Source organism: Heptranchias perlo, chromosome 29 (assembly GCF_035084215.1).
Source record: "Heptranchias perlo isolate sHepPer1 chromosome 29, sHepPer1.hap1, whole genome shotgun sequence".
Classification (NCBI taxonomy): domain Eukaryota; kingdom Metazoa; phylum Chordata; class Chondrichthyes; order Hexanchiformes; family Hexanchidae; genus Heptranchias; species Heptranchias perlo.
The window spans coordinates 35922994-35995082 of NC_090353.1; the positions used below are offsets into that span (position 1 = coordinate 35922994).

The following is a 72089-nucleotide window of genomic DNA, read 5'->3' on the forward strand; positions in this document are numbered from 1 at the left end:
TTATGAGGAAAGATTGAGCAGATTGGGCCTATACTCACTGGAGTTTAGAAGAATGAGAGGAGAACTGATTGAAACATACAAGATTCTGAGGGGGCTTGACAGGGTAAATGCTGAGAGGATGTTTTCCCTTGTAGGGGAATCTAGAACTAGGGGGCATAGTCTCAGAATAAGGAGTCGCCCATTTAAGACGGAGATGAGGAGAAATTTCTTCTCTCAGAAGGTTGTGAACTTTTGGAATTCTTTGCCCCAAAGAGTGGTGGAGGCTGAGTCATTGAATACATTCAAGGCTGAGTTAGACAAATTTTTGATCAGCAAGGGAGTCAAAGGATATGAGGAACAGGCAGGAAAGTGGAGTTGAGGCCAAAATCAGATCAGCTATGATCACATTGAATGGCAGAGCAGGCTCGAAGGGCCAAATGGCCTACTCCTGCTCCTATCTCTTATGTTCTTATGTTCTCTCCACAGATGCTACTTAATTTGCCGAGTGTTTTCTAGCATTTTCTGTTTTTATTTCAGATTCCCAGCATCCGCAGTAATTTGCTTTTGTGATAACTGGAACATGCCGCACAGACATACTTCAGTTCCCATTTGAAAGCCATACATTCTGACCTTATTTTTGTATTTCCATTTTAAATTCTTATGACCGCTTTTATAACAGAAATTGCCTATGTAAACGTGTCATGCTGTAATTATGTCCTCCTGCCAGTGGTGACACTGTAGCGAAGGGTGTGACAAGTTTACATAGGCATTTCCCATTATAAACAATTTGTAACGAAAATCTCGCCAGGAAATATGGGCAGATGTAATATAATTATAGATAAAACATATAAATCAACGACATTTAGGATCGTTTTTAATGAGACTGTGACAACAGCCTCAAAGAAACAATGGGATCAACCACCTGCTTCTCCCCCATTGGAAGGCTTCTCCTTTACCAAGATGGCGGCTGTGTGACCTCATCGCCGGATCACGTGCTGCTATAGTAAACCCTGGCGTGTTTACTTTCCTGACGGGAGTGGGCGGGCACTCCGTGATTGACGTCCCTGCTGACCTATTAGAATCGGAGAAGCTCGGTCAAGCGCTCAGGCTGCGTGCGCGGTCGGACCAGTGGCAGCGAAGGGAGGGCGGGGCTTAGCGCAGAGTGGGCGGGGTTAGGGTGGCGGGGCTAGCAGGTTAGGTTGCGGCTCGCTGCGCGTAAGGCGGGGCCAGAGCGGCTCGCGATTGGTCGGCGGCGGGTAAGGTTAGGTTGAGGCGGTGGCTGACTGCGGAAAATGGCGGTCGGGGTGTCTGGTCGCTGTCCGCTCCGGCCGTTTCTATGGCGATGAGGCGGGTGGGACCGGCTCGGGCCGAGTGAGGAAAATGACTCAAGGGAAGAAAAAGAAGCGGCTGAACCGCAGCGTCCTTCTGGCGAAGAAGATCATCATCAAGGACGGAGGCACGGTGAGGAGGGGGTGGGGGTCATGGAGGCCAGAGAGGGGCCAAAGGAAGAGTGGGGACAAGAGAGTGGGATGTGGAGGGGGTGGGATGTGGAGGGGGTGGGATATGTCGAGACTGGAGTGGAGGGGGTGGGATATGTCGAATCCAGAGTGGAGGGGTTTGCATGTGGAGGGGGCGGGACATGTCGGGTCCGGATGGGAGGGGGCGGGACATGTCGGGTCCGGATCGGAGGGGGCGGGACATGTCGGGTCCGGATCGGAGGGGGCGGGACATGTCGGGTCCGGATCGGAGGGGGCGGGACATGTCGGGTCCGGATCGGAGGGGGCGGGACATGTCGGGTCCGGATCGGAGGGGGCGGGACATGTCGGGTCCGGATCGGAGGGGGCGGGACATGTCGGGTCCGGATCGGAGGGGGCGGGACATGTCGGGTCCGGATCGGAGGGGGCGGGACATGTCGGGTCCGGATCGGAGGGGGCGGGACATGTCGGGTCCGGATCGGAGGGGGCGGGACATGTCGGGTCCGGATCGGAGGGGGCGGGACATGTCGGGTCCGGATCGGAGGGGGCGGGACATGTCGGGTCCGGATCGGAGGGGGCGGGACATGTCGGGTCCGGATCGGAGGGGGCGGGACATGTCGGGTCCGGATCGGAGGGGGCGGGACATGTCGGGTCCGGATCGGAGGGGGCGGGACATGTCGGGTCCGGATCGGAGGGGGCGGGACATGTCGGGTCCGGATCGGAGGGGGCGGGACATGTCGGGTCCGGATCGGAGGGGGCGGGACATGTCGGGTCCGGATCGGAGGGGGCGGGACATGTCGGGTCCGGATCGGAGGGGGCGGGACATGTCGGGTCCGGATCGGAGGGGGCGGGACATGTCGGGTCCGGATCGGAGGGGGCGGGACATGTCGGGTCCGGATCGGAGGGGGCTGGACATGTCGGGTCCGGATCGGAGGGGGCTGGACATGTCGGGTCCGGATCGGAGGGGGCGGGACATGTCGGGTCCGGAGCGGAGGGGGCGGGACATGTCGGGTCCGGATCGGAGGGGGCGGGACATGTCGGGTCCGGATCGGAGGGGGCGGGACATGTCGGGTCCGGATCGGAGGGGGCGGGACATGTCGGGTCCGGATCGGAGGGGGCGGGACATGTCGGGTCCGGATCGGAGGGGGCGGGACATGTCGGGTCCGGATCGGAGGGGGCGGGACATGTCGGGTCCGGATCGGAGGGGGCGGGACATGTCGGGTCCGGATCGGAGGGGGCGGGACATGTCGGGTCCGGATCGGAGGGGGCGGGACATGTCGGGGCCGGAGCGGAGGGGGCTGGACATGTCGGGTCCGGATCGGAGGGGGCGGGACATGTCGGGTCCGGATCGGAGGGGGCGGGACATGTCGTGTCCGGATCGGAGGGGGCGGGACATGTCGTGTCCGGATCGGAGGGGGCGGGACATGTCGGGTCCGGATCGGAGGGGGCGGGACATGTCGGGTCCGGATCGGAGGGGGCGGGACATGTCGGGTCCGGATCGGAGGGGGCGGGACATGTCGGGTCCGGATCGGAGGGGGCGGGACATGTCGGGTCCGGATCGGAGGGGGCGGGACATGTCGGGTCCGGATCGGAGGGGGCGGGACATGTCGGGGCCAGAGCGGAGGGGGCGGGACATGTTCCGGCGCGGAGCGGAGGGGGCGGGATATGTCGGGCGCGGAGTGGGCGGGGCGGGATGCGGAGGGGGCGTGATACATCGGGCGCGGGGCGGAGGGGGCGGGATACGTGGGGCGCGGGGCGGAGGCGGCGGGATACGTGGGGCGCGGGGCATAGGCGGCGGGATACGTGGGGCGCGGGGCGGAGGCGGCGGGATACGTGGGGCGCGGGGCGGAGGCGGCGGGATACGTGGGGCGCGGGGCGGAGGCAGCGGGATACGCGGGGCGGAGGCGGCGGGATACGTGGGGCGCGGGCGGCGGGATACGTGGGGCGCGGGGCGGAGGCGGCGGGATACGTGGGGCGCGGGGCGGAGGCGGCGGGATACGTGGGGCGCGGGGCGGAGGCGGCAGGATACGTGGGACGCGGGGCGGAGGGGGGCGGGATACGTGGGACGCGGGGCGGAGGGGGCGGGATACGTCGGGTGCGGAGCTGGGGGGCAACTGTTATGGGTGCGGGATAGGCAGTGGGATGGGGTCGACAGCAGTGATAGGAATGAGAGCAACTGGCCACGGAGACTGGAGGTCATGAGGGAGATATGGTAGAACAGATGAAGGAAGAAAAGTTTGTGGCAATGGTTTCATCGAATGGGAGTGACGGGGGCAGAGATGGCACAAAGAACTGGGCGATTGTAAACAAATGAAGTGTTTGGGGATGGAGGGGAAAGATGAATTGGGGGTGTGGAGTGGTAACGATTCAGGTGAAATTGAATGATATGAATGGGTGGTGACAGAATGGGTATGCGGTTTAATTGGAAAGGGGAGGGTAGGCAATGAGCATAGGAAGATCGAGTGGTGAAATGGGTCAGAGGGCTGTTGGGTGACCTACGATAGAGGTATAGAGCACGCACATGGGCTCCGAGGGAGAAATGAGCAGTATTCTGTCTAGGTTTCATTCAAGTAGAGATTTGCCATCCATGGTTACATTAGTGTACTAATAGCCAAAATAACTTGGCTGATGGTTTCACTTTCCTGGCCATGTGTACCACTATCTTTAAGAACTGTAGAAGTTGTCTTACTGTTCTATTTATAGCTAAACCTCTCCTTCAGCTCTCTGCTTTTTATCTCTTGTAGAGCTACTAGGTTTTGGCTTGTTAACCTTGTGGACTTGCAAATTCCTTAGCTCTGGACTACCATGTTGCAATGAGGGTGGTTGCAAATAATGATGCAAGAGAATCTCTTTGAACACCGATTGTTCTCCACAATTTCAGTGAGTTAGGGAAGTCCACATAGGAATGTTTTGATTCCTGCTGTCCGGGGTTTTGTTGAAATAAGTTAGGTCTTGTCTAAGATCAGGAAAATCCTGACCAATAGTGAATCTGAATGGCAGTTTGTAAAGAGCTTTACTATGACTACTGTGTAGCCCAGGATCTACTGCTAGAACTGCCAGGCCAACTTACATTGTTTATTACTCTTCAACTGCTCTGGAGTATACATTTAAAGTGAACTGTGGTAAGGGGGGAGAAAAACACTTATAAAAACACAAAATGCTGGAAACACTCGGCTCAGTCAGCATCATGGAGAGAAAAATACTGTTATTTTTAACGATAGCACCATTTATAATGGATTAAATGGGGACATTTCTGCAGGTATAGTTTAATTTTCCCTCTTTTCCTGGGGTGAAGTATCTGGCCTCTACTTAACAACTCCCAACAGTGGTATGATTTGAAGTTTCAATGTTAAATACTCTCTCTTTCCCCTCCCCTCCCCTGGCACCCCCCCACAATAACTAATAAACATAGAAAGAAACCAACCTGGTAGAAGATGTTGGAAAAGCTCAGCAAGTGAGGCAGCATCTGTGGAGAAAGAAACAGTGTTAACGTTTCAGGCCGAAGGGCTTTCGTCAGAACATTTTCCAGTTCTGATAAAAGGTTTATGACCTGAAACGTTAACTCGGTTTCTTTCTCCACAGATGCTGCTTCACTTGCTGAGCTTTTCCAGCATTTTCTGTTATTTCAGATTTCCAGCATCTGTACTATTTTGCTTTTGGTAGAAGATATTTGTGCTTTTGATCTGCTCACCTTCCTATTTTGCGACTTGGCACCAAGCTGAGGAGCTTTTTAGTGGTGTTATAGATGAGATCAGTCACTGTGTGGCCTCACAATAAACCTGCAGGGCAGCAGCTGTGCTGGCTGCTGATCGAGAGGGATCCCAGTGAGCAGGATCTGTTACTGGCCCAGTTTGGTCTTCAGAATATGAATATCTTGTACTAGGTTGCAGCTTATTCTCTCTCTGTTTTCCAGAATTCAGAGTTGGAAAAGTTCTTTATTGAGAAATCTCACCCTATCACAGTTGATGGCCCCCCTTACAGATCAAACAATTAAAGTGAATTCCAGTTGTTAACAATCTGTTGCCCATTTCAGGAAATTGTTTTGAATATTGTGGTTTGGACCGTGCTGCTGATATCACTGGGGATATCAGTGTGAGGGAGTTTCATTAACATCAGCCTAGATAAAGTCATTCATGTGGAGTGTTGTCGTTCTGTTGTACCAGTTCCATAAACCTGTTCAGTTGACACTGTTGCAACAATCTCATCAGCACTCAATCTTGAATAAAAAGATGTAAAAAAAAAGTAACAGGAAAAAGTTATAGTACATTAAAATCATTGTGAATGTCTAACTGCTTTTAAAGAGGTTGCATTGGTGAGTCTCCCTTTTTGTGTTGGTTTGTTGCCAAATTCAATAATCAGATGATTAGTTGATCCATTTGGATCAAGTATGAGGGGCACTTAAAACCTGTTTTTTTGATGTGCGTGGGAGGAAAGAGAAGAAATGTCACTAATTCAGAAACAAACCAGATATGCTGTCAACTGGTTGGAATCTGGTGCTTGCTGTTAAAGTGGCTGCACAGTATGGAGTAGTGCTTTGCTTCATACAATGGGGATGTTCGCTGATGATTGCACAGTGTTCAGTTCCATTCGCAATCCCTCAGATAATGAAGCAGTCCGTGCCCGCATGCAACATCCAGGCTTGGGCTGATAAGTGGCAGGTAACATTCGCTCCAGACAAGTGCCAGACAATGACCATCTCCAACAAGAGAGAGTCTAACCACCTCCCCTTGACATTGAATGGCATTACCATCGCCGAATCCCCCACCATCATCAACCTGGGGTCACCATTGATCAGAAACTTAACTGGACCAGCCACATAAATACTGTGGCTACAAGAGCAGGTCAGAGGCTGGCTATTCTGCGGCGAGTGACTCCCCAAACCCTTTCTACCATCTACAAGGCACAAGTCAGGAGTGTGATGGAATACTCTTCGCTTGCCTGAATGAGTGCAGCTTTAACAACACTCAAGAAGCTTGACACCATCCAGGACAAAGCAGCCCGCTTGATTGGCACCCTATCCACCATCCTAAACATTCACTCCCTCCACCACCGCAAACCGTGGCTGCAGTGTGTATCATCTACAGGATGCACTGCAGCAACTCGCCAAGGATTCTTTGGCAGCACCTCCCAAACCCGCGACCTCTACCACCTAGAAGGACAAGGGCAGCAGGCACATGGGAACAACATCACTTGCACATTCCTCTCCAAGTCACACACCATCCCGACTTGGAAATATATCGCTGTTCCTTCATCGTCGCTGGGTCAAAATCCTGGAACGCCCTACCTAACAGCACTGTGGGAGAACCTTCACGACGTGGACTGCAGCGGTTCAAGAAGGCAGCTCGCCACCACCTTCTCAAGGGCAATTAGGGATGGGCAATATATGCTGGCCTTGGTAATGACGCCCACACCCCATGAATGAATTTTTAAAAAATGTCTATTGGGTAGGATGGCCTCATTATTGTTGGTAGTATACTGTGTAATTTTCTCTAGAACTTGGGCTCATTTAAAAAAATTTCTATCCATCTCTTTTATTTTTGTAATATATTCATTCTGGGGATGTGGGTGTCGCTAGCAAGGCCAGCATTTATTGCCCATCCCTAGTTGCCCTTGAGAAGGTGGCATTGGGGCTGCTTCTTGAACTGCTGCAGTCCGTGTGGTGAAGGTGCTCCCACAGTGCTGTTAGATAGGGAGTTCCAGGATCTTGACTCAGCATCGATGAAGGAACGGCCTATATATGTTCAAGTTGGGATGGTGTGTGACTGGGAGGTGATGGTGCTCCCATGCACTTGCTGCTCTTGTCCTTCTAGGTGGTAGAGGTCGCAGGTTTGGGAGATGCTGTCGAAGAGTTATTTGAATTAGAATTTTGCAGAAAGTTGTACAGCACTGGGTTCTCCTTTTAACAGATTTATATGGTTATGCTCCATAGATTGCAGACAATGGCTGCAGTGTATTACAAAACCATAATGCATTAAGGGGGTTAGGAATGTGTCAAGCAGTATACATGGTCACCCTAAGCTCCACAAGGATACTTACCTTCCAATGAGGGGTACATATCCACACCCATCTGTCACTGAGAGGGTAGGTGAGGAGCTTGATTCCTGACTTCTGCCTATGTCCTATACCAGTGGGTACAACATAACAGTCCGGCAAAAGTATAGGCATTTTTGGGAATGAGAGAAGGTCATTTGGCCAAACAAGCCCATTTTTTCATTGATCAACCCCACCTACCTGCCTTCTCCTTATATCCCTCAATTTCTTCTTTCTCCAAAATGCATCTGATTATCTGTGATGCCACATTATACTGTCTGCTTCAGTAGTTTATCTGGTAATCCAGTCCATAATTCTGGTGCTTTTTCTGGCTTTTATTCCCAGCTTTTTGACTTTTTAAAAAAAAACATTTGTCCCCTTCACAGGAAACAATTTGCCTTACTCTGCTTTGTCAATTCCCTTCATGATCTTAAACCTTAATGAGCTCACCTCAAAGTCTCCTTTTTGCAAGGAAAACGAGCTTTAATTTTTCAATTTTCATTTATGTAAATTCCTGATGCCTGGAATTGCTCCCTTTGCTTGCCTCTGCTTTCTGAAAGGTAGTGATATCTTTCCTTTGAATCAGTAACTAGAATTGCATACAGTACACTGATGGGATGGTGCCAATCTTTAAGTCTTCACACTAGGTGCTAATGTTTGCAAAGATCCCAACCTGATTTCCCAAGCTGCAGGGAACTGCTGTGACTCCACCTGGCATCTGCTGAACTGGCTTGCTTAGATCAGGAACTAAGTGTGCAGGAATTGAACCCGTGTCCTCCTGCTCAGAACCACTCATATGTTTTTGCTCCAACTCACAGTGCTGCCCAGAATGTTTAAAAAGCCTTGAACTCTGTCCTCAAAATAAGTCATTTTCAAATAATATTTACACAGCATCACTTTGCTTTCCCATTGGAGAATCAGCATCAGCGTTCTTATCTCTGGTTATTGGGGCCAAGGTTTTCAACCTGGTAAAAAAGAGGGGATATATTTTTAAAAAATGAAACTAGACCAGGGGTGTATTCCAGATAGCTGACAGGAAGAAAGGATTTTTACTAAGAAATGAAGCACTGTATCCTAGAGGCATAATGCTACGATATATAATTTTTTTTGAAAACAGATATATAAAGAAAGAAAGACTTACATTTATATGGTGCCTTTCATGACCTAAGGGCGTCCCAAAGCACTTTACAGCCAATGACACTTTTGAAGTGTAGTCACTTGTAGGAAACATAGGTATAATACTTGTGGCCCAGCACATCATGTGATGCATGCATATTATCTCCTATATGTGGAATACAGAATTTGTTTTATTGTGCGAGGTAGCCTGACCGGAATTACTTTCCTGCAATCCACTGTCAACGAAAATTCAACAATAGTATGCTCACTCTTGGATCATCAGTGAATGTTTGCTGTAACCATGGCAACTCTCTATCCATAGCTGACCGAAAGCATTCTGGGGTGTCAATAGCACCCTTGGGGGGGGGGGGAAATACACCTCCAGCTGAATCCATGGCAAACATCTACAACTATCTAAAGAGCCAAGCAAATCACTCTGCAAATTTGTATCTTAATAACCCTTATCACGGAGTCTTTAACTAAACCATAGCTCGTATTATGTGAATCACAAGGACAGGTGCCTCTAACGTTGCAGATACTACAATGTACCATTGCACAACAACAAAAAAGACCTCCATTCCAACTGAACTCGTACTAGGCCAATAAATTTAATAATTTACCCCACAAATGTGTTACATATGCTTAATTAATGGAAGATACTGAATGTAAAGTTCTTGAATACCAGGATTAACACTCAGGGTAGCTGTAAACTATGCAGTCGTCTTTCCTAATCCAGGCAGACAATCCAAATTAAGTGCTCAGGGAGATCTGCATTGTCAGAGGTTCTATCCTTCCGATGAAACATTAAACCAAGGCCCCACCTCTACTTGCTTGGGTGGCCGTTAACGATACTATTTGAAGAGCAGAGAGTTCTCTTGGTGTCCTGGTCAGCACTTTCCCCCTCAGCTAACACCGCCAAAACAGATCAACTGTTCATTCATCTCATTTGCTGTTTGTGGGACCTTGCCATGTTTGCCTGCAAAACAACAGTGATTGCATTTCAAAAGTATTTAATTGGCTGTGAAATGCTTTGGGACACCCTAAGGTCATGAAAGACACTACAAATGCAAGTTTGTTCTTTCTTGCATATCAACAGTCACTTGCAGTCCCTCCAAAAAAAAATCATTGTGCATGAAAAGATTTGAGATGTTTCTGAAAGATGTGATAAAGCATCGTATAAATACAAGCCTATTTCTATTTTCTTTGCTTCCTTTTGGAATTTTTTTTTTATTGAATCACCTGGGTGATGGGCCAAGGCAGTGGTGCAGGGCACCAGCAAGGTTGAGTAGGAGAGATGATGTATTCAATTGAGAAGAAGTGAGTAGATGGTGCCAAGGTTGGATTTTAAAAGCCTGAAATGGAATGCAGGATGAGGTGAGGGAGGTAAGGAGTTCCACAGTTTTTGAGGAAAGAGTAAACTAGAGTAGGAAACAACGAGAATGCATGGAAGAGGAAGAGTGTGTAAGGTGGCGTGTTTGGAGCTTAGAAGGAACAAGGAAGGGTAGTTCAGAAGAGCACTCTACATAGCCCGTCTGTCTATTGTGTTCTGCCCTAGAGCAGGTCCTAACTCAAGTCTCACATATGAGATTTTTGAGCCACTTACTAGGGAAGAGGAGCTGAGGTGGATTCCCGTTGCTTTCCTCGTGGTTCTTATCTTCGGAGTACCTTCTCCCAGGTGGGCTCCAACCAAGGCTGAGGAACCCCACCTACTCTTAACAATGGGGGCGGGACACCCGCGTTTCTATATGTTAATTTATTTCACAGAAGATATTTCATTGTTTAGCCCATAACGAAGGGATGGCTTTTCTCACAGGCCAACATAAGCTGATTTCTTCAATTATTAAGTGTTCACTCTCTGTCAACCAGCTTAATTGTGCATTTTAAAAGCATTTGTATCATTTTAATTGCAGGCAGCAGTCTCCAGATTGTGGTTTTATTTACAAAGTATGGATTTGATTTACGGCCAAACTCACAACTTGTAGCAGAGAGTGCAGCAGGTTCTGTGACTTAGATTGCAGGCTGAGTAATTTCCAGTTCAGTTAAGTGCTTATTCTAACTGAACTTGCTGCAATCTGTAAGCTATTGATGTACTAAAGCTCTTGGTAAAGTGAAGTCTAGTTCATGGTAGACGTGATTTAACTGTTCTACTGTAGGACACAACGTCACATTTTGCATCTCACTTTCCCCTCCTGTTAGGCCAGAGGTGGGGGAGGGAAGGAAGGAAGGGAGGGAGGGGAGGGTGGGGGAGGGAAGGAAGGAAGGAAGGAAGGGAGGGGAGGGTGGGGGAGGGAAGGAAGGAAGGGAGGGTGGGGGAGGGAAGGAAGGGAGGGTGGGGGAGGGAAGGAAGGGAGGGTGGGGGAGGGAAGGAAGGAAGGGAGGGTGGGGCAGGGAAGGAAGGGAGGGTGGGGCAGGGAAGGAAGGGAGGGTGGGGCAGGGAAGGAAGGAAGGGAGGGTGGGGGAAGGGAGGGTGGGGGAAGGAAGGAAGGAAGGGAGGGTGGGGGAAGGAAGGAAGGGAGGGTGGGGGAAGGAAGGGAGGGTGGGGGAGGGAAGGAAGGAGGGGAGGGTGGGGGAGGGAAGGAAGGAGGGGAGGGTGGGGGAGGGAAGGAAGGAAGGGAGGGTGGGGGAGGGAAGGAAGGAAGGAAGGGAGGGTGGGGGAAGGAAGGAAGGGAGGGTGGGGGAGGGAAGGAAGGAAGGGAGGGTGGGGGAAGGAAGGAAGGAAGGGAGGGTGGGGGAAGGAAGGAAGGGAGGGTGGGGGAGGGAAGGAAGGAAGGGAGGGTGGGGGAGGGAAGGAAGGGAGGGTGGGGGAGGGAAGGAAGGAAGGGAGGGTGGGGGAGGGAAGGAAGGAAGGGAGGGTGGGGGAGGGAAGGAAGGAAGGAAGGGAGGGTGGGGGAGGGAAGGAAGGAAGGGAGGGTGGGGGAAGGAAGGGAGGGTGGGGGAAGGAAGGGAGGGTGGGGGAAGGAAGGGAGGAAGGGTGGGGGAGGGAAGGAAGGAAGGGTGGGGGAGGGAAGGAAGGAAGGGAGGGTGGGGGAAGGAAGGAAGGAAGGGAGGGTGGGGGAAGGAAGGAAGGGAGGGTGGGGGAAGGAAGGGAGGGTGGGGGAGGGAAGGAAGGAGGGGAGGGTGGGGGAGGGAAGGAAGGAGGGGAGGGTGGGGGAGGGAAGGAAGGAAGGGAGGGTGGGGGAGGGAAGGAAGGAAGGAAGGGAGGGTGGGGGAAGGAAGGAAGGGAGGGTGGGGGAGGGAAGGAAGGAAGGGAGGGTGGGGGAAGGAAGGAAGGGAGGGTGGGGGAAGGAAGGAAGGAAGGGAGGGTGGGGGAAGGAAGGAAGGGAGGGTGGGGGAGGGAAGGAAGGAAGGGAGGGTGGGGGAGGGAAGGAAGGGAGGGTGGGGGAGGGAAGGAAGGAAGGGAGGGTGGGGGAGGGAAGGAAGGAAGGGAGGGTGGGGGAGGGAAGGAAGGAAGGGAGGGTGGGGGAGGGAAGGAAGGAAGGAAGGGAGGGTGGGGGAGGGAAGGAAGGAAGGGAGGGTGGGGGAAGGAAGGGAGGGTGGGGGAAGGAAGGGAGGAAGGGTGGGGGAGGGAAGGAAGGAAGGGTGGGGGAGGGAAGGAAAGAAGGGAGGGTGGGGGAGGGAAGGAAAGAAGGGAGGGTGGGGGAGGGAAGGAAGGAAGGGAGGGTGGGGGAGGGAAGGAAGGAAGGGAGGGTGGGGGAGGGAAGGAAGGAAGGGAGGGTGAGGGAGGGAAGGAAGGGAGGGTGGGGGAGGGAAGGGAGGGAGGGAGGGGGAGGGAAGGAAGGGAGGGTGGGGGAGGGAGGGGAGGAAGGGAGGGTAGGGGAGGGAGGGGAGGAAGGGAGGGTGGGGGGAGGGAGGGAGAATGGGGAAGGAGGGGGGGAGGGAAGGAAAGGAGGGTGAGGAGGAAGGGAGGGAGGGAGGGAAGGAAGGGAGGGGGGGGGAGGGTGGGGGATGCGTACCGAGGTTATCAGGGGAGTGGGGAGGAAGATAACATGGCCAAGAATAAGAGCCAGCGACCAATACAACCTTGCATAGCCAGAGGAGATGTATTGTGGGCTGATCTCAGCACAACATGTTTGAATCCCCGCTGATTTCTACAGGTGGACCTATCAGAGCTACTTTTGGTGCAGCAATATTCAGTTACTATGCACCATAAGCTGCTCTAATATGTCCAATCAGCACTGCTTCTGGCACAACAGTAATCGGTCTGGTATTATAAAAGGTAGATGAAATACCAGATAATATAAGCAAGGTCAATGTGGACCCCTGGACTAGTTTCAATTGCCAAAGGGGCTTGGAGAGGAATTTTCCAGATTTTTTTTCCTAATTGGTTTTGGGTTTTAATCCGTTTCTTTGCCTCTCCCAGGAGATTACATGGCTGCTGGTGATACTTCAGGCATCACGACTGTGTGGGGCAGGCTTGATGGACCAGATGGTCTTTTCCTGCCCGTTGTCCTCGTATGTTTGTATGACTGAAGGCAGGGTTTTGCACTTTGAACTTCTCTTAATTTCTCCCTCCCCCACCCCTCAGTTTTTGAAACCAATAGGATTGACCTCCGCCATCTTCTTGGGGACTACAAAATACTGGTTCTTTGAAAAATTGTGAGGGGGTATGAATGGGGCATTAATCTCCGAAGGGGGGTCTAAGCACAAAAAGTTTGTGGACCTCTATGTTAGGCAAACATGAAATTAACAGAAGATGAGAAAACTCGTTAAGGTAGAGAATAACTTGATACAGTAAACTGGCATAAACATTACATAAAACATTACTTAAGATTGTGTATTCCTTGCTGCATTTACCTTAGGGATCTGTATATATTAAAAATCTTGTGTCTTTCTGCATTTTCGGTCACCATTTCCGTTATAAATTCCCATATCCACATTTATAATGGAAGCTGCCTGTGTGTGTAAGCTTGTTGTGCTGTAATTACACCCTCCTGCCAGTGGATGCACTGTAGCAGCACTGCTGATGGGACGGTGTCATTACAGCATGACAAATTTACATGGGCATTTCCCATTATAAATGTGGACACAGGAGTGTATAATGGAAATATAAAAATAAGGGCAGTATTTATGATTTTAAAATGGGATCTGAATTATGTCTGTTCCCTGGCCCAATTATCCCTCATCAACTAAGCCTGCTTCACCTGAAGACTACTTTCCTATGTGCACTGCCACGGGAGATTGACTAGCACTTCATAAATCCTTAGAGCTTTATTTTCAGGGTTTACAATGATGTCCAAACCTCCACACTGTGTTACATTGTGAACTGGCCAAACCACTGTCATTCTGTATGTTATGTACAAGTTTCTTAATCCCTCTGTATTGTTTGAATATTGGATAGAGATTAAGCTGTAGCTGGGTGCGTATTGTGAGACCATAATACAGTTGAGAGAATGAAGCTCAGGTGACTTTGTGCTGACTTCCCATCCTCATGAGCATGTTACAGTCTCGGGCAAACTCCCAGATACTGTTCAGGAGCTAGCCTGTTCTAGATTTGCTGCCCCTGAGGTGCTTTTGTTTGTATTTCTGTGTTTTGGAACAGGAAAATCACATGTCTTGCAACTAGATAACGAAAGATAGGAGTATGATAGGAGTGGCTGAGCTAGCAGCAAGTGAAGGTTTCGCAGAGAAATAATGTATCCCATGAATAATACTTTTGTATATATTAAATGAAAGAAAAAGATACCTGGAAGTGTAATCGAGGAATATGTATCAGATTATAAACCACAAGAGCAAAGTTTGAATGGTTTGTAACTGTCATCCGTTCCTGCAGATCGGATTACTGCCTTGAAATTGCTCCAGGATATCTGCTGCATTTTTAATGTGTTGTAAATGCTATGGAGTGGTTTTTATTCAGGTCTTGGGCTGCTTTAGTGCTGGCATTGCAGACTTTGGCTCTGTATTGTTGGTGTGCAGTTATATGTTCACACTGAACAATTGCTAACCAAAATACTTACTGCAAGCTTATGCAAAATGCAAAAATTCTTTGGGCAGTAAATGTTGTTTCTCTGTAACCTGCTTGTTCTTATGTCACTGTGTCCTGATTATCTTTTTGTAATAGTCCTCCACTGATGTCCACTGTGGTATCACGTGGGGATGGCATGTGCCTATTTTTAATTTTGGACAGCATCCAACTAAACCTGGAGTGGCTGAGTATTTTTCAGCAATAGAAAATTGGAGTGGGTGGAGAATACATTTTTTAATCTCATTAATTTTCTTTCCTACCTTCCTCTCCTGAAGCTTTTGGCTGAGGTAAGGTTCCATAGTTGCTGGTTACCTACTGGTGGAAATCGTTAGTCATATTTGAGCCAAGACAGTGAGGGCTGGCAAGCTATCCAGTTGTGTGGTACCATAGCTGAGCTAGATCCTGCTCTCATCCTACATCGAAACACAAGCACACGTACACACTTTGTAGTAGGGAACTCTAGGTAATGATTAGGGCTGGGAACCATGGCCAATTTTTACCTTTCCTATCCTGGGGCTGTTGAGGCTAATTTAGTGTTGCTACTGCCCCCCTGGATGACAGCAGCTAATTAAGCATAGGCCATAGATCAAAGCTGGGACTTTTCTGGTACTTAAGGCTCAGCTATTTGCTGGATAAACTCAGAGCTGTCAGGGTGGTAATTTTTATGATGTTTAGCATTATGAGGGAGAATAAAAATCGTACTGCAGTGACGGAGGGAATTGGAGGGTGACAGCGCGGGCTCGATATCCTTCGCGCCACTGAGTCTCTCTCATCTTGGTCATGCTGGTGTAGGCAAACAGAGGCCAGAAGGGGGGCATCCTTGGCCTGTCCTCGCATTCCTCCAGTCAGTGGTCAGATCAGGCCGTTGGCGAAGGTCACTTTCCCCTTCCAGGTTGCAGATGCTGCATAGCACAGAGGGTCAAGAGAGAAAATTAAATGCAGGGAAAATTTGGGGAGGGGGCGGGGGGGGGGTGGAGAAAGAGAATTACATTTTTGAAGCGAGGGGAAACTTAAAACAGCAGGAACTTTTGCACATTTCATCTTACTAATTTTATATTATTAAAATCACAAAACTATTGCTTATGTGATTCGCCTTTTAAGTTGCAGCAATTCTGAGATGGGGGAAGTTTAAGGAGTTATCAGTTTTGGGGATTTTTTTTTTAAAAGCAGTAGAAATTGACGGATGATTTTAAAATCCAGCAATTTATGAGGGAATATCAGCAAAATTAACCCCAAAATGGAGAACCATAGGCCCCAACTACCCAAGGCATCCCTATCATATAACCAAGAATAACATGGAGGGAATGCATTGTGAAATTGCTGCTTTTTGGTTGTGAGCTTGTAATGCACACAAGCTGCCACAGGATTGCACAAATGTGTCTGTAATTCACCTGTGAGCATATGTAATTTGCCTCTCCAGCTTCAGGCATTGGTTCTCTCTCCACCTTGGGATCAGTATCTTAATGCTTATTTACTGTTTCGTCATTGTGTCACCCCCTACTGTAACTCACTCTTTCTTGGGACCTTCAGTGTGAAATTCCTCACCTCCCTCAGTCTCCCCATCCTACAATCCACACACATTTAAAACCCACACTTGGCATTATCTAATCACTGATTCTGATTTACCTTGCCTTCTGTCTTAGTCTTTTCAACTTTATAATTGTAAACAATTTTACAACACCAAGTTATAGTCCAGCAATTTTATTTTAAATTCACAAGCTTTCGGAGGCTACCTCCTTCCTCAGGTGAACGATGTGGACATCGTTCACCTGAGGAAGGAGGTAGCCTCCGAAAGCTTGTGAATTTAAAATAAAATTGCTGGACTATAACTTGGTGTTGTAAAATTGTTTACAATTGTCAACCCCAGTCCATCACCGGCATCTCCACATCACAACTTTATAATAGTCATGCAGTAAATTACTTCTGAAGTACGCTGACTGTTGTTCTGTAGACAGATGCAATAGCCATTATGGACTAACAATACCCCAGAAAGAACCATGAGATCAATAACCAAGTCAAAAAATGTTGGCAGCATTGGTTGAGGGAGGAATGTTGGTCAAGACACCAGCAGAACTTCCTACTCTTCAGATAGTGCTATGGGGTTTCAAAGTCTGTGTGGAACAGGCAGATGGATCTTCAGTTTAATGCCTTACACAACATCTTGGACGGTGCAGCACTCCCTCCTTGGGGTGTCAGTCTAGATTAGGCGCTCAAGCATAGGAGATGGATTATGATATAGATGAGTGGATGTGCAGGAATGGCCTGTGATGCCACCTTCTCCTCTCTTTCCCCCCCCCCCCAAACCTAATTTCTCTGTATTGCAGCACACTGTATGAGGGGCTGGTCTATACTGAGCTGTGATCTTGCTGCTCTCAGATCTAGAACTTGAGTGAGGAATTGATGCGAACTGCAACTTTGTGATATGGCATGTTGGCGCTCCAAAGAGTTCCCCTGCTGTCTTGGGCTCTTGCTGTGAGCTGCATTTTAATTGCTGGTGTACTCAGAAGTCATTTATTGGAAGAATATAAATACAAAGTGAAAGGCATTAATTTATTAAAGGTGTTGACCTTCAAAATCTAATCTTTTCATATATCTGAATGATAAAGTCAGCAGATTCATGCTCTTGCGTGTTGAAGTTATAAATCAAAGTAGAATTTGTTTCACTTTGTATACTACACCACACTGGTGATGTTATGTATCAGCATGGAGTTGCTTCCAGCAGCTTCAAATAAAAAAGTGCTCAATTTGATTTCTGCCCCTCTAGTTGTTTTCTTCTTCTGTCCTGAAGGCACTGGCTTGCACTGGGGTATTGTTTAATGGACACTGGCTGCAGTATCTGGCCCAAGTGGTGATCGTTGAGCCTTGAGAGTGAGTGCAATAATCGGAAGCAGACTGATATCTTTGCTCCCCTAGCTCACCCCAGTTGAGATGAGATAACCTGGCACAGACCCCACGGGGATTGAGCCTGGGATCTTCTGGTCTGTATGACTTGGTATTACACTGGGCAGCACATTTAACAAAGCTAACATTGGGCATTGATAGAAATTTTAAAACATGCATTTGCAATCAAAATGGCACCCTATTTGACCTGTGATTTTTAGCTGTAGAGTATGGAATTGATGCCACTCACAGAAGGATAATCACCAGAAATTATCAAGGGGTTAACTGTGTCTTCCCCTTCTGCCCCATGGGATAATTATTACGTATTCAGTGACTAAACACAGTATTCTCTGATTACTATCTGCAAATGCTTCAGTCTCGGGAGGAATGAGCGTTATGCTGATCAGTTACAGCGCACAGCGGGTAGAATTTTTTTTCCCCATCAGGAACATGAGCCTTGGTTGTTTTTACCCCCTTCCTCCTGCTTCAATAGCTGGGGAGGAGGATAAAGAGACTAATTGCAGTATGCTGGGTATGATCAGCCAGCTCTGCACAAATCAGATACCTGGGTCTGTATGGCTCTGTACCACACCAAGCACAGTATTGGCAAGATTTTTTTAATACAGCCCCAAGCTGAATATGTTCGTACCCCCAATTGTCAATTCTGTTATCTGAAAGGTCTAACATCTTGTCTGCAGAAACACTGAGTTTTGTATCAAACTAACTTTTAGGAATAACTGAGGATCTGTAGCTGGGCAGAAGTTTTTTGTTAACACCAAGGTTTTTGAACAGTTTAAATGCAAGTCTACCTGTGATTGGTTTTGAGTGGATTTGATATTTTTGGGGGCAAGATTCTGCCTGGACTTTGCAACGATCAACTGAGACATGGGTCAGTTTCCTACCAGTACTGAAATATTTTGTCGGAGGGGGAGAAAGGTTATGCTGTGCCAAGCAAATTTGAAAATTATCCACGTTTTCCAAATCACAAACTATACTCTTTTTACAAATGTATGTTCCCCCAAAAATACTATTTTAAAAAAAAAACAGGAGCACCTTTAATGTAGAACAATATTAGAACAAAGAAAAAACAGATGATAGCGTCACTGGGATTTACTGAAATGTAACAGTCGGCATGTGAAATTTCGTACTATGTCTCGTATTGAACTGCCACAGATTCCATCCCCCTCCTTAACCACTGTCTGAGGCTGAACTGGACTGTTTGCAACTTTGGCACCCTGTTTGACCTGAGCTGAGCTTCTGACCCCGTATCCTCTCCATCACAAAGACTGCCTACTTCCGCCTTCGTAATATCACCCGTCTCTGCCCTGACTCAGCCCATCTGCTTCTGAAACCCTTACCTGTGCTTTTGTCCAGACTTGACTATTCCAATGCTCTCCGGGCCAGCCTGCCATCTTCCTCCCTCTGTAAACTTCAGCTCATCCAAAGCTTTGCTGCCCGTATTGTGCCTCGCACTAAGTCCCGTTCATCCCTCACCCCTGTGCTCGCTGACCTACATTATCTTCTGGTCCAGCCACGCCTCGATTTTAATATTCTCATCCTTGTATTCCAATCTCTCCATGGCCTCGCCCCTCCCTATCTCTGTAACCTCCTCCAGCCCTACAACCTTCCGATTTCATTTCACCTACAATACACTTGCAAGGAGCAATCAGCTCTCCAGCCAAGTGGGGAAGACAAGACCTGGAAAATGCAATATCATAAACTTTTGATTTAACATTTTTGCATTGAATTCTGTACACGCTTGGGCATGAAACTGTGTGAACAATATGAAATTTGAAAAAAGTTTCTATCTGCCTCATGGCAAGTAGGTTAAAAAATAACCTGAACAGGATGCAGAACATGAAATAATTACATTTTTAAAAATTATCTTTCAATAAAATCCCATTTCTGTAAAGGTCTGGATGGTGCAGTGGGTTAGGCATTGTCCTTTCAAATCCACACTGGCATCAAAGGCTCTTTCTATTGGTGTTAGGGTCACAAGATAATTACAAATGAGGAAGACCTGGTGGCTCATAATTCATCCATTGTTTCATAAATGATTCCGGGGTTTTCGCCTCCACTTTAGCCGAAAGTCCGTCTCTGGGAAGAAGAGCTCCCTGATACCACTAAAAGGTAAATTTAAGACAGGTGCGAGCATGTATGTCCTTGTTCTACTGCCACAGTGTAATTTGAAGTAATATTCCAGGTTTACCTCTTCGGCTCCCATAACAATCCTATATATATCTCTATACCCCTCAGACACCTCCTTTCTCGGCTGCAAGTTTCTCCAGTCTTTCCTCATAACTGAGCCCTCTGACACTTTGGATTAGCCTTGTGGCTCTTCTCTGCACTGCGTCCAACACCTGAATGTCTCCCTTGTTTCTCAGCAACCAGGACTGGATGCAGTACTTGAGGTGCAGTCTGACCAGAGTGATGTGCAGTTTGATCGCAACTCCCTCTGACTGGTATTCTACCGTTTTGGCTGTATAGTTCAGCATCCACTGGGCTTTGTTCATTGCTGTTCTGCATTGGTTGGATATGTTGAACACTTGAGTCCACTAAGACTCCTGGGTTTCTTTCAAGTATTTAGTTATTTCAACATCATTGATGGAGTACGTGTTGCCCCTTTACCCTTCTAATGCGCTGTACTTTACACTTAGATTTGATCTGCCATTGTTCTACCCACTTACGTATTTTGTCCAACTCATTCTGTAATTTCTGTGCTGCCTCCTCTGATACACTGCCCCTCCTAGTTTGGTATCGGCTGCAGATTTTATTAATTTGCGTTGAGGTTCAGTCCAGGTCACTGACGCAGATTAAAAAGCCATAAGTGGATTTGGCCAGACTTCATCTATTTGCACAGTATAGAACTGAACAAATTGGAAATCTCACTAAGTGACTATAAAAATGACCGGTGTGGAAAATGGGGAAAATGTCAATGGTGCTTTTCTGAGGCACCTTGATTATGCCCTCATTGCACCAAATTTCATTGTTACTCTTCTCATTTTGCAGTCAAACTGTGAATAGTGCTGTTAGTTTTATTTCAGTATTTGTTTTCCTCAAAAGTTTTGTTGAATCAGTTTGTCTGAGCCGGTTCCTTTAATGAAACTGACTAAACAAGGAAAAAAACGAAATAAACAGACTGATGCTAAAAATGTTTAGCTTGATTCTCTGACTGTTTGATTATTACTGATTGTTTCTGTTTAAAGAGCAAATGTCCAATCTTAGTTTAAACAGAAATGACTTGGCTTCCTATTACCTGCGAGCTAATTGGTGGAGGATTTTGGCTTCTAAACAACTGTGTATATAAATGTAGTATGCGTGGGAGTCATGTCCTTCAGTGCAGTGCACCTTTACTGGTATATGTGAGAACTACTATAGTGTAGGTGCGAATGCCTGTTTTGGCTCTTTTTTTGACTATAGTAAAGGCATTTTTGTGTTAGCTGCTTGCTGGCATTTATAAATTTGTTCTTGTCTGGAATTACATAGAATGTACAGCACAGAAACAGGCCATTTGGCCCAACAGGTCCATGCCTGTGTTTATGCTCCACACGAACCTCCTGCCCCCCTACATCATCTAACCCCATCAGCATATCCTTCTATTCCTTTCTTCCTCAATTGTTTATTAACCCCTTTTATGCATCTGTGCTATTCACCTCAACTACTCCTTGTAGTGAGTTCCACATTTTAACCACTATGGGTAAAGAGGTTTCTCCTGAATTCCTCATTGGATTTATTAGTGACTATTTTATATTCATGACCCCTAGTTCTGGTCTCCCCTGCAAATGGAAACATCTCTGCATCCACCCTATCAAACACTTGCATAATCTTAAAGCCCTCTATTGGGTCACCCTTCAGTCTTCTCTTTTCTAGAGAAATGAGCCCCAGCCTGCTCAATCTTTCCTGATACCAGAACTGAGAGGTTATAGCTATCATCCTTGCAAATCTTTTTTGCACCTTCTCCAGTGCCTCTATATGCTTTTTATAATATGGAGACCAGAACTGTTCACAATACTCCAAGCGTGGCTTAACCAAGGTTCTACACAAGTTTAACATAACTTCTCTGCTTTTTAATTCTATCCCTCTAGAAATGAACCCCAGTGCTTGGTTTGCTTTTTTATGGCCTTATTAACCTGCGTCACTACTTTTAGTGATTTGTGTGTCTGTACCCCCCAGATCCCTCTGCTCCTCTACCCCATTTAGACTCTTATTATCCAAGCAGTATGTGGCCCCCTTATTTTTCCTACCAAAATGGAATATCTCACACTTATCTATTCTTGTTTTGAAATGTCTGTGCAAGTAACTTTTTCTGTGCCCCATTCCGGCACGGCAGTACAGAAGTAAAATATGAAGGGGACTGGCTCAGGCATGAGTCTTTCACCTCTGAGTCCCAAGTTCCAATCCAGGTCAGGCAGGAATGATGAAAGTCTCTTCTCCGCTGGCTGTGGGGGTTCCATGTGAAATGACTTCGGGGCAGTTTCAACCCAGTTCCCAGTGGGCTTGGGTTACTGCACAAAACTGCCATTAATTTGGCACTTAATTTGCAATCTCAGACCACAGGATGGCTGGTCTTGGAAGTGGGGAAAATGTAACACTGACACATTAGGGGGTGATCTTCTGAACTTGGGCCTGAAACACATTGTTAAGGTATTTTTTTCATTATTAATTTTATAGTCATTATAAGCTTTCCAATTTTAATTGATTTCTAGCCTCTTTATCTATGGCATCTTGAAACCAGTAGTAGTTTCCATTTTTACGGAATATACTTATTCTGCACCTTTGCAGTCTCTTTTTTAAAAAAAACATCTCTTGTTGCTCTGCAGATGTTTGTGACAATTTATCTTCTCACCTCAATTCAATTAGTTCACTCATTTTTCTAATCTAATTTGGTCTAGTTTTTATACTGACTTTTTCCCTTTCTAGTTGTATATTAAACCTTATCATTATTGTGGTCACTGCTCCCAAGTTGCTTACCCACATTTGGCTCATCTACATGATCTATTTAATTTCTTATAACCAGATCTAGCGACACCTCCGCTCTTGTAAACCGACTAACATACTGCATGAGGAAGGATTCCTGTACACGTTTCAGGAATTTGTTTCCTATTTCTCCATTTCCTCCCTCCTCCGTCTCAATCAATAAGCAGACAATTCAAATCTCCCAGAACAATAATTTTGTTATTCCTATGTTTTCTTTGGTCTCTATTTTTGATTTTATTTTTCTACTTCATACCGCTCTTGCAAAATTGTTTTCTGGATGAAAATTATCCTCATCTGTTTCTCCCTTTACTATTAGCTGATCCTGGTTGGTTTTATTTTCATAGCCCCACCCCACCCCCGCCTTTCCTAGTTTAAATACCATGTCACTTCCCTACTTAACTATTTTACTTAACCAGTACATTAGTACCTCCCTGTTCATTTCTAGCCCATGGAATAGCTCCCATCTCTCTAACAGCTGTACATTTTATGTAATACACTTCTTCTGCTCTGTGACTGGTGCCAATGCCCAACAAAGTGGAATCCCTATTCCTGGAAGTGCATCTTTAGCCAGGCTTAATTTTCTTAATCTTCCTGTTCTTCCCTGTTCTAGTGTATGGCTGGGGAAGTAATCCTGAGATTACCACCTATGAAGTCCTACTCCTAAGCTTGTTTCCAAATCTCCTAAATTCATCTTGTAGGACTTCGAGCCTTTTTTTAACCTACTCTAGCCTCTTGTGCATCCCTGCTTCCTTTGCTCCACCATTGGTGGCCATGCCTTCAGCTGTCTAAACCCTAAGCTCTGGAATCCCTCACCAAGCCTCTTCGCCTTTCCGCCCCTCTCTCCTCCTTTAAGACGCTCCTTAAAACCTTTGACCAAGCATTTCGTCACCTGTCCTAATACCACCTCCTTTGGCTCAATCTCAAGCTCCTGTGAAGCGCCTTTGCATGTTTTACCACGTTAAAGGCGCTATATAAACGCAAGTTGTGTTGTACATCATTGGCTCTATATACAAAATTGGCTAAGTAACAGGAAGCAGAGAGTAGTGGTGAATGATTGTTTTTCGGATTGGAGGGAAATGGACACTGGTGTTCCCCAGAGGTCGGTACTAGGACCACTGCTTTTCTTGATATATATTAATGACTTGGACTTGGGTGTACAGGGCACAATTTCCAAATTTGCAGATGATACAAAACTTGGAAGTGTAGTGAACAGTGAGGAGGATAATGATAGATTTCAAGAGGATATAGACAGGCTGGTAGAATGAGCAGACACGTAGCAGATTAAATTTAACGCAGAAAAATGCGAAGTGACACATTTCAGGAGGAAGAACAAGGAGAGGCAATATAAACTAGAGGGCACAATTCTAAAAGGGGTACAGGAACAGAGAGATCTGGGGGTATATGTGCACAAATCGTTGAAAGTGGCAGGGCAGGTTGAGAAAGCGGTTAAGAAAGCATACGGGATCCTGTTCTTTATAAATAGAGGCATAGAGTACAAAAGCAAGGAACTCATGATGAACCTTCAAAAAGCACTGGTTCGACCACATTGTGTCCAGTTCTGGGCACCGCACTTTAAGAAAGATGTGAAGGCCTTAGAGTGGGTGCGGAAAAGATTTACTAGAATGATTCCAGGGATGAGGGACTTCAGTTACGTGGATAGACTGGAGAAGTTGGGGTTGTTCTCCTTGGAACAGGGAAGGTTGAGAGGAGATTTGGTAGAGGTATTTAGAATCATGAAGGGTCCAGACAGAATAGATAGAGTGAAACTGTTCCCATTGACGGAAGGATCAAGAACCAGAGGACATAGATTTAAGGTGATTGGCAAAAGAAACAATGGCGACATGAGGAAAAACTTTTTTACGCAGGTTAGGATCTGGAATGCACTGCCCGAAGGGGTGGTGGAGGCAGATTCAATCGTGGCTTTCAAAAGGGAACTGGATAAGTACTTGAAAAGAAAAAAATTGTAGGGCTACGGGGATAGGGCAGGGGAGTGGGACTAGCTGGATTGCTCTTGCATAGTGCTGGCATGGACTCGATGGGCCGAATGGCCTCCTTCCTGCTGTAACCTTTCTATGATTCTACAATTCTATATGGACCACGATATGACTAGTTGCTTTCTGTCTCTATGCAAAATCTTTTCCAGAGTATGCAATATATTTTGTCTGTGATGTAATCTCTCTGTGATGTCCTGGGAATACTGGGTGCCTGAAATGGGAAGTGTTGCATTGAAAAATACAAATAAAGAACATAGAACTGTAAGAAACTGGAATTATTTTAAGAAAAATTAGAATCTTGGGGATGCTGGGTTGGAGCACCTTTCATTCCTGCTCCAGTATAATCAAGGACAGATTGATGGGCTCTCTCGATGGATGTAAAGGTTCGAAATAAATTGAAATAAATTAAAGCCTCTATCTCAGTTCCTAGAGGAAGTGGGTGCATAATCTAAAACCAGCCATAATTGGGCACTAATATACTAGTGTCAATCAGAAACTATACAGATTGGTGTAGGAAACAAAATGTCTCACTCGTGCAGTAGTGATCGCTCCTCCTGCATTGAGGCATGTTGGGACAGTGCAGAGGGAGCTTTGCTCTGCAGCTGATCTGTCCTGGAAGTGCTTGATACTTAACCTAGTGCAGAAAAATATTCCATACCTCCGCGGTGACATTCTATACCATGATCACTAAATTGACTCTACCCCCTCCCCACAAAAAAAACACTTTGCACTTGTGTAGCGTCCTCACAGAGGAATGTTTAGGAAAGGGGAGAGGAGGATGCCAAGTCGGAAACAGGAAAGATTAAAGAGGGAATTGTAAAAAAATAGTTTTGAAGAGGCTTCGGAGGAAAGGGAGCGAGAAAGCAATGCAAAGAAGTTTAGGAAGTGAGTTCCAAATGGTGGTGTAGAGGGTGAACAGTAATCCATAGTTGGAGGAACTGAGTGCACATGGCTGGAGAAAATTGTTCTGATAAAGCGGGGCAAGATCATGGGGTTACTTGAAAATTAGGATAAGGACCTTAACATCTGTGTACAGGGGAACAGGCAGCCACTGGAGCTTGGGTGGTGAGTGTGTAAGATGTTGTGAGATGGAACTTGAACCACAGAAAAAAGTCACAATTTGAACATTTACATTTTGGTACAATGGAAGCTAATTGGTGCCCATTTAATTGTTTAAAGGAGAGTTTTTTGTTTCCATTTTGCAGTAACTTCCTAGTTTTACTTTTTAGTCTGATTGTTGTGGCTGATGAGTTTACTTATCTGGATTCTGTTGTGCTGCTCTGTTTGGGCACAGTTCCCATGTTTTAAGATTGATCTGGTGACATGTTTGGTAAGTGGTAAAGCTGTTCTTGATGTTTGAATAGCTTTATAACTAATAATTATTAGTGTTTCAGCATCACTGTGTGTGAGCTGTAAACCTACTAAACTGCTCGGGCCAGGGAGACTGAAGTCTCCCCAAACCTGTGACCCTAATTGATGGAGGGTGCTTGCCTCTTACAGAATGCAGTTCCATAAGGCGTGTCCTGCACCAAGAAAAGAAAGCGTGCTTCAAAATTCCAGCAAATAGTTTTAACATAAATTGAACCAGGGAAGACTGAGTCAATTTTGACCTTTTTTTTCCAGTGATTTATGTCTGGCTGTGCTAATTAATTCAAGATAATGGACAGAGAGCAACTGTCTTGTGATCGAGTCAGCTGCTGTGTGCATGAGCCAGTATTGTGCACATATTTGACTTGGTTGCGTACATGCTGTTCAACAGAAGAATGTTGACTTTATTGCGTTGACCAAGCAACCTTTTTTTTGTACTTTGTCTTCCATTTACACTGTTGCTGCAGCGAGTTGCCAGACATGTCTTTGCGATTGAAAATGGAAAGCCTGAATTTATTTGGAACAATGCTTAGTCAAAGAGCACGGTGCTGCTCAATAGCAGGATAGGGTGCATTCACGCTGTAACTGTAACGTTGATGAGTAGGGGTTTTGCTTTGCTCTGACGTTGCAGCTATAGACTCTGGAATTAAGCCTGACAAGCCAGACTGAAGCTGAGTGATACCTCCTAAAGGATGGAGCCTCATTCAGCTGCATTTCAGAGTCAATTCAGGTCATGACAACCTACTTACACTCCACTAGTTTAGCATTAGTGGCAAGCTGAAACCGCTTGTAAACTTGTAATGACTATGCTTCCTAGTGTCAGGTTGGCAGAGATGGACTGTTGCATTGATAGTTCATTACAGAAAAAACACTCGATGCAAGCTTAGTGTAGGGAGACTGCATGAAAATCATGGCATTTGGGAAGGGTGACTAGTTCATTTAACTCGGATTTGCTTTCTGTTACAGGCTTTCAGACTTGCACATACAACAAACTCTAGTTATTTGCCACTTTTCAATAATTCTGTAACTGCTCACAAGCCAAATTAATTTGAAAAAATTCCCCCCCAACATTGGATAAATGTATTGCCCAATGTAGCACTGAGGTCCCTGGAGTAACCCCGCAGGAGTGCACATGTGCAAATGGCATCTAAAAATAAACAGTTGTACAAGAAAGGTTCCTTAAATATGAGATGGTGGGAGGAGTGTTGCAATTGGTCACAGTATCCTGGGCTAAGAGAGGAAGAATTAGATAGGGTTCGTTGTCGTGTCACTGTCCAGTGACCTTTGCTGGAAAGTGTGTGGCTGAAGGTAGGATTGAGCCTGGCTGTGGTACCTTCTATAGTCAAATAGCATGGCAGCAGTGTTTAGGCTCAGACTGGTACCAGAGGGTAGCCAACGCCCATGGAACCCGTACCTCAGCAAGAGTCACTGCCTTCAGACAAGGCAGGAGAATTCTTCGTAAGCTAAAGGTCTATTTTCTTTGAGCAGTAAACCATAGTACTGTACTGTCTTTCGAACGGATTCTGTTCACACTAGTGTGGAGTGCAAATGGCATCTAAAGATAAACAGTTGTACAAGAAAGATTCCTTAAATATGAGCATTATTGCAGGTGAGATGTTAGTGCGTGGGTAGTGTTAGAAATGCTGAGAATTGGAATTGCAAGGTGAGGACAAGGCAAAATGCAGTCACCAAGAGCCAAGAAACGCAGAAAGGAGGCAGGCTTTGCAATCACAGTTGAAAAAAATAGCTTAATGTGGGCGAAGGGTGAGTGAAGTTAAGAACCTTACTGGTTTACAGTACAGAAGGAGGCCATTCAGCCCATTGTGTCTGTGCTAGCTTTTTCTAAAACAATTCAAAACGAATTCCTAACCCCTCTCTCCACTCTTAGTGACAATTTTAAATTGAAGGCCCCTCATTACTGAGTCCCCAACCAAAGGAAATAGTCTTTCCCTATTCATTCTATGAAAGGCCTTCATAATTTTAAAAACCTCCATTAAATCTCTTGGCTTTTTCTAGTTCAGTGGAAATATTCCTAGTATGTCAAGTCTTTCCACATAACTAGTTTCCCATCCCTGGCATCATCCTAATGAACCTACACTGTACGCTTTTCTTTCTACAGTGGACAGCCCAAAACTGCACGCAGTAGTCTAACTGTGGCCTAATCAGTGTTTTGTATAAATTTATTATTACTTCACTCTTGTACTGTATGCTCCTATTTATAAAACCCAAAATTGTGTTATCCTTTTGAAGGGATTATCTACGTGCACACTTGCGTTGAGGGAACTATGTGTTTGAATCCTAGGTGTCTTCATTCATCTAGGTGTCTTCAATGTCTTTCTCTTGAGTGTATACATCCATTCCTTATTTCTCCTCCCAAAATATATTATCCACATTAAATTGCACCTGCCACCTGCCTGCCCAATTCTCTCTGCATTTCTGAAATTCTTTGCAGCCCTCCTCCCTATTTGCCAAACTGTTTGCTTTGGTGTAATCAGCAACTTCTGAAATTGTGTTCGTTATGTCCAAATCACCTAAGTAAACTGGGAACAAAAATGGACCCAGCACTTCTGACCCTTCTCCAATCCCAGCAACACCCATTTATCCTAACTCTTTGTTTCCTGTCCCTCAACCAACTTTCTATCCATGCTGCTACATTTCCTCTTGTACCATATGTCTAAATTTTTCTAACAAGCACAACTTGCATTTAACCAATCCATGCTGGCTATCTTTGAGTAACCCATGCAGTCTATATGTGCACTAATTTTATCTTGAATTATGGATTCAGAGTTTACCCACAACTGGCATTGGGCTAACTGGTCTATAGTTACCCACTTCATCCTTCTCTTCCTTCTTGAACAGGAGTGTTACATCAGCTACTCTCTATTCTATCGGCAAAATTTGCATATTTAAGGAAGATTGAGAAATTGTGGCCAGACTCTCTGCTATCTCCTGGGAGTTACTGGGAGGCTGACACCAGGAGCATTCCCTGGTTTTCTTTGTCATTTCATAGGATACTTAACATTCGCCAAGCCACCAGACTGGCAAATGTGCCTCCATCAAAACAGCATGCCGTCGGTCCTGCACTGAAGTGGTGTTATATTATGTGCCGGTGTGAGCTTTAAACCCACCACCTTTTGACTCTGTGCAACTCGATGAACCAAGCTGATATGACAGATGGACTATTCATGATCATTGTGGAGTTCCTTTGGATTAATTTGGCTGTTTTTTTTCTTTTTTCAGCCACAAGGGATAGGTGAGCCTAGTGTTTACCACGCGGTGATTGTCATCTTCTTGGAGTTCTTCGCTTGGGGATTGCTGACTACTCCTATGTTAACTGTGAGTACAATGTACACCATTATGCTTCATTAAAATGGTTACCTACCTCCACAAATGGTTCAGTGGGTAAATCCACCACATGACGTGAACTGAGCCATGTACGTTAGTCAAGTCTCTCGTTCCATCGCTGGTTTCTCAGCTGACCTCCGCTGCCCTTTGCATCCCTGAAAGAATCGTGCCACTGTTTGCTGTGCCATGAGTAGTCAGGTAGCATTTACTGCCCAAGCTCACACAGGAAGAATAGATAGTTGGGTGAGTACTGATGGGCTGTCAGTGCCTGTAGAACTGTACCCCAGCATGAAACTCCAGGATAGGTGGGATGAGGGGAGAAAACATCAGAAAGAAAAAAACTGTAATGGTTACTTATATAAGGACTCGTCTTTAACATGTAATAATTTCATAGTTTATTATTGGGTATTTACTTAAAATGATGCATAAATTTGCATTGGTTTGAGGAGTGTGAATGCCTTCCTTTATCCCCTGCCTTATTTATACATTTTATTTTAAGCTTTGGTTGCAACTAAGTTGCTCCAGTGAAACTGCATATGTTGAACTGTCATGTTTTCAGCATCCCTCAGTGCTGAATATAACACCCACTTGTGTCTGCTGGCAGAGCAATGAGGCTTGTAGCTCGAAATCCTCCCACTCTGGCTCATTCTGCAGTGAGCCTTGCTGGAATGTGAGTGGTGGTTGGGATGAGGACGCAATCCGTTGTGATGCCCCTCTGGTCTCTTAGACAAAGTACTGAACACAGTACTTCAGGAATGAAAGGGAGAGGAGAAATTTGCTAGTGGAGGTGAGGGGTAATAAATGCTAGAGGTAATATTTTGAAAGACTAATAATACGGATGCATTGTCTTGCTCCTCCCTCCAGCTCTACAACCCTCCGAGATCTCTGCGCTCCTTCAATTCTGGCCTCTTGTGCATCCCCGATTTTCATCGCTCCACCATTGACAGCCAGGCTTTCAGTTGCCTAGGCCCTAACCTCTGGAATTTCCTCTCTGAACCTCCCCGCCTCTCTACCTCTCCTCTTTTAAGACGCTCCTTAAAACTTACCTCTTTGGTCACCTGTCCTAATATCTCCTTATGTGGCTCGGTGTCAAATTTTGTTTGATAATCGCTCCTGTGAAATGCTTTGGGATGTTTTTATTACATTAAAGACACTATATAAATGCAAGTTGTTGTTGTTGTTGCTATGAAAGAAAAGCCACTTGTATATTACACAAGTGCCATCCGCTCCTGACTCGTGGGTCTCATGCAACCAGTGGCAGCACTGAAGTAAGCTAACGGCCTTATTCAATCTGGCAAGCATACTTTGACATTGCTGCTGGCTGCAAGAGGCCTGTGCATTGGCAGACTATGGCACTAGTGCAGCATAAAAGTGACTTAGCAAAGAGTTATCATTTGCCCGCTGCTTGTGCAACCCTGCATTATGATTTCATCAAATAACATTTAGCTTTTCCTTAGGTTTTGCATCAGACGTTCCCTCAGCACACATTTCTAATGAATGGACTTATTCATGGGGTGAAGGTAAGAAAACGCAGTCACGTGGCCTGTACTGGAAGCAAAGTCTGACACTGTTCTGTTTGACTTAAATGGCTAACTCCCAGCCTTATTTGAAGAACCTGTTTGCTTACATACGTTAAATTCTGAAACTATTCTTGAAAGCAGAAATAGCAAGGAAAACAATGCGAGAAATCAGAGATGAAATAAAATGTTGAACGTTCAAAGCAGATTCGTCAGTGTAGAAGAGAAAAGGAGCTTAATATTTTGGGTCTTGTTTCTTTCCGAAGGTGTCTCACACAGTGTCATTTCAGCAGTTTTGGTTCAGTAAGACATCAGTTAATGAACTCCATTTAAGTGGACTGACCACTTTTAATGGGCTGAATGTACATCTCTTGACTACTGTTGGAATTACACATTTAACAGTCAACCATCTCCAAATCCTTTGCCACCCTTGCAGTTACGACCCACATCATCTGGCTATTTTGTGTCACTGCATTTGGGGGTGAGTGGGATTGAGTATAGATGGTCCCCGACACTGCTGCTCCAGTTTTGGGAGTTCAGCGCAATACCAAGACCCCTGGTGCCACTTTGCCCAGTTGACATTCCCACCCAGTGTCGTTCTCCATCAGACACCAGTAGTGTCAGTGAACCTGGCAGAGGTTCACAAGACCAGCGAATTGGATAGGCCAGCGCTTTTATATTTACATCTGCAGCGAATGACAGGCGAAGCAGACATTTATCATTGACTACATTTTTATAAAGTAAGTACGCCTTTAGTGTCACTGGTAATGAGCTGCCTCGGTTGGTGCACTGTTAGTGGCTATACCTTCACCACATGGACTGCAGCGGTTCAAGAAGGTGGCCCACCACTACCTTCTCAAGGGCAACAAGCGATGGGCAATAAATGCCGGCCTCGCCTGCGACACCCAAATCCCGAAAGAATTATTGTTCTATGAGGAAATGGAGAAAGTCACCGTACAGCTACTTGACCTTTCTGATCGAGAGAGGAGAGGTGACAGCCTTAAGGAAGGACTTGCCGTTGGTGACGCTTTCAACAAAAAAGATAGTTTTCCTGTTTTTAAAAAAAAAAATCTTATTTAAACATTCATTTTTATTCAGGCAGTTGGCTATTGAGCTTAACGGTGCAAGCAAACTGAATGAATTGAGATATAATTGTTACCCTCGGGCACTTTCACCATTTTTGTAATTTCAACCGTTCAGAATTCCCTTACATGGTCAGGTCTGTAAATAGTCGCAGCACTATTACATAGAATGTACAGCACAGAAACAAGCCATTTGGCCCAAGTGGCCTCTGTCAGTGTTTATGCTCCACATGAGCCTCCTCTCAACCCTATCAGCATATCCTTATGTTCCTTTCTCCCTCATGTGTTTATCTAGCTTTCCCTTGAATGTATCTATGCTATTCGCCTCAACTACTCCACGTGGTAGCGAGTTCCTCATTTTTCACTAGAGTTTAGAAGAATGAGAGGGGATCTCATTGAAACATATAAAATTCTGACAGGGCTGGACAGACTGGATGCAGCGAGGATCTTTCCCCTGGCTGAGGGTCCAGAAAGAGGGGTCACAGTTTCAGGATACGGGGTAGGGCATTTAGGACTGAGATGAGGAGAAATTTCTTCACTCAAAGGGTGGTGAACCTGTGGAATTCTCTACCACAGAAGGCTGTGGAGGCCAAGTCACTGAATATATTTAAGAAGGAGCTACATAGATTTCTAGACACAAAAGGCATCAAAGGGTATGGGGAGAGAGCGGGAATATGGTATTGAGATAGTGGATCAGCCATGATCATATTGAATGGCGGAGTAGGCTCGAAGGGCTGAATGGCCTACTCCTGCTCCTATTTTCTATGTTTCTATATTTCTTACCACTCTTTGGGTAAAGAAGTTTCTCCTAAATTCCCTATTAGATTTATTGATGGCTATCTTATTTTTATGGCCCCTAGTTTTGGACTACCCCACAAGAGGAAACATCTTCTCTACATCTTTCTTATCAAACCTCTTCATAATTTTAAAGACCTCTATTAGGTCACCCCTCAACCTTCTCTCCTCTAGAGAAAAGAGCCCCAGCCTGTACCTGTTGGAACGTGTACTGCGGGGCAGGCTGGAAGCGAAGGATATATCATTGTTTTGGGTGGGTTCCAGTGAAGGGTCTCCTGTCCTTTCTCCTTACAGATGCCAACTGGCCTGCTGCGTGCTTCCGACATTTTCTGTTTTTATTTCAGAGTTTCAGTAGCTTGAGGTTTTTTTTTATGTCTTGCAAGCAGTTTCTCTGATAATGCTGCCATTACCTGCAGCCTGTTACCTGTTTGTGTGTGTTTTAGTTGCTTCTAATGACTTGTTTTGGTCTGCAGGGAATATTATCGTTTCTCAGTGCTCCTCTGATTGGAGCGCTGTCGGATGTTTGGGGCAGGAAATCCTTTCTTCTCCTGACTGTGTTCTTCACCTGTGCCCCAATTCCTCTCATGAGAATAAGCCCCTGGTGAGTGTCTGCAATTTGCTGTATTGCTTTCCTTAAACGAGGGGGAAAGAAACTATCCATCTGTTGATGGATTTCTGAGTTGTAATGCGACCAGAAGTTTGGTGATCTCATCACATCTGATTTCATGAATTTAAAAAAAAATTTAAAAGCGCATTGTGAAAATTTATTCTGCACTTCAAACTGTTATGGTTGACAATTGAAGCCGTTACATACTGCATCACAGAGTGGTGAGATACAGGTTTATGCTCGAAGCTCTCGCCGTCCACCATCAGAGCCACGGTTTTGCTGATTAGCCGCTTGCCGCAAGATGATTCCAGGTATCAAGAGTTTAAATTATAAGGGAAGGCTAAGGGTGTTGCACTTGCTTTCTTTGGAAAAGATGAGACTTCAAGTTGACCTAATTGAAGTTTTCAAAATTGTGAAGGGAATTGACAAGTTGAGCCAGGTAAAATTGTTCATTGTCTCTGATGAAGGGTTCAAGCACCAATGGAAATGAGGAGGATAGGAGTAAGAAGAGAAGTCAGATGAAACTTGTTCCTTGGAGGCATTGAACCCCACGGAATAAAGGGGCTTGAGTCAATTAAATGTCTTTCTGGAGAAAGAAGGGGACAAAGAACATGGTGAATAGTTGGGCCTGGGATGGATCCTTGATATGGGGGCAGGATACTTTAGAAACTCTTCCTTGTGATAAGAGTTTTCTCCCCCTACCTTTTCAATGTTCTCCCCTCCTCTCCTAAAGGCCGTGGCTTGTGCTGGGTATGGTACACTGGTATCAGCAGCCTATGGATACTACTACCCGCCCCCCCCCCCCCCCCATGCCCATTCTTCATGGACGAGCATGAGCAGTGAGTGTCAGAAGACTGTTTGGCTAGTGGGGCGAGCTCACCTCTAAGCCCGACTCTGTCCCCCACCTAAATGCCAGACATTCTCAGCAGGGGTCACCAGGCAGCAATTAGGAGCCACATCCCTGCCTCAAATTAGCTCTATGACACATTCCTAGCTAAAGTTATTCCAAGTACGGTGTAGCTTGTAACTGCACATTTATGGCCTACTGTGCTGATCTGGGTACCATTCGTTGTTTAAGTAACATAGAATCCTAGAAAGTTACAGCACAGAAAGAGGCCATTCGGCCCATCGTGTCCGTGCCGGCTGAAAAAGAGCTATCCAGCTTAATCACACTTTCCAGCACTTGGTCTGTGGCGCTGTAGGTTACGGCACTTCAAGTGCACGCCCAAGTACTTTTTAAATGAGTTGAGCGTTTCTGCCTCTACTACCCTTTCAGGCAGTGAGTTCCCGACCCCTGCCACCTTCTAGGTGAAGAAACTTCTCTTCAGCTTCCCTCTAATCCTTTACCAATTACTTTAAATCTATGCCCCCTGGTCACTGAGCCCTCTGCTAAGAGAAATAGGTCCTTCCTATCCACTCTATCCAGTTCCCTCATAATTTTATATACCTCAATTAAATCACCCCTCAGCCTCCTCTGTTACAATGAAAACAATCTCAGCCTATCCAATCTTTCCTCATAGCTAAAATTTTCCAGTCCTGGCAACATCCTCGTAAATCTGCTCTGTTACCCTCTCTAGTGCAATCACATCTTTCCTGTAATGTGACCAGAGTTGTATGCAGTACTCAAGCTGTGGCGTAACTAGAGTTTTTTTACGATTCTAACATAATCTCCCTGCTCTTATATTCTATGCCTCTGTTAATAAAGGAAAGTATGCCTTCTTAACCACCTCATCTACCTGTCATGCAACCTTCAGGGATCTGTGGACATGCACTCCAAGGTCCCTCTGTTCCTCTACACCTCTCAGTATCCTACTATTTATTGTGTATTCCCTAGCCTTGCCTTGCTTGTCCTCCCCAAATGCACTACCTCACACGTCTCCAGATTGAATTCCATTTGCCACTTTTCTGCTCACCTGACCAGTCCATTGACATCTTCCTGCAGTCTACAGCTTTCCTCCTCACTGTCAACCACATGGCAAATTTTTATATCATCTGCAAACTTCTTAATCGTGCCCCTTACATTTAGGTCTAAATCATTGATCTATATCACAAAAAGCAAGGGACCTAGTACTGAACCCTGTGGAACCCCACTGCCTTCCAGTCACAAAAACACCCGTCGACCATTTCCCTTTGCTTCCTGAGCCAATTATGGATCCAACTTGCCACTTTCCTGTGGATCCCATGGGCTTTTACTTTTCTGACCAGTCTGCCATGTGGGACCTTGTCAAAAGCTTGCTAAAGGACGTAAGAAATAGGAACAGGTGTAGGCCATACAGCCCCTTGAGCCTGCTCTGCCATTCACTCAGATTATGGCTGATCTTCAACATCAACTCCACTTTCCTGCCCGATCCCCATATCCCTTGATTCCCCTAGAGTCCAAAAGCCTATCTGTCTTAGCCTTGAATTTACTCAACGACTCAGCATCCACAGCCCTCTGGGGTAGAGAATTCCAAAGATTCACAACTCTCTCAGTGAAGAAATTCCTCCTCTTCTCTGTCTTAAATGGCTGACCTCTTATCCTGCGACTATGCCCCCTAGTTCTAGATTCTAGACTCTCTAGCCAGGGGAAACATTCTCTTAGCATCTACCCAGTCAAGCCCTCTCATAATCTTTTATGTTTCAATGAGATCACCTCTCATTCTTCTAAACTCCAGAGAGCATAGGCCCATTCTACTCAACCTCTCTTCATAGGACAACCCTCTCATCCCAGGAATGAATCTAGTGAACCTTTGTTGCACTGCCTCTAAGGCAAGTATATCCTTCCTTAGATAAGGAGACCAAAACTATACTTAGTACTTTAGGTGAGGTCTCACTAAAGCCCTGTACAACTTTAGTAAGACTTCCTTACTCTTGTACTCCAACCCCCTTGAATAAAGGCCAACATGCCATTTTCACGTAGACTACATCAAACGTGCTACCCTCATCAACCCTCCTTGTTACCTCCTCAAAAAATTCAATCAAGTTAGTCAGACACGACCTTCCCTTAACAAATCCATGCTGACTGTCCTTGATTTAATCCGTGCCTTTCTAAGTGGCGATTGTCCCTCAGAATTGTTTCCAATAATTTATCCCCCCACCAAGGTTAGACTGATTGGCCTGTAATTACTCGGTCTATCCCTTTCTCCCTTTTTAAACAACGGCACAACGTTAGCAGTCCTCCAATCCTCTAGCACCACGCCTGTAGCCAGAGAGGATTGCAAAATGATGGTCAGAGCCTCAGAGCCAACTAACAGGTTGCTGTTTTACTATTGGTTTGTGATTGGGGTCCCAACAATCTGTAAATTAGCTGTCTCTATTTGTGCTTTCCTCCACAGGTGGTACTTTGCAGTGATTTCCATGTCTGGAGTATTTGCAGTCACGTTTTCAGTGATCTTTGCCTACGTTGCAGATATAACTCAGGAGCATGAGAGGAGCACAGCTTATGGACTTGTAAGTCACAAAACCACAGCTGAAAAGGACATCTCTTATTCTACAGTGAGGGCTTGATCAGTGTCTTAGCCCCAAAGTATCCTTGTCCAACCATTATTATTTGAGGTTCAACCACACCTCTTGGGCAATGTGCATCACTTATACCTTCCTGCCTACTGCCATTCTGAGTCAGTAGGTTTAAGATTCAAGTCCCACAACAGGTCTTGAACACATAATCTAGGCCAACTCTCCAACATAATACTGGAGGAGTATTGCGTTCTCGGTTGTGCCATCCTTCGGATGAGATGTTAAACCAAGGTTTCATCTCCCTCTTTAATTAGATGTTAACAATGCCATGGCAGTACTTGAAGAGCAAGGGAGTTCTCTGGTGTCCTGGCCAACATTCCTCCCTCAACCAACAGCACTGAAATGACACATCAGCTGGCCTTTTATCTCACTGCTGTTTGTGGAACATTGCTGCTAATTGACTGTGAAGCACTTCTAGACATTCACTGTGATAAGGCATTGTATAAATGCAAGTATTTATTATTGATCTATCAGGTGACCGTTGGAGCAGCTAAATTTATCCTTGGTTTGTCAAAAGCTGTATAGCTTTACTAACTTTAGTGTAGTAGGAACAAGTTTGTCAATTAACAAGCAAATTTAATCCGGCTCAACAACGTCTCCTGCAGTCTCAAGAAACTGGATATGTTGTCAGTGGATCTCCAGTCATCAATTTATATTGGTTTTTCAAACTACTTTGGCTTTTGATGTCTCCTCTGTTGTGTCGGTGTGAAGAAGGGGAAGTTTATTTAGCATGCTTCCTTGTCCTATCAACCTGTTCCCCTCCGGACACTGTTTCTGTTTGCTCGCACTGCAAACGTAATTCACTGTGTGAAGCATTATTAAGATGCTTTGACATGGAAAGGCAATACATAACTATTATTTATTAGCTCCTGCATTCCCTTGCTGGGGTGAATTTTCACTTTTATTGAGTGGCAAAAGTGAAAATTCATCCTGCTTTCACTTGCGCTCACTCATTTTTTGGGGTACAGTAACCTTGATTATTATTCTTGTGTTGGCTGGGCAGGCAGATACCCAGTTCGTAGGCCTCAACTAATGCTGTTCTAAACGAGGTACTAGAAGGTGCATGAAAATACCCTGGGCTGCCTCTGCCCAGTGCTATTTTTTTCTCTCCTTGAGGAAACAGCTTTCTTCCCCTGTATGTTAGGAACATAGGAACAGGAGTAGGCCATTCAGCCCCTCGTGCCTGCTTCGCCATTTGATAAGATCATGGCTGATCTGTGATCTAACTCCATATATCCGCCTTTGGCCCATATCCCTTAATACCTTTGGTTGCCAAAAAGCTATCTATCTCACATTTAAATTTAGCAATTGAGCTAGTATCAATTGCCGTTTGCGGAAGAGAGTTCCAAACTTCTACCACCCTTTGTGTGTAGAAATGTTTTCTAATCTCACTCCTGAAAGGTCTGGCTCTAATTTTTAGACTGTGCCCCCTACTCCTAAAATCCCCAACCAGCGGAAATAGTTTCTCTCTATCCACCCTATCCGTTCCCCTTAATATCTTATAAACTTCGATCAGATCACCCCTTAACCTTCTAAACTCCAGAGAATACAACCCCAATTTGTGTAATCTCTCCTCGTAACTTAACCCTTGAAGTCCGGGTATCATTCTAGTAAACCTACGCTGCACTCCTTCCAATGCCAATATCTCCTTCCAAAGGTGCGGTGCCCAGAACTGCTCACAGTACTCCAGGTGCGGTCTAACCAGGGTTTTGTATAGCTGCAGCATAACTTCTGCCCCCTTGTACTCTAGTCCTCTAGATATAAAGGCCAGCATTCCATTAGCTTTACTGATTATTTTCTGCACCTGTTCATGACACTTCAATGATCTATGTACCTGAATCCCTAAGTCCCTTTGGACATCCACTGTTTTTAACTTTTTACCATTTAGAAAGTACCCTGTTCTATCCTTTTTTGATCCAAAGTGGATGACCTTACATTTGTCTACATTGAATTCCATTTGCCACAGTTTTGCCCATTCACCTAATCTATCAATATCCCTTTGTAATTTTATGTTTTCATCTACACTGCTTACAATGCCACCAATCTTTGTGTCATTGGCAAACTTAGATATGAGACTTTCTATGCCTTCATCTAAGTCGTTAATAAATATTGTGAATGATTGAGGCCCCAAGACAGATCCCTGTGGGACTCCACTAGTCACATCCTGCCAATGTGCGTACCTACCCATTATCCCCACTCTCTGTCGCCTTTCGCTCAGCCAATTTCCTAACCAAGTCCGTACTTTTCCCTCGATTCCATGGGCTTCTAACTTAGCTAACAGTCTCTTATGTGGAACCTTATCAAATGCCTTCTGGAAGTCCATATAAATAACATCCATTGACATTCCCCTGTCCACTACTTTAGTCACCTCTTCAAAAAATTCCATCAGGTTTGTCAGGCACGACCTACCTTTCACAAATCCATGTTGGCTCTCTCTGATTAACTGAAAATTCTCGAGGTGTTCAGTCACCCTATTCCTAATTATAGAGTCTAGCATTTTCCCCACAACAGATGTTAGGCTAACTGGTCTATAATTCCCTGGTTTCCCTCTCTCTCTTAAAAAGCGGAGTGACATGGGCAATTTTCCAATCCAGAGGGACAGTTCCTGAATCTAGAGAACTTTGCAGATGCCCTAACTATAATCTTTCAATGTGCTCACCTACTCCCTTTAAAACCCTGGGATGGAAACCATCTGGTCCTGGGGATTTGTCACTCTTTAGTGCTATTATTTTCTTCATTACTGTTGCTTTACTTATGTTAATTTTATCAAGTCCCTGTCCCCGATTCAATGTTAGTTTTCTTGGGATTTCCGGCATGCTATCCTCTTTTTCTACTGTAAATACTGACACAAAGTAATTGTTCAACATGTCCACCATTTCCCCATTGTCAATGACAATATCCCCACTTTCAGTTTTTAAGGGGCCAACACTGCTCCTGACTACCCTCTTTTTCCTAATGTAACTATACCTTACCCAAGTCTAGAATCTTAGCAGCTGACTAACTTTTTTCCCTTTCAAACACTACATTGAACTCGATCATGTTATGATCTCTATTGGATAGATGTTCGCTTACAGTTAAGCCGTTAACTAAATCTGGTTCATTACTCATTACTAAATCTAGTATGGTTTGCCCCCTTGTTGCCTCTAGGACATACTGCTGTAGAAAACTATCCCGGACACACTCAAGAAATTCACTACCTTTCTGACAGTTGCTAGTCTGCTTTTCCCAATCTATGTGAAGGTTAAAGACCCCCATTAAGACCACTATGCCTTTCTTACACACTTGTCTAATCTCTGCATTTATACAATCTAGCACTTCAGAGCTGCTACCAGGGGTCCTATACACAACTCCCACTATAGTCTTAGATCCTTTCCTATTTCTCAATTCAACCCATATGGTCTCTGTTGGCTGCTTACCTCTCGTTATATCCTCCTTTATCATTGAAGTGATTTCATCTCTAATCATTAAGGCTACTCCTCCCCCTCTTCCATTTTCCCTGTCTCTCCTGTAGACCTTATAACCCGGTATATTTAGTTTCCAATCCTGACCATCCTGCAGCCATGTCTCACTAATTTCTATCATGTCATACCCTCCAATTTGAATTTGAACCTGTAGTTCATTTAATTTATTCCTTATACTCTGCATTTGTATATAGAACTCTTAGTTGGGCCACACACCCTAGCCTGACCTTCAGCTTTGATGCTGTGTTAATCGCCTTAGGCCTTCTAGTTTTCACTTTATCTGTAGTGCCTAAAGTACACTTTCTTTCTGCTGTTCTACTTTTCCCTTTCACTTGTTCTTGAATAACTGTTTGAACTATGTTTCCTCATAGACCAGTAACTTTGTGGTGTAGGTTAATAGAATCTAAATTCTTCGCCTCCTCTCTGGCTCCCCATTAGTGTTAGTTTGGTTGAGCTAAAGACATGGATACATTGAAGAATTAGGTAAACTTTACATGTGTTTAGAGGCAAAACTTCATTCGAAGAATAAAGCACTACTGAACCTTCCTGATTCAGAATTTTAGATACATTGAGGCATGTTATCAGCTCAACAATAATTTATGCAGAACTTAAATAATTATCAACAGTATATGATGGTTTGTTATACACTGACCTTTCTCCTCTGGGACCCAGGTTCAAATTAAGCACAAGCAGGTGACATAAGAGACTTTTCTCTCTGGCTGTAAGAGTCCTATATCAAATGAATTTGAGCAATCTCAAACAGGGCCATTGCAGTCGGAGCTGCTCTTCTGAGATTGCAGTTGAGGTACGTTGTTGGAGCAGTGTAGAGGAATCTTCACTCTGTGTCTAACCCGTGCTATTCCTGCCACAGGAGTGTTTGATGGGACAGTGTAGAGGGAGCTTTACTCTGTATCTAACCCATGCTGTACCTCACCTGGGAGTGTTTGATACTGACACCTTCTGAGCCCCAGCACTAACATCCTTTGTCTGAATGAGCTCAAAATTTACCCAAATAAAAAAAAGTTTAAAGAAAGGCTTCAGAGATGGAACGTAGTCAATAACTTTTTTTCTTTTCCCAACACAGGTATCTGCAACGTTTGCAGCTAGCCTTGTGACCAGCCCGGCCATTGGAGCATACCTGTCCAGGGCATATGGAGACAACCTAGTGGTAGTACTGGCCACTGCCATTGCCTTGCTGGACATCTGTTTCATTCTTGTGGCTGTGCCAGAATCTTTACCAGAGAAGATGAGGCCTGCTTCCTGGGGTGCGCCGATTTCATGGGAACAAGCAGACCCTTTTGCAGTAAGTAACTGGATTCATTCACTGCCATATCCCATTGTGTTGGTTCTGTCCCTTATCCTGCTTTTAATAGAATTATAATTCCAACCTTCCATTGTTGGCATCCTATCCCATACTAAGTTGTGCAGACCTATTATCCCACAGGCTCCCCATCCCCAGTGCATTGATATCAAAATCCCTGTCATTCACACATCCCTCTATGGCCTCACTGCAACCTTCTCTGGCGCTGCGTTAGCCGTCCACAGCCTGAAATTTTCTGCCTAAACTCCTCTATCTTTCCTCGTCTTTGCCCACCTTCAAAAGCCTCAAAGTCTACCCCAGACCACAACTTCAGTCACCAAATTCCAGGCCAGCGTCTGATCTACCCCTTTGTGAAGTGCCTTGGGACCTTTTTGCTACTTTAAGGTGTTAATCAAAAGCTCTCATCTTCTCTTCCTCCCCCCCCACCACCCCTTCTCCTGAAGGTAGCACCTCGTGCTGGGCTGCGCTTTCATGTGATGACAGCCCTCGTGGATCTAATTCAAGTAGTTGCTCTTCGTACGTAAGCCTCGACATTGAGTGTCAACATACAATTTGGTCATGGAGTCTGAGATCACAGCCAACCCTGATGGTGTCCTCCTTTTGAAGTTACTTTCCAGCCTGGCTGACTGAATAGCATTTTGAGGCAGGAATCCCCTCCCCAGCCCAGGGGTGCCTCGACCATTGTAGCACACCTAGCTAATCAGACAGACTGGGGGTTGAACCTGGGTCCTGTATGGTCTGCTTAGCTCAGTCCCAATATGGCTAGTGCATTTGCCATTGGCAGAGCATGTTTGGCATCCTTGAACCTCTTGTCACCCTCCTAGAAGAGATAACACGAGGTAATGTGTCTGTGGATAATAATAAAGCATCCTATGCACTTACTGTAAACACCACTGAAGTGGTTTATAAAAAAATATATACATTTTCAATTCAAAACATTTTGCACAAGATGCTGATTTATTTAGAAGGAACTTGAGATCTGTAACCCTCCTCTTTGATTAAAAATGGTATTGAATAGTCACGCACGGAGTGTTCTTTGAGGGGACTTTGCTTGGTTTGCCAGTTTTATTAAATTGTCTTTTTCTCTGCCCCCATTTTGTTTCAGTCTCTGAAGAAAGTGGGTCAGGACTCGACTGTTTTGCTGATCTGTATTACAGTGTTTCTCTCGTACCTGCCTGAAGCAGGCCAGTATTCCAGCTTCTTTCTTTATCTCAGACAGGTAATGTGGCCCTGTGAAATTTTAAATCGGTTACGTTATTTATGAAATGGGTGCTAATGGTTTAATGATAATTGTTTGCTGCATTGTCTTTTTATTGCTCGTGTTATTTTCTCCCTCCCCTTCTCGCTGAGTGTGTACGTGGATGACCTGCTTCCGGCTGATTCCATTCTGTAACTGCCACACCAGAGTCGCCTGAGGTAGCTGGTGCTCCGGTTTCCACCCCTCTCCTTCCCTCTCTGGGAAACTAACTGACCTGTACTCACTGCCTCCCATCCACAGATGATGTGGTTGAAATCAGAACCTCCGTATGGAGAACCAGGAAAACAAAGCTGCATCCCGAGTCTCAGTGGCATTGTGCATTAGCATACAGAGACCGTGTGTTCCAAAGCTAATGCACAGTCAGTGTTCCATCCATTGAGTCTGCTTGCAAATACCTGAAGGAGACCTGGGCTATTTTTTTTATTCATTCATGGGATGTGGGCATCGCTGGCGAGGCCGGCATTTATTACCCATCCCTAATTGCCCTCGAGAAGGTGGTGGTGAGCCGCCGCCTTGAACCGCTGCAGTCCATGTGGTGAAGGTTCTCCCACAGTGCTGTTAAGAAGGGAGTTCCAGGATTTTGACCCAGCGACGATGAAGGAACGGCGATATATTTCCAAGTCGGGATGGTGTGTGACTTGGAGGGGAACGTGCAGGTGGTGGTGTTCCCATGTACCTGCTGCTCTTGTCCTTCTAGATGGTAGAGGTTGCGGGTTTGGGAGGTGCTGTCGAAGAAGCCTTGGCGAGTTGCTGCAGTGCATCCTGTGGATGGTGCACACTGCAGCCACAGTGCGCCAGTGGTGAAGGGAGTGAATGTTTAGGGTGGTGGATGGGGTAATGTGCCCAGAGCCCCCTTTCCACAGGAAGAATGCAAGTTTTTATATGCACGGGTAAGGCAAGAGAGCTTCTGGTTGATGATCTATTTTTGTTTTCTTGCCTCAAAGTAGTCCACAGGTGGTATATACTCAACCCATTTAAACCAAGTTGTCATAAGCCTAGAAAGCTATATATAATTATCCCAATTCCATCAATACAAGTGCACTAAAATATCTTTTCCACTGCACTTTTGGTCAGTTCTCCCAGTTCCTGCTCAGAGTCCAATCAGCCCTTTGTGAATCGCTTTGAAATGTTTGGCTACATTAAAGGTACTATTTAAGTGCGAGTTGTGAATGCTTGGAACTGTGCAACTTACATAATACAGTAAATAAATGTTCACCAATATCAATGCATCAGAGTCAAAAACAGATTAAGCAGTCCCTGAAATCTTAGACTGAAAATCAAAGAAATTGGCGAATTCTGCCCTGATTTAAAGACCCATTAATAACTGAGTGATGAGAAACTACTTGGTGCCTGCTGTGGCTCAGTGGGTAGCACTCTCTACTCTGAGTCAGAAGATCGTGGGTTCGAGTCCCATTCCAGAGATTTGAGCACATAATCCAGGCTGACATTTCAGTACAGGACTGAAGGAGTGCTGCATTGGCGGAGGTGCTGTCTTTCAGATCCGATCCCGTCCGCCTGTTACAGGTGGGCGTAAAAGAGCCTATGGCACTGACAAGGAAGAGCAGGCAGTTCTCCCAGTTCTGGCCAACGTTCCTCCCTCAACCAAAAGCAGATTAACTGGCCGTTCATCTCACTACAGTTTTTGGACTTTGCTGAGCGCAAATTGGCTGCTGCATTTACCTACATAAGTGACAACACTTCAAAAAGTAACTCATTGGCTGTGAAGCAATTTAAGATGTCCTGTAGATGTGAACGGTGTTATATATAAGGGCAAGTTCTTTCCTTTTCTTGTGGGGTGTAATGTTTTTTAAATAACATCAGAATTTCCTTGATGGCTCAGTGGGTAAATGTATTGTGTAAGTGCTTGCTGAGTCATACAACCCAGAAGGTCTGGAGCTTGATTTCCGTTAAACGTTTTATTTAAAAATTAGGGAATTGCGTCCCCAGTGTAGCAGCTTCCACCTCCTCCCCAGTAGGCTGGAGTGCTTGATGGTCTGGGTTCAGAATCCATAACCATCCTGGATTAGCAATTATAACTCGACTGATGTGAATTCAACTCCCTAGCACTGTTGGGCTCTGTAATTCCTGCTGGCTCGGTCCCTGCTGATCTCCTGAACATTTCATTCTCTTATTGAAAGGAGCCCTGATTGCAGAGTGACCTCCTGTAATGTTATTCCACATAAGATATACATACTTTTTTAAAAGTGCGTTTTTGTGTTCCCTAGGTAATTGGATTTTCCTCAGAAACTGTAGCTGCCTTCATTGCAGTTGTGGGAATCCTTTCCATTTTAGCTCAAGTAAGTGCTTATTACTTAAAGTAGCTTCATCTTAAGTGGGATACGTTTACAGCGAGACAGTTGCATGAATAGTAATGTCTATCAGTGAATGACATGAATGAGTTGGAGGAAATTAGGATTGTGTGCAGATGCTGACTGTGTTTTTGCAGCATTTGTAGTTTTTCTTTTATCTTTACTGCTCAAATGTTGATTTGACTTGTATTTTGTTTTCAGACTGTAGTGCTAGGTATACTGATGAGGTCCATAGGACATAAGAACACCATCCTCCTGGGCCTTGGCTTCCAAATTCTCCAGCTAGCTTGGTATGGCTTCGGATCTCAGCCCTGGTAAGTTTGTGTGTTTTGCCCGAAGAGTCACTCGCTCCAGGCAGCTGCCAGTCAGCTGCTTACAATCCAGCAGTTTAGAAGAGGGGCCCGGCAAATGCAAGTAATTTCCAGTTTTACTAGTTTAGAATTTCCATGGAGATGAGAGGGGCCTCTCTGGGATTATATTATAAATTATAGTAAGCTGTGCAGAGGAGATTTATGAGAATGATATCAAGGATGAGGGACTTCAGTTACGTGGAGAGACTAGATAAACTGGGATTGCTCTCCTTAGAGCAGATAAGGTTAAGGGGCGATTTAATAGAGGTGTTCAAAATTATGAAGCGGTTTGATAGAGTAAATAAGGGGAAAGAAACTGTTTCCACTGGCAGGAGGGTTGGTAACCAAAAGACACAAATTTAAGGTAATTATCAAAAGAACCAGAGGGGGGGATGAGGAAAATTTTTTTTACGCTTTATGATCTGGAATGCACTGCCTGAAAGGGCGGTGGAAGTAGATTCAATAGTAACTTTCAAAAGGGAATAGGATAAATACTTGAAAAGGAAGAATTTGCAGGGCTATGGGGAAAGAGCAGGGAAATGAACTAATTGGATAGCTCTTTCAAAGAACTGACATAGGCACGATGGGCTGAATGATATGATTCTATATCTGAATAAGTGAAAGATATATGGATGTTCGCCGAGAGTGAGTGAGAGAGAGCGCGAGAGAGCGTGTGTGTGTGTGTGTGTGTGTGTGAGTGAGAGAGAGTGTGTGTGTGTGAGTGAGTGAGAGCGCGAGAGAGCGTGTGTGTGTGAGTGAGAGAGCGCGCGAGAGAGCGTGTGTGTGTGAGTGAGAGAGAGCGTGTGTGTGTGTGTTTCTGGCTTTGAACAGTGGCAGTAGGCTGCTTAAAATAATTAGTTCTGCTCACCCGAGGGTCAAAGGTATGAGTGGCTGAGCCATACAGACCAGAAAGGTCCCAGGCTCAATCCTTGCTCTGTGCTACGTTAGCTGACCGTACCTTGGACAGTTGCAGAGGAGCTAGAATTAGGCTTTAGCGAGTCTGTATTGAGGAGTGGAAAGTCAGGCTGGATTCCTGTTCCTGAATGGTTTCCAGTGATCCTGTTGGAAAGTGCGAGCATGTGTGTGGACATAGGGTGAGGGCTTGGGCTCATTATGTCCCCCACAGTTGAATAGCCTACCTATGCTGAGTGCCTGGGGTAATGTGAAGAATGGTCTTTTGGGAGAGGTAGAACAACTAGATGATGGCGCTTCAAGGAGGCAAATAGTGACACCAACAGATGTTAAAAAGCTCATTAAAAAAGCAGCAGCATTTCAGAGGCAGGAAATGTGTTGACTGATAGATTAAAATGGCAAAAATCGTCTTAATGGGGAGCAACTGCTAAATCTAGAAAGGAAGCAATGAAGTGGAAGCAGCCCAGGAGCTTGGCTGCTGCCAGACCAAACCAGATAATAACATTACAGGGCATATGGTTTCCTGGTAATCGACTGCGATTTCTCAATTGAAACCAGCCCCAATGAGTCATAAATAGCATCAAGTAAACACCATTGTGTAGCAACGCTGTGGTCCAGATTGGCAGTGAGACCAGCTGTCAGCCCAGAAACAGACTACAAGTGAAATAAAATGAAGAACAAATGAAAGCAAAACAGATACAAACTTTTGTGAGTTTTTTCTTTCTTGGTGAATTTTGTGTTCATCAAATGCAGGATGTTGGTGCTAGGAATGGAACTCATGCACATTTCGGGCACCCAGTAGCAGCACCAAATGCTCCCAGATCCGACACAGCACTGTTAGATGCAGAGTAAAGTTCCCTCCATGCTGCCGGTAGTGCAGCACTCCCTTAGTACTGCATTGGAGCGTCAGCCTAGATTTTGTGCTCTGGTCCTGAAGGGTGACTTGAACTCACAACCTTCTGAGTTAGAGGTGAGAGCGCTACCCACGGAGCAAAGCATTTAAAAAAAAATTCCCTAGTACCTTCCTGCCCGCCCGCATCTTTTTAATGTTAGGGGAGAGAAAATCAGTTAAACACTTTAAATCTCTACAGGATTTCCTGTGGAAGTACTCATGATAGATTATAAGCTTTTTTAATGCAACAATAGGATCATTTTACCACGTAATGCACAATGAACTATTCTCCTTCAGCCAATATCACCAAAAACAGTTTAACAGGTTATTCATCATTTGTTTTGGACTTACCTGTGGGCAATAGGCTGCCACATTTACTTATATAGAAACTGTGACTACACTTCAGAAGTAATTCATTGACTGCATGGCGCTTTGGGACGCCCTGAAAACGTGAAAGATGTTGAGTGCAAATTTGTTCTGTCGAAGTGCAGCTGTATGTAACATAGTATATTCCTTTAAGGCTATATAGTGTAATTGCTGTTCCTTCCTCATGTCACTTAGAGGTCAGACTAGTCAGTTTGTGCTTTTTATTTTTCACCTGCGACAGATGTTGATCAAAAATTTCATACATAGATTGACAATTCCTCCCCCCTTTCTGTAAAAAGTTGTTCAGCTGATATATCTCCTAAAAGGCTACGGATGCTGGGACATTTGGAGCTTTCAAGACTGAGATCAATAGATTTTTGTTAGGTAAGGGTATCGAGGGATGTGGCGCTAAGGTAGGTGATTGGAATTGAGGTACAGATTGAATGGCGGAGCAGGCCCAAGGGGTTGAATGGTCTCCTCCTGTTCGTGTCCAACTACCGGAGCATCAGTGACTCCATGGGAAATCCTGGGGAATAACATTCCTTCTCTCATACCCAGCCTATCTGGAATTTTCCTGGCTCGGACATCTCATCAGCATCCAGGCCAGTCTGGGATATGCATTGGAGCAGAATGGTGCCTGTAGGCAGGAAACCCAAAACAGCAGGATACTCAGAGGAAAAAAATAACCAGGATACATCTGTTGTGAGGTAGAAGTATTTCTTCGCCTCTTCCTTATACCCTCCTTTAATGAATGGCTCACGTAGGCCAGATAAGGCTATTGCCATGTGCAAATATTTTGTAACATTTGCAGTGCAAGAAGAAGGAATACCAGATCCCCGTGTCACATGATAGTTAGAATACGTAGGCCATTCGGCCCATCTTAGGATCTTTCTGGATGGATGTACTAACGTTTTCCCCCCTTGCAGCATCCAACTGGTTCTTAAATTATTCCTGGGGATTTGATCTCCATTGCTGAGTAATATGATATGGATGTCCTTCCAATTCGTATCCTGGGACCCATTCACCTTGAGCTTATTTCCGCTCTTCACGTTGAGATCAGGAGGAAGAGCTGGGTTATGTTTAAAATAAGTGAACTTATTGTATAAACGTCATTAAGCCTCGATACCTTTCAGAATGCCATGCTGTGATACTTACTCCATCACCAAAGGCTGCACCAAACTTTACCAAGTTTGAGGTTGGAAATTTCCAGCATGTACTTGCGTGCAAAGACCGGGATCACAGAAACGGTTGGACACCAAGTTGTTCTGGAGGTCATTCTTTGTTTGGCTGGACTACCAGCACTTAGGGTTAATTGGCTGGAACACCCTATAACTGAAAGAAATAACCAGCCTCTTCCAAAACTAGAACAACTAATGTTTCACCCAACTGCAGTAAACAATTTGCACAACACACTGTTACATCATTTGCCAAAGGATTGCCAACCCTCCCGAATTGCCCTAGAGTCTCCAGGAATTAAAAGATTAATCTCCAGGACACTGATGCAAGCAACACCCGTGAAAAAAATCGTAAGGGCGGGGGGGATATTAAAAAGTTCTGTATTTTTCATTTTTGTTTCAGTTATAAAAATATTGGAGAAGAATAAAAAATGGCTGGTTAACTGGGCGGGGCGGTTGGAGCTGGGAGGTCAAATGATGAAACCTCCAGGAATACGTCCAACCAGAGTTGGCAACCCTATTCACCCAGTCTGTGAGTGGGTGGATAAAACTTGGCCCTAATGCTGCTTTTAAATTGCCAATTCACCCCATTTATGCTGCAGAATGGATTCAGCAAAAGTGGAACAATCGGGCACGATCAAGATTAGTGTCTGCGCAGTTTTCGGAAGTCTCAAATGCTTGCTGTTGGGGGATGGTTCTCACATAACCTAGAAATGATCAAAGTGCTTTGACTGGCCTGAATGGGCAGGTAGAGAAGTATCAGCAGCAAAATGGCAGACCCAATGGCAAGTGCCATTTAACCTTATTGGCAGTGGCACTCTGTCAGAGCCAGCCAGAGAAACAACCACTGAAGGAGGGCATTGGCACCAGTTCCTCTACCTTACAGGGTCTGACTGCATGCTTACCACTTGTATTATTACATAGAATTTACAGCACAGAAACAAGCCATTCGGCCAAACTAGTCCATGCTGATGTTTATGCTCCACACGAGCCTCCTCCCTCCCTACTTCATCGAACCCTATCAGCATATCCTTCTATTCCTTTCTCCCTCGTGCTTATCTAGCTTTCCCCTTAAATGCATCTATGCTATTCGCCTCAACTACTCCATGCGTTGAGTTCCACGTTCTAACCACTCTCTGGGTGAAGAAGTTTCTCCTGAATTCCCTGTTGGATTTATTACTGACTATGTTATATTTATGGCCCCTAGTTTTGGTTTATAAAGGGACCATTAAATAAGTTTATTTGCCACACACCAGATGAATGCCACTAGTTCTCCAGTAATAGCATCCTTTTTATTTCATCCTTCTCCCCACCCCCCCCCCCCCAATCCCCCATGGCCCACTAAAAAGAAAGTATTTCACACTCGTGCTGAGCCCTTCTCCATCTCAGCTCCTTCCAAGAAGAAAGGACACCAAATCAAAACATACACTTTAAGCTGAACAGCAAGCTAACTAGCCCCCAGCCTATTTAAAGAGCAAAGAACTCTTTCCTCCCCAAACAGCCCAACCTCTGCTCCATCTCCTTTCACATCTGACTTCTTCACACAGACAGCCACCTGGTTCTAACCCTCTCCCCTGAGGTTAAAGAAGACAACCAAGCAAAACTGCCTGATAGCATTTGCCATGGCAACTAAAACCTCAAGGTGTTATTAGGTGCAGCTTAAGTCACGGCTGGCTGGTTATAAACTCAACTGAGCTGCAGTCTCTGGTGCCAGCTGTCTGTACGGAATTAAAGTGATAAAGTACAGCCATCTGAACAGAAAGTGACTAGAACAGATGAGTGCACCTAAATTATGTTCCCTTACAGCATGCAGAGCAGCCAACATTGGAGAAATTAGGAGTGATGTTTACAACATTGAGAATGGTAAAGCTTGCAAAACCCTTTAAACAAATGGAGCCGTGTTTATTTTTAACAATGATGTCCATTAAAATAGTTTTTAAATGAATGTGTGAAGTTATCAGTTGTAGTCAGTGAGACGTGGCAGATCTCTAAGCACAGTCTGGTGTATTAAGGTTGGTTGCTGGCGTTCCAATAGGTTCTTTTACACAGCCTATTTCCCACTTATATAGATAGAGGGAGATAGAAATATAAAGAAAGATTTGCATTTATATAACCCCTTTCACAACCTCAGGACGTCCCAAACTGCTTTACCGCCAGTGAAGTACTTCTTGAAGTGTAGTCACTGTTGTAATGTAGGATGGATAGATAGAGAGAGAAAGATGTCCTCCATCTGCTGCTTTCCCATTTCATTTTTCAGTCAGATACGATCGCACTGAGCTCTGTTATGCATTAGTGGAGACGGAATTGCACAGTGCAAATGCAGGGAACTGACTCCCCACGCACTTACACTACTGAAACCAGCTTCCTTATTCCAATGGTACACCCGCGTTTTCAAAGGTCCGTGCTGTTGCCGGTTCTCTGAACTTCGGGGCGCTTAAACTATAGAATGCAGCTGATAGCGGGAGACCCAGTGTCCGCCATTGATACAGAAGCACCAAATGTTTGCGCTTTGATCTTGTAGGATGATGTGGGCAGCAGGAGCTGTAGCCGCCATGTCCAGCATCACCTTCCCAGCAGTCAGTGCCCTCGTGTCCAGGAATGCCGATCCAGATCAGCAAGGTAGGCCATTTTCCATTTCTCCTTGGGCCGCGTACTGTGTATAGCATTTGGAAAAGGATTTTAAACCTTTTTGAAAATTGCAATTTGAATAAGGGGGTGCCATTGTTAGAATATTATAAAATTTGGTTGGGGGTGAATTTGCAATCCCTATTCCTACATGACCACTTTGTGATCAGATGTTTGTGAAATGGCATTTCTTGTAGGATCACTGGGTAAATGTACTAAAGCCACACAGACCCAGAATGTCCCTGGTTAGAAGTCTCTACTGCATAAACTGATCTCAGCAGTTGGGGCACTATAATTGGTCTCAGTACCCTTGGGGCTGAGTGGGGGAGAATCAGCCAGGGCCACTGTTTCCAATCACTATCTGGTGACCCTTGCTGGGAAGTGAGTATATGTGTGTGGACAGGATTGGGTACCGCTGTGATGCCTTTCAAAGCCAAACAGCCCATCAACACTTACCAAAACTTACAACGCGGTCACTTGGGTGTAGGGCAACTCCAATCCCCATTGGAGTGCCAGTGTCTCCAGGACATAAGTGGAGGGGGCAACTGATTGAAAATTTTAAACCTTTTGAGAATTTGCAAGGACCATTGTTAAAATATAGTTTGTGATTAACTTCAGCTTAGGTAAGAGTAAATTCGCCCCATCCGCTTATTCCTTGATTAACCAGCAACAGTTGGAATGGGAAATCCCATTTTATGAATGGATTTAGGTTTGAGCCGGTCTTTCCTTTTTCCCCACAGGAGTTGTGCAAGGAATGATTACTGGAATTCGTGGGCTGTGCAATGGCCTTGGTCCAGCGCTGTACGGATTTGTGTTCTACCTTTTCCACGTGGAGTTAAACGAAATGGGAGATGTCGACAACCCAGGCAAAGTTCCGAAAGGAAACATGCAGAATCCCACCGATGAGGTAAAGAAAACAATCTTGTGTGGACAAAGCTCTCTCAATTACCTTCCTGCGCCACAGTCAGCCTACGTTTTTGAAAAAAAGCACACGGGATCCTTGGCTTTATAAATAGAGACATGGAGTACAAAAGCAAGGAACTTGTAAACCTTTATAAATCACTAATTAGGCCTCAGCTGGAGTATTGTGTCCAATTCTGGGCACCACACTTTAAGAAGGATGTCAAGGACTTGAAGAGGGTGCAGAGGAGATTTAATAGAATGATAGCAGGGATGAGGGAGTTCAGTTACATGGAGAGACTGGAGAAGCTGGGGTTGTTTTCCTTAGAGCACAGAAGGTTAAGGGGAGATTTAATAGAGGTGTTCAAAAGTATGAAGGGGTTTGATAGAGTAAATAAGGAGAAACTTTACACTGGCAGAAGGGTCGGAAACCAGAGGACATAGATTTAAGATAAGTGGCAAAAGAACCAGAGAGGAGATGAGAAATTGTTTTATACAGCAAGTTATGATCTGTAATGCATTGCCCGAAAGAGCGATGGAATCAGATTCAATAATAACTTTCAAAAGGGAATTGGATAAATATTTGAAAAGGAAAAGTTTGCAGGACTGAGAAAAGAGCAGGGGAGTGGGATTAATTGGATAGCTCTTTCAAAGAGCTGGCCTGATGGGCCGAATGCTGTATCTTTCTATGATTCTATTCCCATGCTACGTCCAATGCTGTTCTGACCCGAGCATTAGGAAGCTGTGTGTCCAGAGATAAGCCTGTCTGTAATCTATGGGGAAACACGTGACTTCTGTTATGTTGTTGGAGGTGTCGTATTTCTGATAAGACACTAAACTGAGGCCCAACCCCTCGAATAATGAAGCAGTCCATGCCCGCATGCAGCTAGACCTGAACAACATCCAGGCTTGGGCTGATAAGTGGCAAGTAACGTTCGCACCAGACAAGTACCAGGAAATGACTATCTCCAACAAGAGAGTCTAACCACCTCCCTTTGACATTCAATGGCATTACCATTGCCAAAATCCCCACCAACAACATCCTGGGGGTCACCATTAACCAGAAACTTAACTGGACCAGCCACATTAAATACTGTGGCTACAAGAGCAGGTCAGAGGCTGGGTATTCTGCGGCCGTTAACTCACCTCCAGACTCCCCAAAGCCTTTCCACCTTCCACAAGGCACAAATCAGGAATGTGATGGAATACTCTCCACTTGCCTGGATGAGTGCAGCTCCAACAACACTCACGAAGCTCGATACCATCCAGGACAAAGCAGCCCGCTTGATTGGCACCCCATCCACCACCGGCGCACTGTGGCTGCAGTGTGTACCATCCACTGGATGCACTGCAGCAACTCGCCAAGGCTTCTTCGACAGCACCTCCCAAACCCACAATCTCTACCACCTAGAAGGACAAGAACAGCAGGCACATGGGAACAACACCACCTGCACGTTCCCCTCCAAGTCGCACACCATCCCAACTTGGAAATATATCACCATTCCTTCATCGTCATTGGGTCAAAATCCTGGAACTCCCTACCTAACAGCGCTATGGGAGTACCTTCAGCGGACTGCAGCAGTTGAAGAAGGCGGCTCACCACCACCTTCTCAAGGTGCAATTAGGGATGGGCAGTAAATGCTGGCCTTGCCAGCGACGCCCACATCCCATGAATGCATTTTTTTTTTAAACTGCCTGTTCAGATGGATGTTCAAGTGGGCCGATGAATGGCAGATGGAGTTTAATTTAGATAAATGTGAGGTGATGCATTTTGGTAGATCGAATCGGGCCAGGACCTACTCCGTTAATGGTAGGGCGTTGGGGAGAGTTATAGAACAAAGAGATCTAGGAGTTCAGGTTCATAGCTCCTTGAAAGTGGAGTCACAGGTGGATAGGGTGGTGAAGAAGGCATTCAGCATGCTTGGTTTCATTGGTCAGAACATTGAATACAGGAGTTGGGATGTCTTGTTGAAGTTGTACAAGACATTAGTAAGGCCACAGTTGGAATACTGTGTACAGTTCTGGTCACCCTATTATAGAAAGGATATTATTAAACTAGAAAGAGTGCAGAAAAGATTTACTAGGATGCTACCGGGACTTGATGGTTTGACTTATAGGGAGAGGTTGGATAGACTGAGACTTTTTTCCCTGGAGAGTAGGAGGTTTAGGGGTGATCTTATAGAAGTCTATAAAATAATGAGGGGCATAGATAAGGTAGATAGTCAAAATCTTTTCCCAAAGGTAGGGGAGTCTATAACGAGGGGGCATAGATTTAAGGTGAGAGGGGAGAGATACAAAAGGGTCCAGAGGGGCAATTTTTTCACTCAAAGGGTGGTGAGTGTCTGGAATGATCTGCCAGAGGCAGTAGTAGAGGCGGGTACAATTTTGTCTTTTAAAAAGCATTTGGACAGTTACATGGGTAAGATGGGTATAGAGGGATATGGGCCAAGTGCAGGCAATTGGGACTAGCTTAGTGGTATAAACTGGGCGACATGGACATGTTGGGCCGAAGGGCCTGTTTCCATGTTGTAAACTTCTATGATTCTATGATTCTATCCCGTGACACCATTAGAGGAAGAGCAACAACAATTTGCATTTATATCGAGACTTTAACGTAGTAAACCATCCCAAGGCGCTTCACAGGAGCCTAATCAAACAAAATTTGATATCGAGCCACATAAGGAGCAATTGGGACAGGTGACCAAAAGCTTGGTCAAAGAGGTAGGTTTTAAGGAGCGACTTAAAGGAGGAGAGCGAGGCGGAGAGGTTTAGGGGAGAATTCCAGAGCTTAGGGCCTAAGCAGCTGAAGGTAGGGAGCATGGAGTTCTCCTGGAGTATTGGCCCACATACCTCCCTCAATGAACACCACTAAAAATAGATCAACAGGTTATTCACCTTGTAACTGCTTGTGGGATCTTGCAATGCTGTCGTGTTTGCATACGTAAGCCACTGCAGTTCAAAGTAATTCATCCCACCCGAAGCGCTTCGAAATGTGATGAGGTGCTAGATATGTGTAAGCTCTTCCTAATTTTCCTCTTCATTGATGAACACAACATTGGTGAACACAAGAAAAAAATGAGGATATTGAAATAAAAAGATACTTTGGTGAAATATATTGACAAGTTGCTGCATGTGAAATCCTTCATAGAATTAAAATAAGTTTGAGAAATAAACTGTCCTTGAGTTAATTTATTTTTTAAAAAGCCAGCCAGTTTATATCTTCATTAAACGTTGTTTTTTTTCTCTCTCTCTCCCCCCCCCCCCCCCCCAATTTTCCATTTCTCAGAGTACCATAATCCCAGGACCTCCCTTTCTCTTCGGAGCATGTTCAGTCTTGCTGTCTCTGCTGGTCGCCTTATTCATCCCCGAGCACAGCGGCCTCCCTCTGCGATCTGGCAACTGGAAGAAACACAGTAACGGGCCCCAGGGCCACCCGCACAGCCCACAGAGCGCGAGCCCCGATGGCAAGGAGCCTCTATTACAAGACAGTTGCGTATGATGATGGCCAAGTAATGCCCACTCTTGCGAAGCTCGAGGTGGAAGTGGAGATGAGGCACGGCTGCCAAACCAAGGTTTTCATTTCGGGAATACTAACATTAGTATTTTTTTCTTTTTTGAAAGTTACAAGGTTTGTCTCTCTTGTCGTCTTATTTTATTTAATGTGTTAAAAACAATTCTTTCCATCTCCTGTTTGGCTCACTGAAGTCTGAAGGCTCTTGGGTTGTTTATTGTAGTTGGGTACAATCCCTGAGTCCCTCAATTACAGGATGTCGCTCCTCCCTGTTTTTGCTGCCTTGTGCAAGACGCCAGAAGCCGGTTGCAATCAGTTGGTAAATTGCTATGCTACTTGTACTTGAGTTGTTTTTACATTGTGTTGTTGCCGCCAGTTCCTGGAAACCAGAATCTTGCACAGATGACTGCAAGCCAATTATAACACTGCAGAGATTTGCAGGGATCAGCAACGATGAAGATCCACTTAAAAAAAAAGGGTCTTCTGGACGTCCAGCTTTTAAGCGAGACCTGGCAATTTTAAGTTCAGCTTGCAGCTGCGATTCTGGGATCTGATGGCAGTCTACTGCAGGTGTCATGCAGTGTAAAAACAGCTTCAGTTGGAGGGGGTTGGGGAGAAGATGGCTGTATACACTGAAACCTGTCTTTCTGGTCTCATTGCTAAGCAATTAATTGTTTTCAGAAGCGGTAAATTGGCACGTAAACTCTACGCTCTGATCAGCAACCACTTATTAAGACAGCCACATAGACTTCTGTGTTTCTTTTTCTTCTCCCTGCCTCACTCCTGCCCTAACCCCCTTCACCATTCCTTTCTGTTTGGGTTCCCAGTGGAGTTGAAGTCCACGCTCAGCAACGCTGCACCTCTCAGAGATGGGATGTGGGGCTTACTGCGATTTCCCCTACACAAGGTGACCTCCTAATTCCAATCATGCTGCTGAAGGCACTTCCCCCACATAGAGAATTAAAATAAAACCCTACAAGACCAACTGTTCTTTTTGAATATCACTCTTTCATTTGCTTTATGGAAGCCAAGATAACCCTGCTTCCTAATAGCAGTCCCTTCTCTTTTGTTCGGATGGAGAGCAGGAAAAGGAGACAGAACAGCAATAAATCCCAGGCCGCTCAGCACCCCACACATGGGCAGGCCTTGATTGGAAGCCGAGGGCCACGAGTTAAGGGCAACTGGTCCCTAGGTCATGAGTACTACTGCCCTTGTATCATGTCACATTCCCTAGCTCTGAAAGCAGACGGGTGACTGCCATTCCAAGGACTGCAGAGCAACTCGAGGAGACCCTCCCTCTCTCGAGTTACTTTCTTGCCTTGTTTTCTTGATGCAGGATAAGCTCCCTCCCTCACTGGACCAGCAGAGATTCAAACCTCTGAGGGGAAATTTGGGTGCACGTGTGTATCCTAACCATCCTGCAGCACAAAGCGTCGCTATATCTGAGGTTTGCATTACACCTAACGGAGTTCTGGAGTTGCTGATTATACTGGCTCCTGTCCCAGACGAGCTGCCTGTTCAGATCCGGTTTATCTAACTTGACTGAAGTGGCCCAGTTCACATCCCTTCACACCTGTGGGACACTTCTATCGTTGTCAAAGCAACATTGCAGGTTGAAAGGATGTGAAGTAATGACTGCATCTGTTCCCCTGTTTGGTGTTGCTCCTGCAACTAGTGGGGCTGGCTTTAGAAGAGAATTTGTAGCTGCTTAACTCTGCACTGCCTCCAGCTTCATTCCAGGAGGGAACTTAATCTATTGTGATATTCGTTGGATTCCAGAGGCACCTGGATTTTTACACCAGCTTGGATTTAGCCTTGAGGGCAACTGGTTGATGGAGGTTTCATTGTAAACCAATTGGCTGACTGCACGCTGACTTTAACCTTTCTGCTCTGAGCTACTGCATGATTTGGTGAAGGTCACTTGTTAACTGTGCCATACAGATCCCAGATTCAATTTCCAGTCTCTGTTAGGTTAGTTAATCTCCACAAGGGTAGTGATGTTAGAAGGTGCTACAGCTTCCCGGCACCCTTGGGCTGAGGGAGAATCCAGTCAGAGCTCCCACTCCTGATCACCACCCATGTGTGGATATCAGTGTGAGGACAGAACTCGCCTCCGCTTTGATGCCCCCGAATTCAAATCGTCTGCTGACACTCGCTGTGGACATTCACACGTGAACAGTGCCCATTGGTGAGCTACCTGAGGGTGTGCAGCACCCGTGAAACGTACGTCACCAGAGTTAGTGCCTTCAGGGGAGGAGGGAGAAAACCAGAAACCAAAAAAAGACCAAGAGACCTTTCTGAACCTGGGTTCAAAGTTATTTTCTTAATCTGGACGTTCATATAGGTTAAAGTCTGATGCCCTGTGTAGCCTAGGGCCTGGGGGCAAAGGATTTGTAAACCAGATTATTGACGATGCAGAAATACCAAGGCTGTGGTTTGTGTTTGTGTGGTTCTCACTTTGTAATGAAAATGGGGCACAGAATATTTCCAGGAGTGGAACAAGCTTGGGGTAATTTAGTTGATATTTCTGGGTCATCCGTTTGAAATGTTCTAAGTGTGCACTCTGTACTTTCAGAATAGCCATTTCTTTGTTTAGTTTCCCCACCACTCTGTCGCAACTGGAATAAAATTACTCTGCCAGTCTTGTGCTGTAAACTAGTAGTCGCAGACAAAAGATAATCACAAGATGAAGTGCTGACGAATGAAGGAGAAATAAATCACCAAGGTTCTGGATTTCAGAGCCCCTACTGCCCTTTGAGAGCTCACACAGGGATGAACCTCCGCTGGTAATGTCTGGTCCCTTTTTTAATGTGCCATCATTTCAGTTTCCAGTAATGTCCTTGTTTTTTATTCTGAGTCAAAATTTTGTTCAATTTTGCTGTCTGGATTATGGAGAAGGAATTTTTGTATTTCGAAATGGGTTGTGGAGGAGAGATCGAGAGTTGGGAAACACCGAAGGTACCTTTGTAAAACTGGTCCTCACTGTTGTCTTTTTCCTGTTAAGGGCTAATCCACTGTGTGAGATAGGAGGGGAAAAAATGATTGACTCTCCGTTATGTGGTCAGTCCGATTTTTTTTTTTCTCCTTTTTCACATTGTAGATATACAGCGAAAGTGACTCCCACTCCACTATAAATGCACGTCTCGTAGGGAGTCCTTTGAAAGATAACAATCTGCCATAAATCACGATGCATCTCGTCACAACACGAGTGTGGGATGCTCCTGTACTTCTGCTACAGCCAGCTACAATTAATTTTTTCCCTGAATACTGCCGTGAACTTGTTGGTTTGGACAAGCTCTTTGAGACTGGGTGACGTGCAGCAGCCAAGTGACCCAACCCTCATCGTGGTGGTCAGGTCAACAGGTTGAAATTGTATTTTTTTATAAACCTGCTCCATACAAAGAAGAATCTTGCACAAAATGGTGGCCTGCTGAATATTTACAAGCTGAAGCTCTGATTTGGGGGCTGGGGCAGCGGAAGAAAGAAAGAGAGAGAGAGAAACGAGAGTGGTGCAATACCCCACTATGTTCCTAAAGGTCCAAACCAATTCACTTACCGGCCACATAGTTACAGACCACCCTGATTAAAATGGGTGTACTTTAAAAAAAAATTAGCAACTTTAAATAGACAAATTATGACTTTTGATTAATATTTCATTGCCCATATGATGAGTACAATCTGATGGGATAATAAGCTTTATTGACGCTCCCATGTGAGCATTAAGAGCTTGTTTTCGGCCTCAAAGGATAATTGTACTTGTAACAGGGTACACTAAAATTCTGCAAGATAGTTGGTGTAACATTTAATGCAAAAGTTTATATAATATATACATAATGTCCAAATAATATTTCAGATTCCCTTCTCTAGATTTTTCTTGGCATTTGGCACTTGTCAGCTTAGCCTTAAAGTGTGTGCAATGTTAGAACTATTCTAGGATAAACATTATTTTTAAAGTCTGGGGTAATGTTTTACATTAAAATCCAAAAAGTTTTCTGGTTTGACTAATGTTTCCAGTGATGACTTGGGCAGTGGTGGGTGAACTTTTTGGATTAAACTGTCCAGTGAATATTTGGGAGTAGCGAATGATGGTATTTCCTCATTTTCCCTTCATTGGAAGCATGCAAAATGGTTACAACAAATTAACTGTAGTCTAGAGGTTACATTAGCATTCGTAGAGTTCCCCTTAGTTGGTGGAGGCAGGTGTCCATGCAGGCCAGAAGGTCCAAGGTTCAATCCTTGGTTTGTAGCGAGTTGACTGATCTCAGGCAGGCCAGAAGTTTGGAGGTTGGCCTGAGCATCACTAGACTAGAGAGTGGGGTGGGGGGGGGGAAGTGAGAAATCAGCCATTGTTCATTCTCCTCATCGCTATACACTGACCCCTGCTGCGAAGTGTTTGTCATGCATGTCGGGTGAGAACATGATCGGGCTTGGTTGTGATGTCCCACAGCCTGTTGACACTCACTATGTAGACTCTCACGTGATGAGTTGCCACTTGGCTGAGGTATCAGAGGGTGCATGGGACCTCAAAGAAGCTTCACTAGTAGATCTCAGGATTTGGTCAAAGTTATCTTTAAGTACAGTCCTTCTCAAGAAGTCCTCTAAATGTTGGCTTTGAAATTTTGTTGCTACTAGTTTGTAGATATCCTTAAAGAATGGTTTGACACTTTTTTATGTTGGCCACAGACAGGTTGTGAATTCAGTAGGGAGGCTGGCGTTAACGCCTAGCTGGTATTTGAGGTATTGGTATTTGGTTAGAATTTACTTCACGTGGAGAAGGGGCAGTGGAAGCCACTTCTTTCTCAAATGTAGCAGTAGAGTGGAAAATCTTGATGCCAACGCTTCCTCCATAAGCTGTGACTTAGCTATCTCCAGGCAGCATGTCTATTGACACCACTGTGTCAGCCAATGAGTTGGAGGTGGGGCTGGTCTTACAGCAGGACTCACAGCAGTCTATTTTATAGCCAACAAAGTTTATTTACTAAGTAAACAGAGTCTATTTAAACAGAGCACTACAGCAAATGGTCTACGGAGTCTATTTAAAACTACAGCAAACAGAACTCGTGACCAAAACTACAGCAACTTCTCCCGATAAAAGCAGGATAATTTCTCCAGCAAAATGCAGGGAGTGGAGGATAGTTGCATAATACAAATTATGTGCATAAAATGAATCCCAGTCACTTACAGCAGTGCGGTCTCCAGGCGTGATTGACGGGGGAATTACCCATTCTGGCCGAGAATAGTGGTGACACTATATGCAGCCATCTCCAGGACAGGAAGGGGCTCACCACCACTGCCACCTTCCTAGATAGCCGGAGCATTATACAGCTGGACATGCTGTGCAGCCATATCATAGGAAGTAGCCTTCTGCCTAAATCGGTGTTTTAAAAAGAAACACTAAATGGTTTACCATTCCATTCATCCTCTCTTTCCCTCCCAGAAGGGATTTTCCTCCCATCAGCTAGGAGAGTGAGGGGTGGGGGTCCATACACGGACTTTCCATGAATGATGCTCAGTGATTGGCTATGGGGGGGTGTTCTCCCTAACCTATCCTCCTCCAACCCTTTGTCCTCTTGAGATTAAGCGTGCTACTTGCTTTTATAATTAGCACAAAAAGAGCAGTTTTTATTTTTGTTTGTAGATTGCTTCTTACAAGGGGGCTAGGGTCTCACAGCTTTGTATTTTCACAGAAGAGCATCCACTGGGTTAATTAATCCTCCACCTATAGCTGTCCAAGATCGGTTCTGTCCCACTGAGATTTTTATAACACCTGCAGATATGGGGGAAGTGTTTAAGCGTTATTAAAAAGTCGAACGGTAATTTAATCATGCATTTTATAACTAGAAATATTTGTTCCATGCATAAAGCTTTGCTTATTTAGAAGTTGTTACAAGAGAATAATTGTTACCAGTGCATTTACAATGACTGTCAGTTTTAAACCAGCGGTATTTTTTTGTTGGGGAGTTCAGTGCCTTGAGGAAATGAACTCTTGCCCTGGTTCCAACCGTGGCTTAGCACCATTTAGCATTATATATAGTGGCAGTAGCGAGGGAGTGCTGCACTGTCAGAGGTGCCATCTTTCAGGATGAGACATTAAACCAAGGCCCTGTCTGCTCTCAGGTGGAGGTAAAAGATCCCATGACACTCTTTCGAAGACAAGCAGGAGAGTTCTCCACAGTATCCTGGTCAACACTTATCCAGCAACACTAAACAGATTATCTGGTCGTCATCACATCGTTGTTTGTGGGATCTTGCTGTGCACAAATTGGCTGCCACGTTTCCTACATTACAACAGTGACAACACTTCAAAAGTACTTCATTGGTTTTAAAGCGGTTTGGGATGTCCTGAGGTGGTGAAAGGTGCTATATAAATGCAAGTCCTTTTATAGATTTTTTTAAAAAAAGATATGGGAACACTTTGGCTAAGTTTTCTCTCTTGTCCTGTAATGTAGCCTATTTGTCTCACTGCTGCAGCTGCGAGGGCTGTCAGTCAAGGTGCTTCTCAATTGCCACCAATGCTGCGCGTACACACCTGACAGGAGGCATCTGGGACCAGGCTGCTCCCACCACTTTTCCCCCTGGGAGATCCCACGGCATCCGCGTCAATATGGCTGGAGTGGAGACTCTGAAGGGCCACTGGGTACGGCTCAGATGGAAGATTGAGCAGAGATTGAAACCTCCATCTGTCTCCGCTCCGCAGTGCAGAGCGTTAAAGCTCAGTGCTACTGCGCCGGCCCACACTGTCTGTATTAACAGGCGATATCCCTGGGCGTACTGCTACACGGCAACAATCAAAAGATTATATTGATCTCTCTCCCCTTCCCTCCCTTGTGTAGTTTTAGCTTCTTGTGGCTGGCATGTTCATATTACATAGAATTTACAGCACAGAAACAGGCCATTCAGTACAACTGGTCTGTGCCGGTGTTTATGCTCCACCTCCTCCCACCCCTGCTTCAGCTCACCCTATCAGCATATCCTTCTATCCCTTTCTCCCTCATGTACTTATCTAGCCTTCCCTTAAATGTTCATAGATGTTAAATTAACCTCTCGGGATTGCAAGAATCAATGCTCTGCCAATGCCACGTGATTGCAAGCTGACATTTTCTGTTTTTACACACTCCTTGATCTTGCTCTGTAAATGCTATCGCCTATCGAGCCTCACCTAATGCAGAGAGTTAGTAATCAACTCCAGAAAACAGCAAATCTGCATAATTTACCCATAGAAATATGTCTCAGTTATTTCTTAGTCTTTTTTTCCAGAAACATCTCCATGGAACCAGCACCTGATTACTGATTGTCCCACATCAGTGTCAGGCAGGCCAAGCTAAAATGACTAACTGACTGTTTCTGCAAAATTAATGTGTATAACGGAACAGCTGAAAATCTGTCATTAAGAGCTGGGTGTCTGACGCGCACGGAAACCGACCGGCATCTCCGATCCAGACCATGTAAAAGGAGGCCCTGTCTGTCCGATCGTGGAGTGCTCACACTCTCCCTATACAGCCACGGAGCACTTTCCCAAACCCAGGTACAGATTGGTAAGAGCCGAGGCTCAGAGATGGCCAGATATACGCAGGGATAGTGCTGGAGTGTTTAACCAGCTAAAATCAAACCGGTCGCATCAACGAGCTGGGCTGGTTGATCAGACAGGTTCAACAGAGGCCTTAGGCGTACTGCAGCCCAGGCATCAGATTACCGAGTCTGCCGTGGTTTAATCTATCAAGCAATTAATGCATCTCTGCATTTGTGGAATGCGATGTTGAGTCGTTTCAACCGACCCCAGTGCAGCTGCAGAATAGCAGTGCACAAACCCCTTTGCACGCACTCCTCCTCCTCCTGTACGAACTCCTGATCAGTGTTAAATTTTAAAAAAAATATTACTCTGGGCTTTTAAATATTCAACGTGCATCTCTCCAATTATACTGTGTCTGGCATCAGTGTGATCCCTTGCACTGCACCAGTGCTACATGTGTCGTATAATGCCAGTTGGTCGGATGTCAGCGACGACAGTTTAAGAATAGGCGATCTCGCAGGTCTGCATGTTGGGTGCAGCCAATGTTCTTTTTAAATAAAATGGCCCTAAAATTCCATGTGGGTGGTGGGTGCGTGGACGGATCTTCCGCCCAATGTTGGGGGAGGAGGGGGTGGTGTGTGCACCAGAGGGAATTCCCTGGGAAATTTTTCCCTTTAAGCCCTCAAAAGGCTTCAGCTTCGACCAGGCATAAGTTTGAGGCCTTCCCTAGGCCCCAAATCTTTACGGGAATATGCTAATGCATCCTGGAGGTGATCAATCACCTTCCGGTGTGAGCTGGAAGAGCTCAAAAAAAAAATTTCAGCCCGTTGGGACTCTAGAGGACTCCATTCCGCCTTGGAATGACGCATGGGCTGTGGCGGGCCTGCCTGGCTACGTTATTGACCCCGTCCCTGGAATTTGGGACTGGTGTCTGGCCTTGGGCACGGGCGGTTGGGGGTTCAACTCTGCCGCAGTCACGCCGGCCCCAGGAGCTTTTCAGGTCGCTATTTTTATCGCAGTTGCTCTTTGCTCTACGATCACAGTGTGTAGCGTGCAGGGTACACCGATAGCAAACGGGCCCTAAAAAGTGACATGGGGGGGTTTTGAGTTTAATATTTAAACTTAAAACTTGGGTGGCCTTGAATTTCTAATGATGGGAACAGGACCAACAGGACATTCAGCCATCTTCAAAGTTGCACAGTCAGAGACCAGTGAACAAGTGCGTGCACCCGGGGTATGTATCTGTAGGGCTTTGCTTTCTCGCACATATAGCTGCCCACTTGCTCCACTGTTCTAATGATGTGGAGATGCTGGTGATGGACTGGGGTTGACAATTGTAAACAATTTTACAACACCAAATTATAGTCCAGCAATTTTATTTTAAATTCACAAGCTTTCGGAGGCTTCCTCCTTCGTCAGGCTTCCTCCTTTCACATCGTTCACCTGACGAAGGAGGAAACCTCCGAAAGCTTGTGAATTTAAAATAAAATTGCTGGACTATAACTTGGTGTTGTAAAATTGTTTACAACTGTTCTAATGCACAGTGTTAAAGATGGCCAGTCCACCATGCAGTTTTTGAAATATAATCATCTTTATGTTCTGGTTTTGTTTAGGTTGAGCTGCTGATTCAATTGGCTGCTGTAAGAAAAATAGAAATTAAATTTTTTGGCACATTAGTACCTTTATCAAGATTCAGGTTCAAAGTGCTTGTGAAGACTGCAGACAGCATTGTTTTTCATGAAAGGAAGAGTAAACAGTAATTAAATTGCATGGCTACTGCTAGCTACGTGTACTGTTAGAGGTGGTGTTTCTAGAATACATCTCCACCCTGTCCCCTGTACACAGAACAATTAATTGGCGTCAGAGGACTGAGCTACATGCTTACCATAATCACGGATGGTGGGATTTCAAATAGGCAAGCCAGGACTGGGGAGCAGGGACGGGGCTAGTTCAATAGTGACGCAAGTGGTGCTTGTTAGATTAGCATATCCAGTGAGTACAGTAACTGGTTACATCTCCTGCGCCTCTCATGCAAATGGTGCACATCGTGCAGCTTCCAGATACAGCTGCTATTCTCCGTTCTTGAAGTTGGTGGGTGATAAATGCTGCTCTAACGTACCAATATTTCTGCAAACCTGAGTACGTACCACGCCTGTGCTTTTAATGTGGGATGGCTGCTCGTTGTGGGACCCACAAGGGCACATCAATTTTCCACTTGAGTGCTGCATATTATGCACAGTCGCCAGTCTGGCTCTTTATTTTCCCTGGGTGGACTCTCCAGGGCCTTCCTGTGACCCACTGACACAAAAGCCTGATTTTTATTTTAAATTTTGGGGTATAGTTGCCTTCAGTTTTGTTTTGTGTGTTCCCCCCCCCCCCCGCCATTGTTTCCTCACACTGACTACCCTCTTGTAACCAGAAGGCCAGGTGGAAGATCTGCCTCCTGTTCTGCGGACCCTGATTTACTGTGCTGGACAGGCCTGGTTTGACCGCACTTGTGTTGAAGTAGAGTTTCAGTTACCCTCTAGTAGGAGGTGAGAAAAATATTCGTCAGCTTTTATAATCCCTTTGAAAGGGTTAATGTGAAGTCGTTGATTTGATGCTCTTGGTGAGCCCCAGGGCACTCAATCAATCATTGTTTACATCTCCCTGACTCTAGGATAGACAGGAACCTGCTGTACAAGAGGAGTTTGCACTGTAGGCTAATTTGTGTGTGTGTGTATTCAGACTCCAGCTGTGTTTACATTAGATCATTTATCTATCTACTCTGAATAAGAACCAGCTCTGAATTTGCTTATCCGACGCTCCCCTCGCTGGCTTAGTTGGTAAGGGCACTGCCCAGTGTGTGATTCCCGCTGGGAAATGCGAACGGTTCCCAGGTTAGAACAAGGATCAGGCTCGGATGTAATGCATCTCACACTGTCTAGAGTCACACTTGGAGGGGGTATGGGGGGAGGAGGGTGGTGAGGTGAGGTACTAGAGGGTGGGCAGTGCCTGTTAAACTGTACTCCAGAAAGGAGAGAAACTGGAGAGGAGCAATTGGGGTGGAAACAATTGGAACTTGCCTGTTAGGACTATCCTGACTGTTGGAATGGTGGCCATCTATATGGTTAGTTTTCTAATTCACTCTACTGGGTCGTGAATTATGACTAGAACTTGTTCAGTTGGAGTTCTCGATGCTATTATCCCCCTGAAAATTAGCGATCACTTGTGGAGGGGAAATGATGGTTGTGTTTATGTCGAAGCATTGAGTTGAAGATGTAAATGAAACACTATTAGCAGACTACTGGCATTCTTCAGCTGTGTACAAAAGCTGCGTAGTAATCTGGGTTTAGTTAACACACCGGGACTGGAGCTGAACGCCCCAACCAGTCGTGTATTCATTTCGATCTGACCTATTGCCTGAATCTCAAGCTGGTGCATGTGCCGAAATAAAGTGCGGGGCAAAATTTAAAAATGGACAAGGCCTTTTGTGTACTCGTTGTCCTGCATCAGATTTTTGTGATAAGTCCTAACAAGACTGGCCCTAGCTTTCTACATTCCTAAATTCGATTAATTTGCAGCATCTATTGAGTAGGGAGAGCGGCTGTACTGTGCTATTCAACCCACCGTAACTTCAAACCAAGACAAAGTGTTGGTGCACACTGAACTGCAATTGAGTAAGGGAGAACACAATCATTCTGTGCCCTTTTCAATTCCTAAATTGTAAAAAAAAACAACAGCGCTCTTGGAAATCTGCTGTGGATTTACATCCAGAGTATATGACTCGAATGCTCCCTGTGAGCACTTTGTGTCATCCATGTCTCAGCGGGTAGCACTCTCGCCTCTGAGTTAGAAGGTCGTGGGTTCAAGTCCCACTCCAGAGACTTGATACACAATCTAGGCTGAAACTCCAGTGCAGTAGCAAGGGAGTGCTGCACTGTTGGAGGTGCCGTCTTTCGAATGAGGCGTTAAACCGAGATCCCCTCAAGTGGACGTAAAAGATCCCAAGACACTATTCGAAGAAGAGCAGGGGCGTTCTCCCCGATGTTCTCGACCAATATCACTAGAACAGATTATCTGGTCACTTATTGCTGTTTGTGGGAGCTTGCTGTGCGCAAGTTGACTGCCATGTTTCCCTACATTACACCAGTCACTACACCTCAAAAAGTACTTCATTGGCTGTAAAGCGCTTTTGGGGCATCCTGAGTTCGTGTAAGGCACTATATAAATGCAAGTCTTTCTTTACCCACTTGCTAAGTGGTTTGGGCGAACAGTCAGTCATTGGTATTTTCAAATAACTGCACATCTCCAGTTTTGTTGCCAGAAGTTTCTGCAGCATATCCTGCCAAGTGTTTTCAAAAAAAAACCTGCTCAAAAACAGCCTGAAATGTCTGTCTTAACTTCTCAAACACTGGATTCAATACTGCTCCTGCGAAAATTACAAGGTGTAACATTTTAATTTGTCTTTGGAGGTTTGGTTAAAGCTTGTCGCCTCCTTCAAATGTGCCTACCAAAACTGTACAAATTGTAAATAGGAATTGTCAAAGAAAAGTATTTATTAAAAATGTACATGAAACCTACTGCAAGTGCTTGTAACTGTCTGGTTATTTACAAGGATGATGCCAGAACTGGGAGGTTATAACTATCAGATGGACCTTGGAGTGCATGTCCACAGATCCCTGAAGGTAGCAGGACAGGTAGATAAGGTAGTTAAGAAGGCATACTGGATACTTTCCTTTATTAGCCAAGGCATAGAATATAAGAGCAGGGAGGTTATGCTAGAACTGTATAAAACACTAGTTAGGCCACAGATTGATTACTGCGTACAGTTCTGGTCACCACGTTACAGGAAAGATGTGATTGCACTAGAGGGTACAGAGGAGATTTACGAGGATGTTGCCAGGACTGGAGAATTTTAGCTTTGAGGAAAGATAGGATAGGCTGGGGTTGTTTTCTTTAGAACAGAGAAGGCTGAGGGGTGATTTAATTGAGGTGTATAAAATTATGATGGGACTAGATAGAGTGGATAGGAAGGACCTATTTCTCTTAACCGAGAGGTCAATAACCAGGGGGCATAGATTTAAAGTAATTGGTAGAAGGATTAGAGGAGAGCTTAGGTGAATTTTTTTCACCCAGAGGGTGGTGGGGGTCTGAAGTGCTATAACCTACAAAGCTACGAACCAAATGCTGGAAAGTGGGATGAGGCTAGATGGTTCTTTTTCAGCTGGCACAGACATGATGGGCTGAATGGCCTCCTGTGCCATAAATTTCTGTGGGCTCTTTAGAAAAGAGAAGGTTGAGGGGCGACCTGATACAAATCCTTAAAATCATGAAGGGGTTTGATAGGGTAGATGTGGAGAAAATGTTTCCACTTGGGGCGATCAGAGCTAGGGGCCATAAGTGTAAGATAGTCACTAATAAATCCAATAACGAATTTAGGAGAAACTTCTTTACCCAGAGAATGGTAAAAATATGGAACTTGCTACCACGTGGAGTAGTTGAGTTGAATAGCATTTAAGGGGAAGCTAGATAAATACAGGAGGGAGAAAGGAATAGAAGGATATGCTGATAGAGTTAGATGAAGTAGGGAGGGAGGAGGCTCGTGTGGAGCACAAACACCGGTCTTGACCAGTTGGGCCGCATGGCCTGTTTCTGTGTTGTAAATTCTATGTACATGATTTTCTGTGAATAAGTTTGATTTCCTTCTCCAGCATAAGAGGCTTTTGGTAGTTGATCACCATTTTATGTAAGGATACCAGGTGGGAACACTAAAATACAGAATGTGGAGAGTCCTGAATCATCTTTTACTTTTATGAATTTTGATAGAGATTTAAAAAATTAAGAATGGTTTTGATAGAGTAAATAAGGAGAAACTGTTTCCATTGGCAGGAGGGTCGGTAACCAGAATTCACAGCTTTAAGTTAATTGGCAAAAGAACCAGAGGGGGAGATGAGAAATTCTTTTAAGCAGCGAGTTATTATGATCTGGAATGCGCTGCCTGAAAGGGCGGTGGAAGCAGATTCATAGTAACTTTCAAAAGGGAATTGGATAACTACTTGAAATGGAAAAATTTGCAGGGGTATGGGGAAAGAGCAGGAAGGGGGAGGGGGTGGTAAGCGTGGGACTAATTGGAAGAGATCAACTAACTTAGACCAGGGATCAAATGTGGGACCTTTCTGGTCTGTATGCTGACACTTCACTGCAATACTGAGGGAGTGCTGCTTTGTCAGAGGTGCGTCTTTCAGATGCGATGTTGAACCAAGGCCAAATGCCTTCCTTCTGCGATGTAAAATTCTTGCGTTAAAATCAATGTCCTGCTTATTTGTTCAGATGGACTTAAATGTTCCCATCGTGCTATTTGAAGAAAAGCAGAGAGTTCTGGTGTCCTGGCCGAATTAATCTGCCATTCCTCTCATGGCTGTGGGATCTTGTTGATGGAGAATGGTTGCCTATATAACAGTCATTGCACTTCAAAAATAATTCACTGTGAAATACTTTTGAGGTGTTTCAATGCGATAAACGACTATATAAATACAAGTATTTTTTCTTTAGATCAATACCACATGCCTATCACCTCAATATAAATACATAGTGTAATATAAAATGACAATACTGAGCTGGGGAAAATCTTCCAAGTGGGAATTGCAGTATTTTTTCCCCAAGAAACCTGTATCTTCCTTGATATTTTATCATGAGGTATCTGTTTTCCCATGAAAACAGTTTTCAAATTATATCTCCTGAACACTGTGTCCCTGTAATAATTGTATGCAAAAGCTTTTGCCTCTAGAATCACGTTACAGTGATAGTGATATTGCCAATTTCAACAAAAAAACTTGGCCAAGTGGGTATATGTACTGCTGAAAAGTTAGGGCTGGATCAGACTTGGCTGGGACATAGCATCCTCCATAGTCAAGTATCCTGCCAAAAACTCATGCCTATTTTCCAATTAGCAAATTTCAGATACAAATGCTTAATGTGCTCACATTGCATTCGCTTCAGTGCAATGCAGTGCTGAGGGAGTGCTGCACTGTTGGAGGTGTCGTCTTTCACATGAGACGTTAAACTGAGGCCCTGTCTGACCCCTCAGGTGGATGTAAAACATCCTACGACACTATTCGAAGGCGAGCAGGGGAGTTCTCCCAGTGTCCTGGCCAATATTTATCCCTCAATCAACATCACTGAAAAACATTGGTCATTTATTTCACTGCTGTTTGTGCGATCTTCCTGTGTGCAATTTTGGCTGCCGCGTTTCCTACATTACAACAGTGACTACTATTAAGAATGTACATAATTGGCTGTAAAGTGCTTTGGGACAACCTGAGATCATGATAGGTGCTGTATAAATGCAAGTCCTTCTTTCTCTTTATATTCTCCCTAGGGAATTGTCAAGCTGTTTATTTTAAATGAATTAGCACCTGTGTTTAATTGAAGTACAGAGAGCAAATTTCATTTGTTACCAAGTGGTACAGGGGAACAGGAAATTTGCACTAAGTGGTACAGGGGAACAGGAAATTTGCACTAAGTGGTACAGGGGAACAGGAAATTTGCACTAAGTGGTACAGGGGAACAGGAAATTTGCACTAAGTGCTTGTACCCGAACTTAATAGGTCCAATGCCTACCGTTATACACAAAGAATGGCCATTTGGATGAGGTACCGGAGCCTGGGGAACCCACAACTCAATGAGACATTGCCTTCGGGATAGGAGAGAGCAAATGCTCTATTTTTAAAAAAAAATTACAAAAGCACTTTTTGATTCAAAACCTAAAACTGTTGGAGGATATATTACTATTTTTAGTTCACCCGTAAGCCACTACGGCTTGATTTATGAAACCGTGTAGGCTTGATGTTGGCCTTGATATATCCTGGGGTTAATGGACAAAGGATATTGGTCACGCAAGAATAGTGAATCTTGTACAATTTTCATCTACTCCTTACTAAAAAAAAACACTGTTGTAATTACTTCTTTTGGATCCTCTCCAGTTCTGTCAACACCAAGTGACCACTGAGTGTCACAAACAATGGTCAAGTGACCTACAAAGGGGAAAAGGAAAGAAAAAGGCAAGTAAAAGGTTTCCATAAATCTATTATCTGTGTAAATACAGATAATAATACTTAAAAGGATGTTGTGCTTAATTTTTTGTGCTTCAATCGTAATATACTTTTGGAATTAATTGGGCAGAGGGTAAAGATAGGAAAAATAAATCATCAAACAAGTTTGCTGACTGTTACTGATCCCAGCGTTAGCCCGCAGTTGTTGAGATCTTTAGATAGTCTCCCAAGTCATCTCTCTTCATGTGAAACCGAAAAGCAGAAAGGTGTGATGAATTCTAGTTTAGAAGTTTTAACTTTTTGTAGAAAAAAAACCTTTTTATTAAGAATCGATCTTTTACCTTTCCATCATTAATCTTTTTTTGACTTGTTTTTTCTCTCAGCGCTGCACCTGGTTATCCTTCTTTTCACCTCCAGCCTCCGACCTCTTTGTCACAGCGTTTCTTGTGCCTCTATTTTATCAATACTCTGCCTTACATGTACTCCCTCCTCAGTGTGTTGAAATAAAGACCTGTTGCACCGTCTCCTACTCTAACTCTTTCTTTCCCAGCACCTTAAAACTGCTGAACTCCTTGCCTCTGTAAGCATCTGAAGAGACTCCATAATTGGTTGTGTGTTGACTGTATTTACTTTACTTATTCCATATTAATAAAATCACTTTAGCAATAGTACAGAGAAATAAGCAAAACGATATTACCCAGGTAGAGTTGCAACCCCTGCCTCATCCTGGTGTTCTTCCTTCTTCTCTCCATTATGATCTATCTCTTTCACCCAGTTTATATCCCTACATCATCGCATGCGAACGAACTTAATTATTATCCCGACTCGCTTGAGGATTGCTTGC

The 72089-nt window shown here is 44.9% G+C and overlaps 1 protein-coding gene across 1 annotated transcript; it reads left to right on the plus strand.

Moving 5' to 3' along the window:
* Positions 1 to 1261: 1261 nt before the first annotated feature.
* Positions 1262 to 59768, plus strand: LOC137299630 (hippocampus abundant transcript 1 protein-like). Its single transcript, XM_067968532.1, has 12 exons — positions 1262 to 1440; positions 29022 to 29117; positions 30584 to 30646; positions 32994 to 33121; positions 36442 to 36556; positions 41168 to 41386; positions 42510 to 42623; positions 44888 to 44959; positions 45173 to 45285; positions 51188 to 51285; positions 52032 to 52198; positions 55478 to 59768. Exons 1-12 carry the CDS (start codon positions 1360 to 1362, stop codon positions 55688 to 55690), a joined length of 1479 nt encoding a protein of 492 aa, XP_067824633.1. The 5' UTR covers positions 1262 to 1359; the 3' UTR covers positions 55691 to 59768.
* The last annotated feature ends 12321 nt before the right edge of the window (positions 59769 to 72089 follow it).

Excerpts from the sequence above, each read along its gene's own strand:
- LOC137299630 (XM_067968532.1), top strand. The coding sequence starts at position 1,360 with ATGACTCAAGGGAAGAAAAAGAAGCGGCTGAACCGCAGCGTCCTTCTG. Across the intron at positions 36,557-41,167 it reads GGAGCACAGCTTATGGACTT|GTATCTGCAACGTTTGCAGC; the intron begins GTAAGTCACAAA and ends TTCCCAACACAG. Across the intron at positions 41,387-42,509 it reads AACAAGCAGACCCTTTTGCA|TCTCTGAAGAAAGTGGGTCA; the intron begins GTAAGTAACTGG and ends ATTTTGTTTCAG.